Source organism: Mauremys mutica, chromosome 5 (genome assembly GCF_020497125.1).
Source record: "Mauremys mutica isolate MM-2020 ecotype Southern chromosome 5, ASM2049712v1, whole genome shotgun sequence".
Taxonomy (NCBI): Eukaryota; Metazoa; Chordata; order Testudines; family Geoemydidae; genus Mauremys; species Mauremys mutica.
This window is the reverse complement of record NC_059076.1, coordinates 92,464,406-92,536,494: the sequence shown is the minus strand read 5'-3', so window position 1 is coordinate 92,536,494 and position 72,089 is coordinate 92,464,406. Positions and strand designations below refer to the sequence as shown.

The window sequence follows — 72,089 nt, the reverse complement described above, 5'->3', positions numbered from 1 at the left end:
GCCCTTAACATATTTGAAGACTGTTATCAGGTGTCCCTTTAGTCTTCTTTTATCAAAACTATACAAGCCCAGTGTTTTTAACCTTTCTTCATAGATCTGGTTTTCTAAACCTTTTATCGGTTTTGTTATTCTTCTCTGGACTATCCCCAATTTGTCTACAACTTTCCTAAAACATGGTGCCCAGAATTAGACACAATATTCCAGCTGAGTACCAGTGCTAAGTAGAGTAAGACAGTTACCTCCTGTATCTTACACACAATATTCCTGTTAATATACCGCAGAATAATATTAGCCTTTTTTCTCAACTGCATCAGATTGTTGACTAGTATTCAATATGTGATCCACTCTAATCCCCAGATCCTTTTCAGCAGTATTACCACCTAGAAAGCTATTCCCCATTTTGTAGTTGTGTATTTAATTTTTCCTTCCTAAGTGAAGTATTTTGCACTTATCTTTACTGAAGTTCATCTTGTTGAATTTAGACCAATTTACCAATTTGTCAAGGTTGTTTTGATTTCATCTTGTTGAATTTAGACCAATTTGTCAAAGGTGTTTTGAATTCTAATCCTGTCCTCCAAAGTGCTTGCAACCTCTCTCAGATTGGTGTCATCCACAAATTTTATAAACTTACTCTCCACTCTTTTGTCCAAGTCAATGAAAATAATGAATGGTACTGGGTCCAGGACTGACCCCTATGGGCCCCCACTAGATATGCCCTCTCAGTGAACCTCTGAGAACTACTGTTTGAGTAAGGTCTTTCAACCAGTTGTAGATCCATTTTATAGTAATTTCAACTACATTACATTTCCCTAGTTTGCTTATGAGAATATTATGTGTCAACACCCTTATTAAAATCAAGATCTAGCACATCTACTTCTTCCCCCATCCACTAACCGAGTAACCCTGTCAAAGAAGGACATTAGGTTCGTGTGACATGATTTGTTCCTGACAAATCCATGCTTGCTATTCCTTATAACCCTATATCCTCCTGGTGATTACAAACTGATTATTTAATAATTTGTTCCATTGTCTTCCCAGGTATCTAAGTTAGGCTGACTGGTCTTAAATTCCTTGGGTCCTCTTTGTTCCTCTTCTTAAAGCTAGGTACTATGTTCACCCTTCTTCAGTCCTCTGGGACCTCACCTGTCCTCCAGGAATTCTCAAAGATTATTCTAAAGGTTCTGAGATTGCTTCAGCTAGTTCCCTAAATACACTAGACTGAATTTAATCAGGGCCTGCCAACTTAATACATCTAACTTATTTAAATATTTTAACCTGTTGTTTCCCTATTTTGGCTTATATTCCTTCTCCCTTGTTGTTAATATTAATTATATTGAGTATCTGGTCACCATTAAGCTTTTTGGTGAAGACAGAAGCAAAACAGGCATTAATCACTTTGGTCTTCTTGAAGTCATCAGTCGTTAGCTCTCTTTCCCCACTAAGTAGAGGACCTACATTTTGCTTCATCTTTCTCTTGCTCCTAAAGTATTTAAAGAATCTCTTCTTATTGCCTTTTATGTCACTTGCTAAGTGTAACTCATTTTGTGCCTCAGATTTTGTCTCTGCATGCTTGTTCTATTCTTCCACTTTTGTAGGGTTCCTTTTGGATTTTCAGGTCATTAAAGAGCTATTGATGGAACCATATTAGCCTTTTACTATTCTTCCTGTCTTTCCTTTGCATTGGGATGGTTTGCCATTGTGCCTTTAATATAAGGCACAATGGCAAACCATCCCAATGGGTAGCAAGGTTGGGCATTTAAAAATGGCAATAAGGTTGCAGCCAAAAGAAATAGTGGCAATCATTTCACCAGGTAGATTTGGGGGGGGGGGAAGGCGGAAAGCACTTTTGTCCATGTCTGTCACCTGAGCCATCCAGTCTAAGAGGACATCTAAACTTCAAACTCGCTGATGGAGTTACCGTTGATTTAAACCAGTGTGAGATCAATGGAGTGACCAAATTTAGATTCCAACAGTAATCACTTGCTAGTTGTCTTGGCTCTAATGATTGGGTATGGGATGCTATATGGAGTTTCACATAAATAGGTCCAAGGACATTCAGAGCTTTAGGTGGTAGCTAGTGCAAGGAAGTGGCTAAAAAACAATGTACTACTACTAACTACCCTACTAACAGCCTAGGTTGTATACGTGATATTACTCTCCACCTTGTTCAGGATAAAATGGTCAAAAGCACGTGAGAATAATGTTTGATTATTAGGCATCAGCTAGTTAGGGGGCCAATATTCAAAATATTCAGAAGTTAAAATTACAGGATGATGAGATTGCTCTTTGCTTTAGTTCTGTTTTTGTGGCTATTAGAATCAAGGTTGTAATCATTTATTGCCACAGTGAAAGTCTGTTTATATGTCTCTTGGCATTATGCCCCCTGTTCTTCATAGTAATATTATTATGATACGAGTATGGTGTAATTATGATGTATTTTGTGTAAGATAAGGCATGTGGGATATCATTGGAATGGTTATGATTTACTGAATATGATTATCCTACTTGTATGGAGGTATCATTTTGGTATCTGATATTAGGAATATTGTCTATGCCTCTATTACAAATGTGTTTACACCTGGGGAACGCCCACTAGAAAGAATGCAATCAGTCTAGATGGCTGGCTGGGAAGGGCCATTAGGGAGAACTATAGGTCTTAGAAGATGCTAATCTCCCACCAGGGAGCCTTCCTGGGAAGCCTTCCAGAGGCTGCTGCAAACAAACAGCCTCTGAGTCATGGCTGCAGTGGCCATACAGGGACATGTGACCAAGTCACCTTGTATTGGATTCCATGATAATACTAGTGTTTTTTCACTGACCGGGTATGGGAATCAAACTGGGAGACAAAAGATTCCCACCATATGCAAAAGATACTTAAGGCAGGTGAGTGACATCATGGTTCATTCTTCACTGACTCCCTGCCCAAGAAAGAAGACTGCTGGAAACACCTGAGAAACAAATAGACTGAACTAGGAGAGAAGAGCTGAACCCAGGCTAGAAGGTTGTCTAGCCTGTAAAAGGAATAACTGGAGTTTTAAGTGGCAAGCAGTGCAGCTTGCCTTCAAGAATCTCTGAAATCTGCCTAAAACAACATTTAGGGTGAGAAATTGCTACACAATCCAATTTCTTTAGTATATTAAGTTTAAATTGCATGTTTGTTTTCTAAGTAATCTGATTTGTTCTGTTTGCTTTCCTTATAATCACTTAAAATCTATCCTTTATTGTTAATAAACTTGTTTTGTTTTGGCTAAGATCAGTGTGTTTGTGAAAATCATAACTTGGGGCAGAAAGCTGTGCATATTCCTCTCCACATTGAGGGAGGGGGTGAATTTCATGAGCTTATGCTGTACAGATCTCTGTGCAGTGCAAGACAGTATAATTTTGGATTTACCCTCTAGACAGGGGTGTGCACTTGAGTACTGGGCAGTTCCTTAGCTGAGCCTTCCCTTGCAGAGCTGATTTCAGCACATGGGTGTTTCTGCAGCTGGGTGTCTCCCTACCTATATGTGTGCTGGTAAAGTGCAGTCTGAAGCCTGGGAGAGGGCTTGGCAGGCTGCACAGTAGTACAGGTGGATCAGGGAGCTCAGTGGTATCCCAGTTTCAGGTGGCACTCCGGGACCCTTCACAGTCTCATTTTAATTCTAGCATCCTGTTTGCCAATCTTTTAGCACTGTTATGGCCAAGATACTCCAGGTTGCTAGTACTAACAATCAATAAAAACAAAAGCAAACAAAATTACTCAAATATCTGCTTGATAAAAATATGCTAATGCCACAGGGAAGGTGACTGAATGAAGCCCAGGCAAAACTACCATTCAATTCAGTGGACTTTCAGGATTTGGCTCTTTGATTCTATAAGTTTATTATCTTTGGATATTGAGCACTACTAAATGACAATGTGAGGATTTCAACATTAAGAGTGATGAAACCAAGAGACATTCCAACATTAAACAGGAATAAACCTGTATGTGCAAGGCAACAAGATGCTGTGCATCCTAAAATAGACTTGGGAGGAGTAGTGTTGTAATTACATTTCCGTGTGAACTTCTTATTTTTATAAATAACAGAAATCCTTTCCTTTTGGATTCCAAGTTTACCTTCCTCATATGGCTTGTTGCTTCCTTTAGTTGGATAAGGCGTGTAGAGAGAAGCCTGGCTAATTGTCTAATTTGCATTGTTGTTTTTTCCACAGAGAATGTCCCATGGGCTTCAAATACTGTGAGACCAGTGAAAGGTGATTTTTCTCTGTGGAGTTTGTGAGATCCGACAGAGAAATCAAAGCAATGAGTGAAATCCTGGCTCCATTTAAGTCAACAGCAAAACTCCCATTGACTCAAATAGGGCCAGAATTTCATCCAATATCCAGTACAAGACATTAGTCCCTGCAGAGATAACATTTGTAGATGTTGCAAAAATCTGATGTACTGAACAGAAGACACAAAACTTTTCATTGGTCATAAGATACAACAGTGAAAATAATAAAATATAGAAGTATGAAATTGTGTTAAGTTGCATATTGAAATGCTGTTCACTTTATGCACAATCCTTTTTTGCTGCCGCATGCATCCCCATGACTGCTTTCCGTTCATTTGAGCTTATTTCACCTTGTTGCCTTGCGTTACATTTTCAGAAGTATGCCTGATATTTGTCTGAAGACAGCACAATGAGCTTGCAATTCAATATGTAGATATGGCCACCGACCCATCTTTATTAATGAAGCTAACAATGATGATGCACAGTAAGGGAGAGTAGCATTGTGCAGACAGATAAAAAACATGGTTCCAGCTTCAATGAGCTATCAGCCAAACAAACGCATCTAAACCCTTTTGAAGTTAATTGAAACCTTTCCACTGACTTTAATGGGCTTTGGATCAAGCTCTAAAGCTGTGCTCTAGCCCTGCCCTTAGCGGGGGCCAAGGTTCCTGGGGAGGGGATGGGCTTCAGAGAGCCATAAGGAGGCCGAGGCTGGTGCCGCAACTCCGGGCTGGTCTGGGGCCAGGAGCGGGACTGTGGCCGGGGTCTGAGGCTGTGGCCAGGCCACAGTCAGGGGCTGATATGGGGGGGTGAAGCCGGGCATGCAGCCAGGAGTTGGGGCCCCGACTGGGGGCAGGGCTGGAGCACAGTTGGGAGCAGAACAGTGCTGGATGGCACTCAGTTCCCACCCCTTGTGGGGGCTGGGCCAGACCCCACCATGCTCCCTCTGAATGATCCACCGTGCCCCCACAGTGTGAGGACCACTGCCCTAGAGAATGATCCTGCTTCCACGGAAAATTTGAAATCTTTTTATGGCAGGGACTTCGTCTTCTCTCAGTCTCTATCTCATGGAGATTTGTATATATGTTCTTTTCATTATTATTATTTTCTTTTATCTAAAATTAAAATGTATGGAAAACATAATACTTGAGGCGGCAGTTAGCACTGACCAGAGCTGCTGAATGCAGGACAGGTGGCTTCTATGGCCCACTGCCACATAGAGCGTGGCTGAGTCTCAGCAGGAGGCAGGCAGGAACTGTCTTCAGGCTCTGGGTTGCAGGGGGCAATAGAGGATTGTTTCTGGGAGGGGTGCTGGGATCTTTCATTGCCCTCCAGACATTTGCCCAGTTGTCTTAGAGCTGACTGAAAAATGGGGAAAATATAATTTGAAAATGTTGCCCTTCTTCACTGAATATTTTACAAATTTCCAGCCAGCAGGGCATGCCATTTTTAATGAGAAACCATTTAGGAATGGTCATGGATTCATGGGGTCTAATCTATGCTCTGGCCTTTAACCCGACTCTTGGGAGCACCTTGTTAGTGTGCTGGTCTTCAAGGATCCCACTGGTTCTGCAGGGGCAGACCCATAGCCTCCACGACTCCAAAACTGGGCCTTTGGGCACCAACAATCCCCTTCTTGCTCCGTGGCTCCCTGTAGTGTGTCCAGCCATGCCAGACTCCCACAGGAGACTTTTTCTACCCCTTCAGGCTTCAGTGATTCCAATAAGTATCTGCAGCGACACCAGACAGCCTTTTCCAAAACAAGGTAACAATGTATTAGTCTCCTGGACTATAGAATCTGAAAATTCTTGTGTTAGCATGAGAGAGGCAGAAGCTAGGTGGAAGCCAGGAGTTTGCCATAGCCTGCTTCTCTGAGCCCCATCTCTGTTCTCTCTGTCCTCTTTATCTCCCAATCCCCAGAGAGCTTCCCGCACCCCCATGTCTGTATACCCTGCTTTTCTTAACCCTGACTCTTGTCCAGACACAGCCATGTTGTGGTCTCATGCTCAGCTGCCTCTTCAACTAGGTGCTAATTTTCAGTCACTGGGGTTCCCATTGTTTCTGTAGGGTCTTCCAGTCAAATGTATTGATTCCAGGCCAGATAATCCTAGTGGCTATATATCTCAAATAACTAGCCTACTCACCCAGGTCCCATGGAGAAAATAAATTCTTTCCCCCCGTGAAGTAGCAATGTCAAGGGGATAAGAACAAAGTCACAGAGACAGGAGCAGCAAAGAATCCTGTGGCACCTTATAGACTAACAGACGTTTTGCAGCATGAGCTTTCGTGGGTGAATACCCACTTCTTCGGATGCAAGTGGTGGAAATTTCCTGGGGCAGGAATATATAAGCAAGCAAGAAGCAAGCTAGAGATAACGAGGTTAGATCAATCAGGGTGGATGAGGCCCTGTTCTAGCAGTTGAGGTGTGAAAACCAAGGGAGGAGAAACTGGTTCTGTAATTGGCAAGCCATTCACAGTCTTTGTTTAGTCCTGAGCTGATGGTGTCAAATTTGCAGATGAACTGGAGCTCAGCAGTTTCTCTTTGAAGTATGGTCCTAAAGTTTTTTTGCTGTAGGATGGCCACCTTAAGATCTGCTATTGTGTGGCCAGGGAGGTTGAAGTGTTCTCCTACAGGTTTTTGTATATTGCCATTCCTAATGTCTGATTTGTGTCCATTTATCCTTTTCCTTAGAGACTGTCCACAGACAGTTCATTAAAAGATTACAGAATATTCCCACATTCATCACATGAGCTCACAAGTTTTGAGGCATATTTGAAATGAATGAGCTATCTGGAAGTCTTTGTACAATGCATTGAAAATATACTTTATAAATGGTTTTAATAACACTAACAATAATAAACAACAATTTATTTGTATTGCAATAGCATCTAAGGGTGCCATCAGGATTGAGACCCCATTGTTCCAAGCACCATATAGTAAAAACAGTTATTTAAAAGACAGTCTCTGCCTCAATGAGCTTATAGGCAAGGCTACAATCTGTAGACAAAACAGACTGAAGGTGGAGATGGAGGAAGTGGAGGAAAAGGTGATTAATGACAAATTTTAAACTCTTCCTGTCATTTTTCCATTTTGATTGCCTACACTCTTCAAGCTGTGCCCAGGGTCAGAAGCAGAAAGTTGCAGAAACCTCATGAGATATTGGTTTTGCAAGATTTCTAGCCGAAATTTGTGCAGCCAATAGGATCAGTCAGTTCCGGTATGCAGCCAAGGTTTTTTTGTGCTCCCTGGGAAAACTTGCAAACCACTTGATATTTGCCAATCACCCAGGAAAACAGTTTTAAAATTGATTGGATGTCGTTCCTGATAAGGGTCTATATCCTCTATTACTGAACTGCTATTTGTGGATAGCTTCCTGAATTGGGTTCAGCAGGGTACCAACAGGCAGAATGACCATGATAAATACAAGGAAGGCATCAAGCAGAAATAGAGCTCTAAATCAAAACAAAGAACTGACCTCTATTGAGTGCAATTTTATAAGGAGATCTGGTCAGCTCCTTCAACACTATTTAAAAAAATGTGCAAGAGATCATACAATGACTACCTGCTGCCATATAACACTGTGGAAATCTACTACAAATGTGCACGGCGCATGGATTATAAAATCATGGGGTCAAATTCTGTCCAGTTACACTCTTGCAACTTCACTAAAGTGAACATATTTTGCATAGATGTCACTTAAAGTCACTGAGCCACATTCTGTTTTTATCTACGAGTGTCAAATCAACAAGTCCTTATTCAGGATCAGACTCAGTGACTTGTTGATTTGCATGGAAGTTGAGGATGCACAGATCTTGCAGAGAAGACAGTCTGCAACTCACAGGATTGAGCTTTTAGCCTTGCTTGTTTGTTTACTTATGGGCTTTTCTAGCACCATCATATCTGAGCATCTCTCAAATATTAATATGGTTCAGAGATTTTTAAAGGCACAAAAGTGAATTAGGTGCTCAACTCCCATTGACTTTCAATGAGTGTTAGGCACTGACCAGCCCTTTTGTGCCTTTTGACAATGTCCCTTATAAAGCCCATGCCAGTGAAAATTTCTTAGTGGCATCAGTAAGCTTTCCCAGAGTAGGCACTGCCTGGTTTTTCTTGATTTAGTATTTACTAAAGTCAACAGTTTGGAAATACAAATGCAGAATGGAAAATGAAAAAAATGCATGTTTATTTTTTCACTTTAGCCATTTTACATGAAAGGAATTTTCTTATTTTTCTCTCAGTTAAAAAAAAAAAGAGTAAACAGGTTTCCTTGTCTTGTTTGGCAAGCCAGTAGAAATTTGCAGGATATCTATATATAGCATTCTCCAATCCGTTCAGAATGTGTAGGAAATACCTCAGTTCCTGATACTGTAGAAGATTTCCTTTGTATCACTTGTCATAGGCATGGTATAGCTAGTGATGTCCTTACTGTATACTTGAAATGTTAGGAATGCATTGTTCATTTGCAGCCAAAAGACTGAAAATCGAGGCCTAAATTCTCCCATCAGATCTCCTGGGTGGCTGTCAAATAAGCACCTGAAGTACTGTACAAGCAGTCCAAATACTGTCTTGTATGTAGTATATTTATGGTGCTGAAGAACTATTCACATCAGCGCATAATCGTGTTTTATGCAATATCTGCACCTTCTCCATGGTGGGGCACAGTGATCTCCAAAAACCTTTTGCCAAAATGGAGCAATTTTAGTAGATCTCACTATTAACTTTCGCTATGCAGTTCAGGTGAAAGTCATTTCCACTTTTAGCGCATGTTTTAAAATGCTGTCCCCTAGGCTTTTATCATTCTTCACATACGCTCTGAGACTCAGCTAGTAAAGAACTACTTTGCTTAGACAATAATGTTTAAATTAACTTGGTGTTTTGCTTGTGTGAAGAATTAGCCAACTTCTCCCACCATTTTTCTTCATTAACGCTATGCAGTATAATAATGAATCAAGCCTGATATCCCTTCGGGCAGAGAACCCCCCACTCTTGAGGTTTTCAATATCTGCAAGGTATATCTTGGATTTTACAAAAAAATCCTTTCCTGGGTTGCAGAGTGGAAAGGGGGGAATGTCTTTCTAGCATGCAGCTTCCAAGCTTCTGCAGGAAAAGGCAATGGATGGCCTTCCTTCTGTGCAGCTATACTGACCACCACATTTACCTGCACAGATGTACTGTGCTGCCATAGCTTGAGTCCTACTGCAGCTGAGCTGGCCTGCCAGTAGTAGTCACAGAGTTAATGCTGGTTCAAGCAACATTGTTATCCATCTGGATTCACTCTCTGGCCCTATCCCTAAAACACTGTAGAGGAAAGACTCCAGCAGGGAGTCCAGTGGGAGAGGAGAGGAAGCCATGTATAGTGGCAAAGTCATGAGTGAGTTATGCAGGTCATCCCAAACAAGTGCCAGTCAAGTCTTTATACCATGTACACTTTGTGGGCCCCATATGTTAAAGCAACACTCTTAGGGCTTGTCTACACTACAACGTTAAGTCGACTTAAGTTACATCAATGTACAGCCACCACTGTAATTAAACCACTGCTGCATGTCCACACTATGCTCCTTGCGTCAGCAGAGTGCAGCGACACAGAGAGCAGTGCACTGTGGGTAGCTATCCCACCATCCCACTGGCTGCAGGGTGTTTTGGAAAGCATTTGCAGTGGCTCATGTGGGTAAGTTCAGCATCACATGATGCAATTTTCTCAATCCCATCATTCCATGGGCATCCTACTACATTTTGTGCAGTTTTTCAACTGCCCTGGTAAACCTGCGTGTCAGCCATCTCTGTTAGAAAGCATGGATCCTGCAGTGCTCTTCAGTATTGTGCTGTGTGTTATGAACTCAGTGCGCCAGATCCTGCAGTATTTCAGGGTGAGGGAGGCCTGGAAGGAGCATTTTAACAATGAGCCCAGGAATGCGTGTTGCTGTAGTGTGCTGAGCCTGGCATTGTTTGTTGGCAGGATGCTATGAATCTTGTAATGATTGCTGTGCGTGCCCGACTCTAACAATGCACATGCACCTATTGCTATTGTCTGTGAATGTTAGCAGCAGCCACCATGTGATGGCGAATAATAAAGATAAATTATCTTTCTTTTAGTTTATCTTTTCTTTTAAGTTTATCTAAACATTTAGTAGATTTTTAGTCTATGCCCATACTTATGTTTACCTTTGTATCTGCAATTTACATTGATATGAGAAAGTGAATGCCAGCTGTATCTGTTTTTACCACTGGTGCAAGTAGAATTCATTTCTTATCCGTACGCTGTACCAGCTAAAGGGGAGTGGGGGTCACGTGACCTCCCCACGTGACTCCTCATGTGACCCCCGCTCCCAGCCTGGAGCCCTGCGCTCTGCCTCTCCCCTTCCCATGATCCATCCCACTTTACCTGGCAGGGGGGAGCGCTCCCAGTGGGTGGACACAGCACAGCTGTTGTGTGGACTGCTAAGAGAAGAGGAGAGCTTGCTCTCTGGAACAATAGCCAGTTCACAGACACACCTGCTTTGGGAATTGCCAGCAGAAGAGCTTCAACCCAGCTCCCTCTGACAGCAGAGAATTTTTTTTTTCAGACACGCTGGCAACTGATCCCCACTCTGGCAGCTCCTCTGGTGCAGCTGTACGGCTCCCAGCCCTTCCACACAGTTGCGTGCCTGCCTCTCCTGTCTGGGGTCTGTACAGCAGCCCTGCCAGAGGACAGGGCTGGAGGCACTGAAGAAGCAGCCAGCGTGGGGTTTTGCTCCTTTCGCCACTGCAATTCCTGGGAGAGCCCTGAATCGCAGTTGCAAAAGGAGCAGAACATGGGACCACCGGACAGCCCCATGCCGGCAGCTCCTCAGGTGGGGCAGCCCTGCCCCCAGCCCTGTCCTCCAGCGGGGCTGCTGTATGGACCCCAGACAGGAGATGCAGGCATGCACCTGCGTGGAAGGATTGGGGGTGGTACAGCTATAAATAACTTACTGGTATGACATACTGGACTGTACCACCCTACTTGTACCACTGTTTTTTACTGGTTCAGAGAGAGTTTTAATTCTCTTTCTTTTCATTCTTCCTTAAAACCATTCCCTCTTCTCCTACAGCCTAAACACCCTGACCTCAACCCTTACTGCTCCCTCCACTAGCCCTCCACCCATACACCACCACCCTGACCCGAGCCCTCTCCTTGTAGAAGTGACATGTCTGCAGCTCCGCATCAGAGCGACTCTTTGCCTCCCTTGCCTTCTGGTATGCCTGCTGCAGCTCTTTGATTTTTACATAACACTGCTGCATGTCCCTATTGTAGCCCTTCTCCTCCATGCCCTGAGCGATCTGGCCATAGATACCAAAGTTCCTGCAGCTGGAGCAGAGCTGTGACTGCACAGCCTCCTCTCTCCACAGACCCAGGAGATCCACCACCTCCATGTACTCCAGGTAGGAGTGTGGTTGCTGCGTGGAGCAGACATGGTCAGCTGGGCAGCAGGCAAAAAGAGTAAGTTCAAAACTTCCCGGGGCTATATGAGGGAAGGGGCGCATACCTGTGTACCTGGTGGCAGGGCAGTGGAGTTCAAAACGGTGACCAGAGCGGTAATGGTGGGCATTGTGGCACACCTCTTGGAGGTCACTTAGGTCAACACATGGGCGGCGAGTGACTTCGGGGAGACTAGCCCCCGGCTTCACCCCTTCCGCCCGTGCTCCCCCGGGTCCAGAGCCCCAAGCCCCCCTGTCCCTCCCCGGCCAGAGCAATGAGCGCCCCCCACCTCGGCCAGAGGAGCCCCAGGCTAGCAAAAGCCCTGAGGCCTCCCCAGGGCCGGCTCCAGGCACCAGCATTCCAAGCTGGTGCTTGGGGCGGCATTCTGCAAGGGGCAGCAGTCCCTGTTGTTTTGCCCCCAAGCAGCGCGCCGAATTGCCGCCATGGACAGCTGGGGCAGTCCGTGTGCCCTTAGGGCGGCACGCGCGTTTCCGCGGTGGCAGCAATTCGGCAGCAGCTTCTATGTTTAGCTGTCCACAGCGGCTTCAGCTAATCATAGAAGCTGCCGTCGAATTGCCGCTGCTGCGGAAATGCGCCTGCCGCCCTAAGGGCACACGGACTGTCCCCGCTGCCCACGGCGGCAATTCGGTGCGCTGCTTGGGGCAGCGAAAACTGTAGAGCTGGCCCCGGGCCTCCCCACGTGTCCAGAGGAGCCCCAAGCCAGCCATGCCTTCCCTCCCCAGACCCCAAGCCACCTGGGAAAAGCCGCAGCATGATAGCGTTTCTTTCAGAAGAAGAGCCTGAGCTTTGCTATGTCTCATGCAGGTTCTGGGGTGGCAGTATGTGTTACTCAGCTTCCTGGGTTCATCAGTAATCTCTCTGGAGTCCAGGGAGATTATTGATGAACCCAGGAAACTGAATAGCACATACCAGCTCCTCCAATGCCCTGGAACCTGCATGTGGTATAATAAAGGAAAAACTTCCCCTGAAACCTGCAACCAGGTGTCCGGAGGCAGTGGCGAGCCTCCCCTGGCTTATTATACCTGCCGCCCATGAATCAACATAAGCAACACACTGTTTACAGTGTAGTTAGGTCACTGTATTGACCTAACTACATCAGCTTGAGCGCTACACCTCTCGCTGAGCTGGCATTATAAAGTTGACGTAGCAGGTGAGTTACATTGGTGGGAGGGGCCTTGTAGTGTAGATGCTGACCTTATTAGGTCAGCACAAGCTGCCTTATGTGGACCTAACTCTGTAGTGTAAACCAGGCCTCAGATATGTTTTAAGAGAAGGTTTCAAAAAATTTTATTGATACTATTTCATATGTAAAGCCAGGCTGCATTAGCCTCGTGAGTCCAACTATACTGGTCTTGAAGGAAGATACTGTATACAGTAGAAGTGCTATAATATCCTGCGATAACTAATACCATTATTGCCAGTGGTGGTCCCTCTGCATTGTCTTTACCTTCTACCAATGGGCTGTTTGCTTCAATTCCCTCTTCCCCCCCACCCACCTCACAGCCTCTTCAATCTTTCCATGTGTCCTATTTGCTCCTCTTATTTTCCCTCCCTTCAGTGTCCCCACTCCCTCCTTTTGTCTGTATGTTTAGCTAATCCTCTCCCAGCACAATCACACTCCCCCAAAACAAAAAGTTTAACGCAGAAACCAGAAACAACAAAAAATGGTGGAACTGAGATAACATTTGCAGAGCATCACATTGTTCACTCTGCCTGTATGTTCTAGTCCTTCTCTACCCTATCCTTAGTCCTGAAGAGCCTATCATCTAATAGACAAGACAGACAATCTCTTCGCTTATGTCTGTATAATGCCTATAATGATGAACGGTTCTGCATAAATCGACTTTTAAACTGGCCTCACCTAACAGACCCAGCCTAATGTATAGTCATCATGAAAATGTACATTATACAATGTTGATTTCTCTAATATAATTATACTGAGGTGCAAATTGATAATAAAACTGAATTAGCCTCATAAATAAATAGCAGCATTAGTATGATAACATGGTTTGAAATGTCTAGAGCAATTGTTTTTATAACATTACCAATCTGTACGTTTATAATTGTACTGCTTTATCTACACACTCCCTGCTGCTTTAGTACTTAGCTAAACTGTAATGCTAAATAGTTGTTGCCAGATTAAGACCTTTATCAAAAAATATAAAGATGTCTTTGTGATTGTAATTGAAAACGACACATAAGTGCACCCAAAAAGTTCCTATTGTGAAGTTATCTCCCGAGGGCTGTGTTCATAAGTAATACCCAGAGTTTAAATAGATTTTGTTATACCCCTGAGTCTTAGCTCACTAAGTAACTGATAAGATAGGCTATGTTTTCACTCAGTTCTGCTGGTCTGCCCTAGTAAATGGTGCTGCTGTTTGTGCTGTATTCCAGCAATGTAGTTTCACATCTTATCCCACCATGCAGCCAGGCAGGAGCCACCTCAAACTGTCAGGAAACTTGGCTATTATGAACACATAGGGAGCAACCTCAGCTCAAGCCTGGAACTATTTCTTCAACCGGAAGCATCAGTGCTGAGGTGAAACCAGTGAGTCGGGTGTGCAAAGGCCACACTAGCACTGACTAGTATTTGCAAGCTTTGGGGGTATATCTGGCTAGTGTGTTATTTTACTTATTCAAACAATGGCACAGTCCTTCTCCCATGAAGTCAATGGGAGTTTTGGCACTGACAGACAGCAAGTGTGAAAAATCGGGACGGGGGTGGGGGGTAATAGGAGCCTATATAAAAAAAAGACTCAAAAATCAGGACTTTCCCTATAAAATCGGGACATCTGGTCACCCTACACTGACATGAATGGAAACAGAATCAACTACATCCTGGCATGGTGGCCAAATGGAAGTGCTGACTAGGCCTCAACCCCCATTGAAGTCAGCCGGCAGTGGGTACCTTTCCATCAACTTCAGTGGACTTTGGAGCAGGCTCTTAAATCTAAGCAGAAGAGTAATATAAGCCTTGTGTCAATCAACAGCAAAACCTGCCGGCCAGTCAGAAACATTAGTGCCAACCTGAAGTTTATAATATTGCCAAGTGCACGTGGTTCCAGCAACGTTGGGTATTTTTTTTAATTAGTCATATTTTTAATAGACACCTGATTAGACAGGAAGGCAAAAAAAGAAGCAGGCACAGGTTTGACCTGGACTCCTTGTGGCCCATACAGACCCCAGATGCTTCAGCCTTTGGTAATGCCAAAAAACTGCATCACAGAGGGGAGTGCTGGATAGCGACTGGGGAATGGTGGGTTCAGACAATCTCCTGTTACAGAACGGTAACAGCCGTATAACCTTTTGTTTAACACTCTCATATTCTTTTGTTGTCTGGCTTCTGTCATATCAAACCTATTCAAAGGCATAACAGGAATATACTCTCTAAAACAACTGTTCTGGCAATATCAAAATGCAACAAGGACTTTATCCTGCTACCCACCATATGCAAAATTCCCATTGACTTCAGTACAAATTTTGCATGACTAAGAACTGAAGGGACATAATCTCCCCAAAAAAATTCTAGGCTGTATCTAACAAAGAAATTAAATGTATACCAAACTATTACTAAGTGAAGCAAGTGGCAGTGAAGCAAGAATAAAACAATGCATTTCACTATGGTTTAACAATCCGTCAACTATCTTCATAGACAAGATTATTTCTCAGAGGCATGTCAAGAGGCATTACTGACTTAATATAGAAATTAGTGCATTGAAAATGGGTAGAGCTACATACAATTATTGAAAACTTGCCCATGAAATGTCTCAAGAAAATGTTCACCATTTTGCTTTGGGTGTGCCCCTGCTGCTTACGTATCATTTTAAAAAGAAAACTGACAATAAGGTTATTTTTGCATCAAAAATGTGAAAATTTGAGTTTCAAATTTTGAAAACATTTTTCATTCTTGAAATGTAGTACTTTTTCTGGTGAAATTGACTGACTTTTGAAGTTCATATCAAATTGTTCAAAACTCAGCTATTGAGTCATTTCACCCAGGGTGAATTTTGCTTGTGAAGTTTGTGATAACATTTATTTGAAAACCTAGATGTAAATTAGAAGCTTTGGGTGGCATCCTGGTCCTAGTGAACTTTATGGGAGTTTTGCCATTGACCTCAATAAAACCAGGATTTTACCCACTGAGTTTATTAAGTAGTTTAATTCACCAGCTCTTAACTGAAAATTACACAAGGAAGCTAGAAAGCACTAATTCCATTCCATCCCAACATCATTCCTCAGCAGGATGTAATGGCACATATTCAGCCAATGGAACAGAATTCAGAAGCACTATATCATCAAAAGAAATCATCAGTGGTTCATCAGTGATCCTGAGAGCAGGACGCTATTGCCTAGCAACGTTTGAGAGCTGATGAGAGAGTTATATACACCCCAAGTAGGAAGGAGTGTCAGTTAATTCTCCTTTTTGTTGTCTTGTCTTTCTCAGTGTAGTATGTCCCAAAGTTCTGATTCTCCAGTAAACATCCACATGGAGGTAACTCGCATCATGGCACAATTTGTTCCTAAGAAAATAAAACTAAAGGCGCACAAATTTCCATTTCATCTTGCACAGTGGGGCAGCAACTGAGTTTCAAAGCTCAATGAAAAATTCATGTTTTTAATTTTCCTCAAAACGTCCTCAGAGCTGGAGAGCACTATACAAACTAGGGAGCCAGCCATGTGAGATGTTGAGTAGCCTCAACTCCCACTGAACAGTAAAATTAGGCCCATAAAATCTAACCAAAATAGTTCACAGAAAGAAAAATTGAATAGTTTTATTCATTCTAGTTTTAAAAAATCAAATGGCGCTGATACTTTTCTGTGATCACTGTTATGACACCAGAGCTTCTGTTTCACTTTAGACAGAGTGGCAGGTACATATGTTTGATTTTTCAAGCTTAGTAAAACTGCTACCAAAGCAAACCTCATCATTCATCATAATCTATCATCCTAACAAGATGCAAGTCTGAGATACTTCACATTTTAACCCACTGGTGGCAGTCAGTGAATAATTTATGGGCTACCAGAACACCTCTCGTCATGAATCTGATATGCTTAACAGCTAATTACATCTGTGTAGGGATTATGGTTTACGTTGTAGTTTTATAGTAACAAAACCCAAGCTTCCTAAAATTCCATTAAACAGCTCCTTATCTCAGATGTTGCGATGCTTATCAGCACCATATGTTAAGAACTCCTGCTATGTTTCCAGATGACCCCAGGGAAGCCTTCTAGGATTTAATTTGGCTGAAATGTCAGGAGGGCAGGAGTTGAGGACATAGCTCGTGACTTACAACACATCATTCAGCCAAGCAGAATTTAAACCCAAGTCTGAAATCCAAAGAAAAGGTCTTCATAATCTAGCTTTTATACCTAATAAATTTGTCAGATAATTTCACAATTGTTAAATTTGTTTTCTCTGTTATTGCTATACACAATGCTGCGATGTAATACAGTGCATGTATTCATCCTTTATATTAGTGATGGGTGAACCTCAAATGAATAATGGTTTGGCTTCAGTCACAGGAAAATGCCAAAGTCCATCTTCTTCTCTTCAGGTTATCCACACTTTCTGAACACACTATACATAGAACCACTGACCTAAGAGCTGGAAATGACCTGTTAGGTTTGCCAATCCAGCCCCCTGCCATTGCAGGATTGTCCCAAGAGTACATTTCTAATGCTTTCTCCATACTCGTTTTAAATGACCAAAGTAATGGAGTTCTGCCACCTCCATAGGGAGACTTCCACAGCTTAATCCCTCTGAATGCCAAAGCTTTGGGGCCTACGTTTGCTGGTTTTGCTCAGCCAAAGCCCACATTGGAGCTTTTACACCACTGGGAGCATTGTCTGAGTAAGTACTGTAGGATGATACTTCCAGGGACAAAACCCCATGCACCCGAAGAAGGGCCCAAATGCCGTGGAAATATTATGTTTCTGAAGTATGGGAGACAGACCAGTAGAGAGACTTGCATGTGGTAGCATACAGTTGCACTCAGACAGGAGGAATTGTGGGAAGTCTGACAGCACAGACGTGTACTGCACAAAGCCATTGGGATGTAAGCCCAAACTAAGGAGACAACAAGCCATGCCTGCTCTTTCTGCCCCAGCCCTGTGGTGGTGGGCACGATGGCCCTCACTTTCAGATAGCATTGCTATTCCTCAGCTGCCTGGGTTTTCCTTTGGGAACAGAACATTTTTGCACAGGCTTTTCTTTGTGACATAGTGTGCAGCTGCATAGGTGACAGGTAGGTCGCTGAAGTGTGACTGATCACTTGTGGGTGTGGCTGTTTGGGAGCCTAGAAAGAAAACTAAGAGTGTGTTTATCCTGCTTTATTACCGGTTTAGCCGTTATAAAGCAGTCTGACAAATTCATTAATTAATTCTGAGAAACAAAGCTGTAAAGTTTTCCCATCGGTACACTGGTCTTACAGCAGGATGGAGACGATTTAAGCCCCTGACAATAGCCTCCCACTGGAGCAGCAGCACCTAGGGGAAAACTATCACTTGCAGTACAGCTTCTTGCCTTTTTGGGGGGGGAGAGAGGTGGACAAAGGAATAAATGACTATATGTGTAACCCCTCTGCTAGGCTGAAATGATAGCAGCAAGGGCCAGGTTCAATACATAGGGGTCCCTTCCCTACCACGTAATGCAAACCAGCTCGAGCCCCCACCCAGTGACCTGGGAAAATCTTACACACACCCCTGGGCACCTCAAGGAGGCAATACTTCCCCTCTCGCAAGCACAGACTCTTGGTGTAGCAGAAAAGGTTTAATCACATAAGATAAACAACAAGCATTAAATTTGGAAAATACCTCAACTAGAGTTCATAGGTCAAACCGAGAGCAAAGACCCACCCCAGCAAATTGGGCCGTGTCCTTCTCTCTGGGCCCTTGAGTCCAGCAACCCCCCCAAATCACCCACAGTCCCAAAAGTCCCACAAAAGTCTCTGTCCCGGGTCAGTGCAGCCCCAGAGTTCAAGAGTCTCTTTGCAGAGTTCCCCCTCCCCAGCCTAGGTAGAAAGGGGCACCTTACGTGGTTCGGGGCCAACTGCCCTGCCTCTTCGTGGGGTTCTGCTTCCACTAGTCATCCCCGCAAACAGCTCAGCTCCGCTTGCTCTGTGGGCTGCTCCACTCTGCCAGCTGCTCTGGTCCACCAGCTGTCCTGTGATCCGCTCCAGCCGTCCTCACGAGCTGCTCAGCTCCACTCACCCAGTGGCTGCACAAACTGCTCCACTCCGCTCTGCCAGTATTGCTTCAGGCTCCCCCACTCATTAGCACAGTGCTCTCAGCTCAGCAAGTCCAGCTCTTCAGTGATTTCAGCTCCACTCATTAGCACAGTGCTCTCAGCTCAGCAAGTCCAGCTCTTCAGTGATTCCAGCTCATAGTAGGGGAGCCCCAGTACCAGTGAATTCAGCTCAGTAACCTGCATCTAGATCCTTAAGGGAATCAAAAATTAACTCTGACATTCCACAGTGGAGAGAGGCATAGGTGGAACTGGGGCTTCTGGCTCACACAAGGCGCCTATACCACCAAGTACAGATATCTGTCCCCAGCCTCTCTCCCTTAACTGGGTTTTGGAACCCATGTCCCTTGTCTAGCAAGTGCTATTTAATTGATAATGAAACCCTCTATCATAAGACAGTTTTGTAGTTCCTCATTTACTTAATTGGGGTGACAACATTTTATTGCTCCTGCCCCAATAACAACGAAATTGGGGCTCCCACAGCTGTGAAAATAACCATCCCAGGCTGCTGTGCGGTATGCTAAGTGGGGGTGGGTGTGCCAATGCAAATAACTGAATTGCTAATGCCAATACTTGAAACTTCTTTCTGCACTCCCCATAATCTACCACCAGAGGTCAGGGTAGAGCTCATCCTGACTCTGCTTACATCTGGTATTAGCTAAATCAGTGGCCTGCTATTTCCAGTACTCAATCCCTGCAGGCCTCAACATGGTGCTGTACACTTCAGGAGAATGGAGCGGAGTGCATGATACAGGGGTCAGCCTTAGATGGCCAACTGAGCTGCCCATCACTTCATGAAGTGTAGTTGCTTTTGAGGGAGGAAAAGTTCATAGGTAAAACTTACGCATGGACTGTGTTTCATAGAGATTTCCCCCAAAATTAGAAATCTTTTGACTAGAGCTGGACCCAGACCCTGTGTTTGAACATTCCTGACTTCTGGGAGCATTCAAAACCCAAACCTTGCAACTGGCCCAGTATTTACAATGGGACTGAACCAAAACTCCATAATGGAAACACTCCTGAACTTCAAGGATTTGGATGTAGATCCAATTTTGAGACTTAGATGAGCATAGGGAGGGGTTGTGTCTCTGGGGCATCATAGCTTTGCCAGGGCTGTTTGAGATGTGAGTCTCTTAAAAACATGTATTTTAGAATGTAAACCATCTGCCAAGGCAGATGTGACCTGACTATGTCTAGCCAAGTATGCTGCATTCAGAATATAATAAAAAGCCCAGGTGTCTTTAAGGATGTAATTGCTATGGCTGCAGAAAAGAATTATGGAACTAAGTGCCAAATATGCGAACACATTTATAACAGCTTTTCTTGTTCCTGAAACTGAATATATGTAAAAATAAAGAAAGAGGCTGATTTCCTGTCCTAAAGGAGGTGGGGGCTCGTTCCTGCATTTCTTAGTCATTCATAAAATGACTTGGACCCATGGAACAATCTGATTGGCTGGCAAGGAGCTGTGTCATTACTGGTCAAAAGTCCTTAGCCAAAATATTTAAGTTGCCATTTTTAAAGGGTATTGATACATTTAATACTCTATTTGTTATATGTGCACCTCAGATGCTGGAAGAGTACCACTGACACACCACTGGTTCATATATATTAGACCAGAACTGGGGATGGACCGAGATTGCAACATTTAGATCCAGATTTCAAAACTCCCATTGTCTGGAGCATTTTAAATCTGGAGGAGATGGTGCTGCAGTGATGGTACACCCTCATTTCCCCTCGGGCATTAGGAGATTAGTTTCTGCAGAGACTCCTCCATGCAAAGATCAGCAACGTACATTCTAGGCACCTGTCAGATACAATATTGTATGACTGGGTCTATAACACAACACTTGCTATCTTCACCTGATTGTGTAAAAATTGTCATTCAGGAATGTGATGTTGTGTGTGTTGACAGATGTACATTTATGTCAGAATATGGCTCGGAACATAGTCAAAACAAAATGCTACATTATATAAATCCTACATTATATAAAAGTGAAATCCTTCCTTATATAAAAAATAACAAATATACATTACAACAATATAATTCAAAGGAAAGCCATCATAGGATTTAAGTGAAAAACCACTTTGGCTCCATTGGCATGGTCTCAGGGAGGGATTATTTTCAACTTTTATTTATCTATTCTTTCTGGTGGTGTTACTATTAACATTTATAGAACACCAGAAATATGTATGGTGCTTTCCTGAGATTAAAAGGACGATGATCCTTACCCCAAAGAGTTTGCAATCTAAGACAGCAATAGCCTTAGTCAGACTGAATAATACCTTAAACCACAAGCAGTCCCACTGAATTTAGTAAGACTTCTTGTGGTAAGGTTCTACTCTGCGTGCATAAAGGTATCAGGATCTGGTCTTAAATTAAGCAGTGATAGAACATGAAGAGAACAGATGAAGAAGCATGAATCTGAGAGACTAGTATTAAAGCAAATGATGTGTCTTTTATGTGAAGGAATCCTATAGTTTTATATTTTTAAACAGATTTTAAATGGAACATAGGAATTGCCATTTTGGATCAGACTTCAGGATCCGGAAGTGGCCAGCACCAAATGCTTTGGAGGAAAGTATAAGAAACCACTGCAGGTAGAAGTGGGTTAATTTGCTCCCCTGAAGGATTCCTCCTAAACTCTACTAATTAGTGATAGTCTTAAAACCTGAAGCATGAGGCTTTCTACCCCCCCCCCTACACTTTTTTCAGAATTAACTCTGGATATTCCTGATGTCCCTATAAATGTCCAATCTTTGAATCTTGCTAATGAGCAAGAGAGGAGGAGCAGATGGAACAGAAGAGGTGGTCAGCAGTGTAAAGAAAGGTAAAAAAAAAAGAGATTCTGAGGCTGGATTTGAAGGAAGAGCATGGAGATGCTTGGTGCACAAGAATGGGGACAACATTCTAGATGTAGAAAGCAACATGGAAAAAACAGGAATATGACACCATGGGAGAAAGTGGGCTACATTAAAGAACATATCCTCTCCTCAGAGTAAAATTAGACGAACCATACAAGCTCTGCTTTGGTCTGAGTGGGCACAGCCCCCTCCACACCCAGTCCTTCCTCTGTGCCTGCTTCTTCCATTTTGTGAGCACACAGGTAAAAGAAAATATGAGAACACTACAGTACTCCCTTTGTGGGAGAAATGTGTGGAAAGCTTCAAACACCTTGCATGAAAATGCAGTTTATTACAAACAGCATTTATATGGAACATTAATTTGTCTGCTTAGACTTCTATTTCCCCTCCCAACTGCAAGGAAAGTTTCTCAGAAGACTCTGTAGGTGCTAATATTCTGTTCCACTGACAATTCCATTGAATGCTATTGTTTTTCCAGTTATTAGCATAGCCAATATTTTACTATCAGCAGTATGCACTCAAACATTTATACACAATAGTGGTGCATAGATAAATGGCTAGACACATAGACTATACCTTTATCTATGTTTACTTGTAGTAAAACACAAGTAAGCTTACTGTTGTTTCCCCATGATTTGCTCTTCTGTAGTAGAACTAACTGGCAGCATTCAGCTAGTGTGATGAGGGGCAGAATATAAGAACATGAAGAGGAGAAAAGAGATCTACTCAAAGTCCCCTTGTCTTTTATGTTTTCCAATCCCTTTTAATAAAGTGAGATGCTTCAGCTATTATAAAAAACTTTGTGACCCTTGTAATGCTACAAAATACTGATACAAAATGTGAATAGTACAATGTTCAGTATATATATATATATATATAATATATATATTTATATTTTAATATATTATATTTATTTCTACATAAAAACAGGCTATAAATATTATATGTGCCATATCTGCCTTATACTTGTGGTTCCCAGCTTTTGACATTATAGTACAAAACAACCTTAAAAAAAATAAAATACATAAAGAAACTCAGTAGAAATAGCTGTACATTTTAAAAATCTTGTACATATACAGTGTTATCGTTACAGCTCTGGGCTACACGAACACAGTTAAAAGCCTCTCCAACAATTAATTACGTTGAAAAATCACCACTCATAGAAATTTGAGCTGCCATGTAATAAATCATTGATACTCAAGAGTTTATGGGTCAAATTCTCAACTGCTGTACATTGGAGCTGTGTCAGTTTATACCAGCACAGAATTTGACCTTCTATGGGAGGAAAAAGAGTTTAAAAATAAGTTATAGATCCCTATTAGCCTTAGGTAACTTCTACTTTCATTTCTACCTGTTACAGGGCCTGATCCATTGTCTATTAAAGTCCATGAGAATTATTTGCATATATTTTAGGCAGTTGTTGGATCAGATCCAAATTTACTGACTTCACTGGGAAACTCTTACCCAGAAAAATACAGCTCACCAGGTCTTACCAAGGCAAATGTGTTTTCTGTCAAGGAGAGCAACTGTCAACCTTGTCTTTGTTTAATTCAGTCTATATTTAGTCAGAAACCTTCAATTAGCTTAAATCGGAAGGTTGTTGGGTTTTTTTTTGTAGAGATCTGAGTAAAAAATAATTCTGAAACAAGAAACCAGCACAGTGATATTTCCTTCCTGGAGCCCAGCCGCAAGAAGAAACAAAAGGCATGGCTGGAGCTTTATTTCATATAATTGGAAGCACAAAGTGCCCTGCTGAATGCTATACCATTGCATGTAGTCTTTACACTATTGGATAGACACTTAGTGTCAACATGTGTTTCATTTGGGTCTCAAAGTCCACATTCCGACTTTGTAATCAGAGAAACAAAATACATATGTTCACGGCAATGATAGCACTCTGCAACTTATCATGAGCTACTGATGTCTCTTGAACAAGCGTCTTGTGGCTCATCACTGCTCAATTTGCTACGTGATTCTCGTGTCCTTCTTGTGAAAGCAGGTGTCCTGTGCATAAGCCCTGAATACAACCAGTCTAAGAAATACAGGAACGTTCCATATGATTTCCTGTTGTTTGTTTTGTTCTAAACAGTAGGTGAGCTGAGTGGAACACCGGTGTCGTAGGTAAGTGTCTGTGTGCAGCACGTTTGAGGTGTGTCCTCTCTGATGCTCAATAGTTCTGTCTCTTCACTAGAGTAAACTGTGGTGTCCATGTCATCAGAATGATATCCTGACTGGTAGCCACTCGTCTGGTTTGAGGCTTCAGACATGACAGATTCATTACTTTTACTGGGCACCAGCACACTGCAAAAGAAATACAAACAACATTGAAATAACTTCTCAGAGTTTCCTTTGGAGGCCATCATTAGGCACATCAACTTATACAAACAACTCTTCTCCAATACCAGCATGAAGCAGAGCAGAGTTGTAGTTAGCAAGGGTGGCTTGTACACCGATATAAAAGCTTTTTTAAACATGCACCGGATTATAGGAGAGATGGTTTTCCCTTTCACTCCCCTATGACATGTAATATGCATCCTGTACAGGGAGCATTCTTATGGCAGTACAGGCTGACTGTGGGATTTAAACTGTGGCCTCTGACAGTGAAGTGGAATGAAAGCTTGGAAATGTGGCAGTGCATTGCAGTGTGAGGCTGCAATTGTAATTACAGTGGACCTTTGCCTGGAATGAAGTTGTCCTAGAAAAATAAGACCCTCAGAGGGGTTTTCACAGGGGTAGGTGAGGCTTTAGCTGTGTGAATCCCACTGACTTTTAGGTGAGTCTCATAACTAAAATCCCGTACAATGCACTGAAATTTACCCCTTATGTTCTTCCAGGTCATTGAAAATCATGGCTTTGCTTTTAAATATAGAAACCCTTAAAACTGTTATGAACAGGCTAGAATCAGAACCACTCAAATGTGTGCCATTGGCCCAGCAGTCTCTAGGTGGTAGGGTAAAGATGGAGCAAAATAGTACAAGTTCTCCCTGTGCTGCTGCTTGACGTTCTGAATAGCTGTGGTGTACAGCACAGTGACAGCTACAAAGTCCTAGGAGACCGTGGACTTCTTACAAGACACAGACAGCCAGGCGTGCAGTGGGTTATTTTCTGTACTTTATATGGCAGACTGAGGCCATTCAGAGAAGAGTCTGTCTTTTGAGACAACTCATAGCCTAAGCATCTTCTGTAAACTGGATAGTCTTATTCCATCATATTTGCTGGCTGGCCCTTACCTAAAGGGAACTGTCACTTGCTGAGCTCTGTCTTCCAGTGTCTTCAGCTCTTCAGATGCAAGAACCATCCCACTGTCTGTCTGATTGTCCTTTAAAGAGCCAAAGAAAGGCCAGAAATTGATCAGATGGAAACACACACAAAAATGGAAAAGCAGCACTAGGAATATGAAGGGATATAACAAAAGACAGACTTACATCTTGAACAACTTTTACAGCAGGTACCAAGGGCACATCTTCAAATGTTTTCACACTCACAGGTCGGCTTTTTCTTTTACTACCTTGTCGGTACGGACTGTAAAGAGAATAATGGATTTGTTTGCATGAGCCGTTGTTTGGGTGAAAAAGACACAGATGATATCAGACTCCTTTATCTTTCAATAACAAAGTTAATCATTTGTCAAAACATATTATGCAAACCTCAACTGAAAAGGGGAAACTGGCTAGAAAGTGGCATGTTTCTGACCTGCAGCTGCTAAAACCTTGATTCCCAAGCAAATCCTAAGAAACACCTTTTTAAAAAGCAACCACCTCCTTTTCTGAGTGATGCTGCAAGTTTCATTTCCTGCAAACTCCATGTAGAAGTCTAAAAAACAGAGAAGCTTGGATCACAATCGTATGTCTCTTTCTTTGGACTGTACTTCTGAGACTCTTACTTGGACCCGAGTCACCAACAGCAGACAGAGCAATCTGTCTCCTGTTAAAATGTGGAAGTTGGAACTACATGTTCCACATCTCCCCTTTCTTGAAGCTTCTTCTCCAAAAGAAGCCCTCCAAGCAGGAGGAGTTCAGTAACCCAGTGACAAAGAAAACAGCAGTGGCCTATCATAGAGGCCACAGATGCCCAAATCAGCAGCAACCTTAGAGTTCCCTCTCTACATAAGTGTAATGAAATGTACTTTGTTTCCAAGCTATCCTACCTAAAACTGATACAAGAGCTGCAGCAATACTGGCTGGGACCTAGGAATTGACCACACCAACTTTACTTCTGGAAGAGGGGGAGTCAATGGGACAAAAGGCATCTTGGTATGCTACAGTGAGATCCTAGTCTGCTTTGTTGGCTGCAAAATGCTTCCAGCTCCAGGACCATAAAAATAAATCTATCCAAAGTCATGTTTCATATTCCCCACTCTGCGCCTCTTAGGGCAGCGCTCCCACTGCTGTTTCATCAGAACAGATTAAAAAAAAATGTGGAAGGCCCCTTTAAAACATATATTACCAATGTTGTTTTTTTTCCTTTCAGTCATTATTGAATAACAGGAAGAGTGGGTTGGGAAAGGCATATAGGAAGTGTTACAAATGGAAAATGAGAGCAACGCTTTCAATGATATCAAATGTTTTCATCTTTTAAATGTAAATATTATCGACCATCACACTATTAAAACATGGTATTTAGGTATTTAGTTATAGTACCTTGATTTCAACTGAAGTCCTAAGTGCACAATTCCTATCTATTATTTTCCATAGCCCTATACAAAAGCAGCGTAGGGCCTTGATCCTGCACCAACAAAGTCAATGGGAGGGGAGCTTTGTCATTGATTTTGATGGATGCAGAATCAGTACCCCTGCAGTAATTAAACTGGGGCAGAGTGGTCTGAAGAGGGCTTTCTGGTTCTTATAAGAAATTCTTCTGTGGATTCTATCTCTGCTCTTGTCTCTTGCAACAAACCCCTCAAAGTCACCCCTGCTTCTTCTGAGGCAGCAGAAAGACACTGGCAACCATCCCTGGCATCCTGAACTCTTGAGGCTGCAGTAGGAACCACAGAGACGCCTAGGTGAGAAAATTCCTTCCTCCCCCACAACCTAGGCAGATAAGCCCTTCTCTAAGCCCATATGCACAAGCTAGGTGCAGGTTCTGGAGTTTGGTCTTAAGTAAGCCTCCACTGTACACTATTGGATAAGATTGCACGCGCTCTGCAGCAGGAATCGTCTCTTTGGTACATGTTTTTACAGTGCCTACCACAACACAACCCTGATCCATGACTCATGCCCCTAGGTGATACCAGAACACAAGTAATACATAATAAATAAGTATGATCAGTAACAGTGCCGTTTAACTAAACTTCCATTAGTCATCAGTTCATGACCCACCTAACAATGTGCTCATTTTCTGGGTAGAAATATCAGGGGGCTTGTTTAAAGCTAGGCTTTTGTTAATGAATCCATCACTAGATCTATCACCCTTACCATATCAGGGTGTGTTACAAGAATATGAACAGAACAGAAAAGAATGACTAGACATTTTCTAAAGGCTGGCTACCAATACTATCGCAGCACTTTTGGACAAGAGACTGAACTCTTTAGAGGGTGGCGGGGGGAAATGTAGGTTATCACAAGTGTTTCAGAAGCTAAGAAACTGGTGTTTTGCAGATCCTCCTATAGAGACTATAGCTATGGCTTTATTCTTATCCCTATGGACAAAGTTAAATATGGACCAGAGCAGCTGAAATCTCTTCCTCTCATTTTTCCTCCCCCAACCTGAACACAACTGCCTAGAGGCCGCGATGGGATGTTCACCATATAAAATACCTAATTCCTGCTGTGTTGTCATAATTGAATTTAGGATCGCAGACTTCCTCTTCCGCCATACAGGAAACAGGTGAGGTTGGCAAAGAGAGTCCAGAATCCTCATCCATGTTCAGTGATACCGTTAGAGGAAGGACAATGTAATCTTTACCATCCTGTAGAATACAATGAAAAAAGTCAGAGTAAAATATATATACACATTGTAAATAAGAATTCTTACAATGAAAATTAAAGCTATGGTGGGCTGCTTTTTGACTATAAACAGTATATTATATTTGCTAGAGCATATAGCAAAAGATTTTAACTTAAAGGGACAGTGTCAAAGAGTTTTAGACCAAAATGTAGACATTCTAATGGTTTTACATATCTCAGTAGGCAATCAAACGTTTACTTTTTAATTTTTTATTTCAGTTACAAATGTAAGCTTCCTGTTGTGCTTTGGCTTTCTGCCCAGGCCCTAGCATGTCTAAAGTTGGCCATGCTTGGCAGATCCCCTGAAACCTGCCCGCAGCCCCCCAGGGGGCCTTGGACCCCTGGTTGAGAACCACTGTTCTAGAGCATGAGAACTGGAAAGGAAAACCAGCCATAAACTGAAAGGGAAACTGACCAATCTATGTGAATTATCCAATCTGAGTGAAATGCAGAACGTGAACAATAAGCAGCGATTAAAAAAAAATAAATTTCAGTGTTAAATAGTCTAAAATGATATAAGTAACAATAAGGATTTTTAAAAATGAATTTTATTGACAGTGTACCCGTCAGATAATAATAGTCACAGATAATTTCTAGTTGCTGAATATCTAGTTGCTGAAGTCTCCTCACTGATGGCAAATTATTTTGATAAGGAATGTATAATTCATTTAAGTACAAAAGATAAACCAATTATATGCAGTGTGTTAAAAACGATTATATTCTTTAAAGTAAATTGGCCTAGATGATTATAATATTTTCTTTCATGATTTCTCATCTGAATTTATAAATATATATATACATATATATATATGTACACACACACACACACAAGGCAAGTGGCAGAAAATCCACAGAAATGAGTGTCTGTCTGTCGGTCTATCTATTTTAGTTACTTATATGGTCCCATTATCACAGTATCTGAACACCTCACAGTCTTTAATATATTTCTCCTCCCAACACCACTGAGAGGCAGGGAAGTGCTACTACCCCCATTTTACAAATGGAGAACTGAGTCACAGAGAAACTAACTGACTTGCCTACAGTCCCACAGGAAGTCTGCAGTAGAGGAGGGAACTGAACCCACGTCCCCTGAGTTCTAAGCTAAAGCCTGTATCACTGGCATGTGTGTAGTTACCAAGCACCAAGCAGTCAGTGGGCCTGAACCAATGAAGTGGTGTACAGAATACAGCTGGCTCCCTGAACTAACTCCAAAGCTTTCCATATGGACAATCTGTGGGGGCAGTGGGGGAGGGGTAGCCATGGACCAGGTTTTGCTATCACAAATCTCTGTGACCCTAGGCCATCCTATTCAGCCATCTGCCTCAACTCCCCAAGGTGATGTGGTCTAACGATGGCCCAACAAGGCACCACTTCAGAATACTGTAGTATTGGTACAATATCTATATTTCACATACCTGACGAACATTGGCTTGCAGTAAGTTTCCCAGGTGCTCCACTAATTCAGAAAAAGTAGGTCTTTGCTTAGGTTCTCCATGCCAGCAGTCCAGCATTGTCTGATATCTAGTGGGATAAAACCATGACAATATCAGGGCAATGAGGAGGGCATATTCTACCTACTCAGATGATTGCTATTACCATAAAGCATATTTGTAAGTTCCTACATTTCTGGTGTTGTATAGTCTGGTGCTCTCATCCTTGTTCCTTCTTTCAGTCTTCTACAAAACTCCTCATCAATTTTTACACCAGGATATGGTGAAGCTCCTAAAATGATAATGGATGCACCTTTTTTTAAGAAGACATTTAAAATTCTGGGTCTGATTTTCAACCAAATGATTTGTACATGAAATAACTGCTGTTATATGAACAAGTCAGGCAATTAGAGATGTTTGCCTGCAAATTGGGTAATTGTGCATGCAAAGTCAAAACTTTCAAAAATATTTCACTGTTTTTTTCCACCCTCTCTACTGTTAAACTTAGAGGTTCAGTGGCAAATAAAAGTGACTTACCTAATGAAAATATCTCCCATAGCAGAATGCCAAAGGACCACACGTCACTCTGAATGGTATATACTCTGTCAAAAATGGTTTCTGGTGCCATCCATTTTAGGGGTAATCTGGCCTGAAAGCATTTAAAAAAAATAATTAAGCTTTAGTACGAGACAGAAAAAAGAGAACACTGTTTCCAAAAACAATGTGTTAAAATAGAATAGTTAGTATCACTTCAAATTAAAGGTCTCCAACATTTATTCACCAAAACTTACATCTCCTTTCCTGACATAATCTGGGTCTTTGTAGATGTCTCGCGCCAAGCCAAAATCACAGATTTTGACCACGTTATTCTGTGATAAGAGGATATTACGAGCAGCCAGGTCCCTATGGATGCACTGCAAAGGGAAGAAAACAAGTTTATAGGTTGGCTGTTGTTGCAACTCTGCTCAGAGAGTTGATCTATTTCACATCTGTGCTGACCTCACTCTCAGAGGCCAGATATTTCTTAAATCCTATTAAGTAAAATAAATCCCAACGTCAACAGAGTTACTGATTTTTAAGTGGCTTTTTTTATCATTGTAACTTACCTGAAAACAAAAGTCTTTCTGAGCCAAGTCCAAACACACATCTGTTTAACCAATAAGCAGCCATGGCCCTTGAGGTTAGCCAATTAATTATCCCAGGAAGCTGATGCAAAACACGTTAGGATCTGATTACCACAGATTTACTTTGGTTATATTCAAATCCACGTTCCCCATCACATCTATGACACTTCACCCTTTTTAATATACTTAGGTGAAAAATGTCATATGACAGGCCCAATGTTGAGATTATTCTCTGCTGGAAACAATTAAAGATGGAAAAGTACATCTCTCTATCTCTGCCTGTATGACAGCCGCCATCTTGGCCAATGAACCAGGGATTTCCAGAGCTAAACTCACGGGCCTCTCTAAAGCTTGACCTGCAGGCTCTGGAGCTGGGGTCTGTAGCCAATGCTTATGCTCTGTAGATCAGGCACAGAGAGGGAGACCACACACACCCTACCTGACTGGTAAGTTACACATGCAGGATTGTTCTTTGCAGTATATTTTTCAGGCCTTGACAAATGAACTTTTAAATGACTAAAACAAAGGGACTCTCCAATCTTTCCTTGGGAGACTATTCTACATTCTAACAGATACCACCTAATTTTGCCTTTACATATTACCTAGTATTCCTTGTTTTATGCCCTGAGCCACCATTAATAATTCCTCTTTCTTTCTGATGTTTACAGCCTTCAGAATATTTGCGAATGATTAGCTATTGTTTGGACCAGTTTTACAAAGTTAGGATCAAATCCCGATGGGGCATCTGTTCAGGGCTGAAATGCAGGGGAAATGTGGTGTTCCTTTTGTGTTAGCAGGTCAGATGGAGATCCATCAAGGAGGGATTCACAGTGCCCACACACATGCATCTCTTACTCTACAATGTCTCTGTGCAGTATTATGAACAGGGGCTTCCATCCTTCCCATCGCCCTACCCTAGCATCACCTTCCCTAGCAATTTCTTCAGCGCAAAGCCTTTTTATTCCAACTTGGCTCCACTTATCACAAATTGGTCCCTGGTTCCTTTTAATCTTTCCTCAAATGTCATTCCCTCCAGTCACTTTATCATTCTATTATGAATCAGTGAACAATGAACCTTATACAAATTGCTAACATTCATATATATTAAAGCACCTCACATGGGCTGTTTAACTTTGTCATATTAATGGCTCTGGTGTTTTTTGGAGCAATCAGAAAATGCTGTGGATGGTTGCCAGTCCAATGACAAACACATCACTTCCATCTATAAACCTGTAGCATCATTTTCTACAATGGTTAATCATATGAAAAATGCCATTTCCCTGAAAAGATTCTTACTTTGCGTGAAGCCAAGAATTCCATCCCCCTGGCCACCTGGAAGCTATAACAGATAAGGTCCTCCATGCTCAGAGAGTTCTTGCAAAGGTCTTCAGAAGCTGCTGGAAGGAGCAAGATGACATCAGTTAAACATGTTCTCTATTTCAGATTTCACCCACGGATGTTTATTATTTAAAATACATTGCCAAATCCCGTGACCTGTAGTCAGCACTTTACATTACTGTACACGAGACCCATGTTCAACTCTCAGGCTTGATTATTTGTTTCCAGAGTTTACAAGAGCTGGGAGAGCTGCAAAAATCAGCTCATGTAGTTCCTAGCAAAAGGAAAGTCTTTCAGCAATCCCAGTGGATGAGCTAAGGGAGTTCTGATTCCACCCCCATTAGGGAAAAAAAGCACAAAGGTAAAAATATTTGTGGATCATAGAAAAATTGTTACTTAAAGAAGGGAGACATTTAATCTCACCCTCTAGCAAACTGGAGGGGTACGGTCTATAACCATACCTACTAACAGCCAGTTCTTGCTCAGTCCTGACATCATTAGGATATTTGCTGAGTAAGAACTTCTATACTGGATAGAATGATCTGATTAGAACTCCAATCCCGCTCCTGTATAGTTAGGCTTGAAAGGATTAGAACTTTATCAGTAAACACTGATTTTACCATACACACAAAATCCAGCTAAACCATATTTCCATCAATAATAATAGAAATGTACAGCTAGGCAAAATAAGCAAATGCTGCCTGAGTATTTATTAGGGTTTGATTTAAGGATATTTACTTTGTATGTTTTGACAACTTGTGTTTTAAGGGTTATACAGCTTAACTTTTTGAATCTCAGCGTCTGTGATTAAATTGTCGGAATCCCCTCATAACTATGCAAAACTTAAATAAAAATAGAAAAAAAGTTTTAAAATAAACCCTGATTCCCTTGAAATTATACATCAAATAAAGTTGAATTCTGCCAAGCCTACATATAGTTGAACTGTGGCCTCCCTCCAGATGAGCCTGATCAGAGTGCTGAGCCTTAAGGCAGCCCCTCCCAATGACAAATGGCCCAAAACTAAGTGAGCACAAATCCTACCTTCTTCTTCCTCTACGTCACTAAGGGATCTCTCCTCCACAAAGCCCGAGCTCGTCGAGCTCTGGCTGCTTGTGATGCTGTCTAAGCGGCGCTTCAAGTCCTCTGAGATTTCACCAACGTAGTTTTCTTTTCCCTGCCTAAATCTGGCATTTTTAGTCTAGAAAGGAAAAATAATCAGAGGTTTTCCAAGGCAGAAGTGATATGTCACAGTGTATAAGTCAGGGATGTCACTGAGCATCAGAGGGAGAGAGAAGGCATGGAGGAGGCACTTAACCTGCTCGTGGTCCTCTCCACGGGGGTGCAGCAGCCCTCCACCTTCATATGTCGGTCAGTAGCACTTATAAGCAGGTGCTAATACATTCTGTAGCTTGCTGAGCTAGTATGTTGTCAGGTGACTTCCCCTTCACTCTGTTACCGAATCCCTCCACGTCACCACTCATGCCACTATTCATTCCTTTGCCTTTTCTCCCACTGCAAAGTCCATCCTACCCCCACAAACCCAAGCATCTCATTTACCTGCTTCTGCTCTTATGCCACCAAATACCTCTGGAGATAGTCCTAAACCCGTGCCGCTTCCCACAGCTCTCATTGGCCGGGAATGGCAAACCGCGACCACTGGGAGCTGCAAGCAGCCGTTCCTGCAGACGCTCAGGTAAACAAAGCGTCTCGCGGCCCACCAGGGGCTTATCCTGAACAAGCCGCAAACCAAGTTTGGGAACCCCTGTACTAAACCCACACAGACTCCTGCCAACACAAATCCAGTCTCACCTGCTTCACTTTTGCTATATTCTTGCCAAACAACACTGCTTTCCCATCCTCACGGATTCCCATCCCTATAATCCCCATTGCTTATCTGCAACATTCAACGCCCTCTTAAAACCCATCCCCTTTCTTCATCCTCCTCTCTCTCTGCACTATAACCAGACATAACAGATTCCTGTTTATCCCATTTAACCCTCCTAACTCCCAAGAGAGGGAGCAGTAGATTGCACTCACCAATATAAAATAGTAAAACTCTCCTTTCCCTGCCCCCAAAGATACAGGGAAAAAACCCTCAGGAAAGTGATACTGTTAAAGGAGGCTCTGATGTAGGAAGAAAGACATATGACCTGCAAACTGCAAGGCACCTCTCCAGAGTTTCTAATCCCCTTAACATTGGCTCCTTCTGGGGCTCTGGGTAAGTCTCCTAAGCCAAAATGTTCTACAAGGAGAACCTAAAGCCATATATATTCATGTCCCCCAGAAGTGGCCTGATTCTCAAAGACAATGAACACCACCAACTTCTTCTGAAAAATCAGGCCACTGATATAGGGGCCCAAATTTAGACGCTAACCTTCATTTCTCTGACTCCATTTCCCCATCCTTAAAGTAGGGATCTCAAAAAGGCGCAGTGAGGATTAGTTAGATCTTTGGAGAAAGCTTTGAAGATGAAAAGCGTGACATAAATTGGATGGAGAAATTGATTTACGAGGGAAGATTAAAAGCGCTGTATATGTCTAGCCTGGCTAAACAATGAACAAGGGGGACATGATAGCAGTCTACAGAAGGGTATAAACACAATCAGGGAGTGAAGTGATTTAAGGTGGTACAAGCTGGTTTGACTAAGAGTAAAGAGCTGAAATTAAAGAAAAAAATTAGGCAGATTATCAGGAAAAACTCCCTGGCAGATATGGCAGACTGTAGAATAGTCTGCCAAGAGAAATGGTAGATGCCTCCTCTTTGCACATTTAAAGCTTAGAATAAGAAACTAACTATATTGTATGGGCATGGGGATTGACTAGATGACCTGTAATGCCTTTTCTATATTGAATTTCTATGGTAAGTGCTAATGATTATCATAATTAATATTAATACAAAGATACATCCCCAATAATTCTCAAGCTTTCCACTCAGAACGTAAACAGAGTTTTAAAAATAAAGTTTCGTCACTCCTTAGCCTCTATTTTTAATTTTGACGATGGCAGCAGACTGTACCTTGTACGGAACAAATTCACTTCTCTTGCTCCTTAAGTAAGTTGACAAGTTTCCAAACTTGCAGTATTCCACAATCACCATAAGTGGACCTGCATAAAACAAGAACCAATTAATTAGAAAGGCTATTTCCCAGTTCAGCCCAGATAAAAATATGAATTCTTTTAAAAATCATTCCACTGTCTTTCCAAATAATTTTAAAGAGAATATCCACAATATAGACAGTAAAAATCTGTTCAAAGAAGGAAAGTGACACCTTTTCTGATTAACATGTTGGATGGGAGGAAATAACATTTCAGGCCAAATTTTTCAAAAAGCAGAGACCTTACTTTGCATGTGAAAATGTGTATGAAATTGTGTGCTTATATTTATATGTGCAAGTGGCTATGACAACACATGCAAATTGGTTCACTGTGCATGCAAATATCCATCTACACTGATGTTTGCATGCACAGTCATGCAATTAACCACCCAAGTGCAGTAAACTACTTTCATGTACACATAACTGTTCATGCATCTTTGTGCATGGAGCTGAGTCTCCATGTTTTAAAATATTTGGTCCTTAAAACCCAATTTGCAAACACAGGTATGCTGATGAGCTGCCCAAATGTTGAATGCCGATGCTCAAATTGGGTTACTTGGACATTTGGAAATGCTGATCTAAAGTCCAGGTATTGGATGTTGGCTTCTTATTATGGCATCTACACAGGGGTGGCTCCAGGCACCAGCACGCCAAGCGCGTGCCTGGGGCAGCAAGCCACGGGGGGCACTCTGCCGGTCACCGCGAGGGCAGCAGGCAGGTTGCCTTTGGCGGCATGCCTGCGGAGGGTCCGCTGGTCCCGCAGCTTCGGTGGACCTCCTGCAGGTATGCCGCCGAATCTGCGGGACCGAGGAACTCCCGCAGGCAAGCCGCCAAAGGCAGCCTGCTTGCCATGCTTGGGGCGGCAAAATACCTAGAGCCACCCCTGCATCTACAATTAATAATTGGCCCCTATGTCTACCTTTAGAAAGATTTATGGAATTCTTCTTCTTCCCAGTACTGTACTATAGTTATGGAACTGCATGAAGGAAATTCTTAGCCTAACTGTGTTAATACTAAACTCACAACTGAATCAACTTCTTTGGCAAGTTATTACAAAGTTACTTGTTCTAAATATCTTCCAAACTAGTGAACGATGCTGGGCTTGTTGGACCAAAATTGTTGCAATTATAAGTAAGATAGATTTAATCATCCAAATTTGGATCCAGACTCATAATCACCTTTTATCCCAGAGCTGAGGAGAGTGTTACAATTTGTGGTTTTGCTTTAGTCCATTAGAGACATAGAGGCTACCTGTGGCATTTGGATATAGATTCGGATTCCAAACCTCACAAATGTGTTTGCTTTCAGAATTCTGTTTTAGGCCTATTTCTAATTATAACTATGTTTACTCCTCCTTTGGACAACTACACAGTGTTTGAGTTTTTCATGTGAGGAATATGAATGGTCCACACCATAAAGAAAAATAATATTGTACCTGCACTTAGTGTGCTAACTTTGCTAACAGTGTGCAAGCATTATTACCCCATTTTACGGATGGGGGAGCTGAACTGAGGTACAAAAGGTCAAGTGACTTCCTCAAGGTGACACAGCACATCAGTGACAGACCTGACAGATTGAACTCCAGCCTTCCCATCCCCTAATCTAGCCACTGGATCATGCTGACTCTTCTAATGAACAGCCTTGGAATAACTATAATGGAAAATCAGAGTCTTGCTAATGATGAAACTCAATTCTCCACTAATCGGAAATGGTCTTACTGAATTTCTGGTAGTGCGTCCAATCACTGAATAGACATTCTATACCCAGAGAGCAACAAGGACTCTCAATCAGTCACTCACCTCCTGGTTTTGTGCAGGCACCAAGTAAATTGACAACATTTAGATGATGACCAATATGAATGAGGATCTTGAGCTCTGACATAAGTGCCCGGTGTTCACTATGTGTAGCACCCTCTGTCAAGATAAAAATTATATAACTGATCAGCATAACAGAAATAAAAGTTTTTCCCTTTGCCAACCACATCAATTAGTATTTCGGCAAATCGAGTAAATGTTTTTGTAGGTTAACCTAGGCTAGGGTTCTCACGTGAAAGACAAAACACACATTCCTCCTCACTATGCTCTGGCACTGGTGAGCTGTAGAGTTACAGAGTTGGTTTTCCTTTATTTTGAAACAGTTCCTGAATGCTGCCAAAAGGTAAAATGTCAGACTGGAGAGATAATCAGTGTATTACTGCATGGAATCTTCTCTGCTCTATGCAACATTTTAAGCAGAGTCTGTTGCGTTTTCAGTTACCAGAGATATAACCATTACCCCATGTGGTGTCTGAGTGCCAGGGGCTACCACTTGTCCTGTGGCACTAGATTGGCCTGTGAAAGGGAGGACGTGGGGCAGGGGTTGGGGGCTGCACACCCTCTCACCCAATCAATGAGAACAGCCACTGGATGATTTGTCAGCATTCCGAACATGCAGAGGAGGCAGCAGCAGCCAATATCTGAGGGGAGGTGCGGGTGGGCAGAAGGCAGCATTCAGCAGATTTGGTGAAAGCCAGGAACTTATGTAGGTAGTTGGGGTCTTCTCTTATTTTGCTTGGGGACCCATCCTATTAATGTTATGTCCTTATACCAGGAGACTTGACAGCATAGCACATAAACAATGAGCTTTATTGGCAGTACCTGTATTGCGTGACTACTCATGCAGCACTGACAAAACTCCCAGAGTCCTTTCCCATTATTCACTGGTCTTAGTGTGAAACCTGGGATGGATTCTCTGAGTGCAGAGAACCTTGTTCAATTGTTTCAGAGTCCTGGGAAGGAGGAACGATTCTGGGATCTCAGCTTTGTCTTTAATGTCAAAACATCCACATCACTGACAATAATATTGAAGAGCTCTTTAAAATCAGCCAAGGAGTAAGCTAGCTTACTCGTTTCTCCCCTCCCCCCCCCCCCCGCCCCAGATAACATCTAAGTCATTGTTTAGGGTTTGACAGAAAGCTCACACTGCAGGTACAGCATGTAGGTAAACACTGCAGAAATCAACACTTGTGTAGGATTACTTGTAGGAGCAAATTTAACATCTGCATCTGGGTAGCTCTATAAAGTAATGGTAAAGGAGCTCTAAAGAGCATCCTCCTTACAGTTAGACATAAGTTACATTATTCTCACAGCAATTGTTAACTAAACCCTTCTAGGGCATCGGTACAGAAATTCTGATTGTTCAACATGCTTTGTTGGCTTCTAGATACAAGACTGGAAATACAAATACATTATGTCTTTTCAGGAGGCTTTTAGTCTTCATTTTTACCTTTCAGCATTTTTACTGCAACAGTTTTGCAGGTAGCAGTTTTGTCAATTCCAAATGCATCTGCTTCTATGACTTGGCCAAATGCTCCACGCCCCAGGGGTTTACCTGGTATGAAAAGATGAACAGATTTAGACTTATTGTCAAAGCAGTGGACAAAAGGTAGGCCAATCATTAACTGAATCAACCCCCATGTTGGGAATGATGGTTTGACACACACGGGGCTGGGCCTATGTAGGTGTGAAAGTGGGGTCAGGAAACACAATAACTAGGCCAAGCTAGCTTTTCCTGCAGGGTGGGGTTAGGAGAGGCCATGATCCAGCCATCTCCTGCACTGGCCCAAAGGACTGAGCCATCACAGAGGGAACACCCACTGCATCCTATCAGAGTGTGATGTAGTTTCTGGGGCAATTCTGTGTGTGCCAGTCAGAATTCCTCCACAGGCTCCCTGTGCGGTGTATTCTTTCCTCAGCCCCCATGCAAAATAGTGAAAGCACACCTAGCTTTAGCCGGTCTCTAGGAAACTCCCACTTGCTGGCATCATAGGGGAGACGTTCACACTGCTCATCCATAGGGACTTCATCAGGATCCATGATGATTGACAAGTAGCCAGTCTTTAGTTCCCCTCCACTGGCCTGGAAAACAATATCAGTTCTAGTCACATAAATGGTACGTGTTGGCTGGAATGAGGCAGTCACATGTACTAACTTCTCCCTCCTCAGGGTTTTAAAATTTCACAGAAATTCAAGTCTGTAGTTTCCTCTAACTACATCATTATGAGTGTGAACACGGATCCTTGCACTTTTAATAATCAAAAGCAGTTCAAGCATTTTTTCCTCCGAATGCCTGGTCAATTAAAACCAAATTTCTGCGCCCTCAATTCCAGGCAGGAATGTTATGGTATTGAGAGAAAAAATGTGCCTGTTGGTTTAAGAACAATGGAAAGAAACAACACAAAAGAGCCATAGTCAGTTTTCATTTGTCATGCAAGACCAATGCTGGTGGGATAGTAAAAGAATGGTTTCGTTACCCGTTTAACGGTCCGGAGAATGATTACAAGAAGCAACCAGAAGAACATGGCAATCACTGCAGTCCCAACCAGGATAATGAGCTCCAGGTTCATTTTCTCTTCGGCGCCTGGGGAGAAACAAATGAATATCTCATTGATAGCTGAAAGCTTATTGGTTTAGGTCATCAGTTAAAGGACTGCATAAAGTTCCTTGTTCCGAAGGTTCATTTTAAAAGTGCCCCATGTAGCAAGCCAACTAAGGCAACGCTTGTTTCTTATAGGTGGGAATATTGGGCCAAGTTCCATACTGAATTACACACCATGAAACCCCACTCAAGACAACGAGGAATAGAATTTTGCATGAGATATGTCAGCACAGGATTTGATCCATTGTTTTCTCGTAAGCCTTCTGATTCCTACAAATTAGTGCACAACGAAATAGCAGCAAGGACTAGTCAGACTCTTATAGCCAAAGTTTTCCCTTAGTTACACACATGAAAGGTTGAAGACAACCTTGTTTTGATGAGGCTGAATGTGCATAATTGAGGGAAGAATTTGGGCCTTTGCAATTAAGAAAAAAAAGGTGAAATCTTATATTTTAAAAGAAATTGCTATTTTCGAAAACTCAAAATCTAGATGAATGTTGAGCACCCAGAAATGAATAACTTTTTCTCATGCAAAGAAAAAGGTGATTATGCTATGTAGGAAATAAGATGTTGCAAGAATGATCCCCTGCATTATGAAACAACATTTCTAACATTTCTTTAACTTCTTAAAATGGGATATGAAAATATGGACTGTTTGCGGTTCTTGTGGTCCTGAGACAATATATCCATGAACTGGAATCCTTATTACAGGTTTAAGCATGGTACCACTTGAATATTTGATAACAAGCACCAGAGGAATTCCGTTCTGTCCCACCCCCATTTCTCACATTTATTAGACCAGTTGAGAGCAAGTATTTACATTAGGGTTATTTACAGATAATTTGCACCCAACAAAAATATGTTGCCCAAGAGATCAACTCCATAACCTAATGAGAACTCGAGAACAATAGGTGATAGCTTTCACTAGCTCAGAATAACAGAGTGTTGATCACCCTGATTTACGAGACAGAGATTCCTGAAGTATTTAGTGACTATTTTCATACACATATATAGGTAACATACTAATAATGAAAGCAAGGAGCACCTGATCATTAATTGGCAGCATCCTTACTGTTGGTGGAAGGCGAAAAGTGGTTTGGTTTTGTCGCAAATTAGTTTGACCACTTGTTAGGGTTGAATTTTCACACCATGTAGTCAATTTTGGAATGACGGTAATGGAACAAACACTAACTGCCAGGGCGCAGTGCTTACCACGAGGAGTAGCTTCAATCTAGGCAACAGTTAGACCCTAATTCAGCAAAGAACTCACAGGCGTACTTACCTTTTAAGCACATTTTAGTTCACACCTATTTGGCAAAGCATGTAAACACATACGTAACTTTAAGCATATGGTTAAGTCCCATTGACTTCATTGCAACTTAAGTAAATGCCTAAAGGTAAGCACACGCTTAAGGGCTTTGCTGAGTCAAAGACTATGACCCAGGGTTCTGACTGGGGAGGAGAGAAACAGTGGTCTGCTCCCAAGCTCCCTCCACATGCTTGACTCATGGGTGTTTTCAGCCCTAATGGTTGCATAGATGAGTTTGAAAACATGACCCAAGTGTAACCACTGCAATGAGTCTGCAGACAACCTCTGGTAGAGGGAGGAGCAGCACCACTAGAGTCAGGGAGGAAGCTGCGTGGCCGCATACCCACCACCAGAGTAGTGAATGCTGGATGGATGTGAAACTTGGATGCCCCTGAACGCTATACATTGAAACCCCATTGGTGAGGCTTGGAGGCCCTCAAGGCTATTCTCTTTCCTTCTGTCCTTTTATCTCCACAGGACAGGTAGGGGGAGGGGAATGCCAAGTGCCATCCACTCATGCCACCAAAATGGGACACCATTCACTGGAGATTGTGCATGATCCTTCCTCCCCTTTCTTAGATGCCTTGACAGCAGTGAAATAATTTAACTGTCAGCATTGTTAAGTATCCTCATTAATACCCACTGAAGTGTGCTAGGCTCTCTGCAGACTCAGATGCAGGTATTATTGCCTTGATTTGCACTCACTCTACGTTTTCAGGTTTTTCTCTACCACCACAATGGCCAGCTGTGATTTCATAATGAAAGCTGTGATTCTGGAGACCAAGATATCAGCCTCAAAAACCAAAACCACTGGGTTGCCAGCTTGGTGTGACCTCACCCATTTCGAGCTTGATTAGGAGCCTTATCAATAAATGAATCTGATCCACTTTGGCATAAGGAAGCTTTCAGCAAAGGCACTGCTAGTACATTTTCTAAACTGTGACCAAGACATGATGCATAGGCTTCCTTTTTAGCAGTTATCATTTCAAGCACAAATAAATAAGAGAAGCAAATCTGTACTGACCTTCTACTGCAAAAAAAGTTACTGCTTTTTTGCATCCAAGGACATTGCAGGCAAGGCAGGTGTAGAGACCTCCATCTTCTTTCCTTATCCTGCGTATGGTTAGAGTTTTGTTCCCATCCTTCACAACAATACCTGAAAAAAGGAATTGTTCTTAATTCTGCTATTTGTGTTGGCTTTGGCTGTTGTTAAGAATTCAATAGATGCAATTATTTTAGCTATACTTTTGCATACCCAACCCTCACACAGTATATAAAATACACAGGGCCACATTCTGCCCCCACTCCGCACTTGAACTCTGCAGTGAAATCAATAGGGAGTCCTGCGTAAAACAGATGACAAGTGAAATAAGTCATACTGAAGGAGCAGTTCCTCACCTGAGTCTTCAACAAGGGTTTCATTGTTTTTAAACCATGTGATGTGTGGAGGAGGAATTCCATTTGCTGGGCATGATACTTCTATGGTTTCACCAATGTTTGCTGTTTGATTCTCCAGGCTCTCTACCAATGTGGGGGCCACAGGCTCTGTTTGCATGAAAATAAAGTTATTGAGAGTTTCCAAGTATAATCATTTTTGTGATGCCTTAGCACTCGCTGCCACTTTACAAGTTTGAGTCACTAATGTAGTCCCATGGCCTTACTGCAATAGCACCAATCATGGTGTTCATGGAAAGATCATATTTAATCTTCCATGATACATGAGACAAGCACAATAGCTAAGAAAACATTATAAGGAGAAGTCCTTTGTCTTTTACATGAGTCTGGTTTTATGATTTAGAGACTCCCCCCGCAGGCTAATGGAGAAGAAGGAACTTGCCAGGAATTGCCTCCCCTCATGTCTCCATCTCCAACCCCACTGCAAGAAGGGTGATATTAATAGTGCTTGAGGTGCTGATTCAGGAAAGCATCTGTATTCAGGACTGCCCATAAGCATGTGCTAAAGTACTTTCCTGAATCAGGGCCTAAGTTGCCAAGCCAGGATTGCAAGACCTCTATGCAAGATCACTTGTGTTTGCATCCAAAGCCAGCCACCGGCATTGTTTGTGCTGAAATGCTGCCCTGCTTTTATAACAATTTTAAAGCATGACCACATTTTCAAACCCAAAGGTTGAGTCAAAACTTAAGTCACAAGTATAAACAGATCATAGATGTGGAGCTAGCAATTTGTGCCACTGTTTGTGCCTATCAATAAAGACACTTCATTTGCTTGCACAGCACAATTCTCTGCTTTTCCGCACCAGGCCTATTAACCCTTCCATTGCTGTTCCATAATAATGGAATACTAAGTGTGCCTAGCCAGTTCATCAGCACAGCAGATACACTCTGCCTGGACTTGACCTCATGCACTTGACACGTTAAAGGCAGTCTCATTATTAGCAACTGCTTAAATCCCTTCTACAAGTGAGCACACCTTTAAACTGGTAACACGCTAGGTCCTACAGTACTTGAGGATTCCTGCGACTGCAGTATCTTTGTTTCCGGCTATACACAGTCTGTGCATATAACCATCTACTTTGGTATATGTAAGTGGGTTCATACCTTGAACAGTGAGGTGCTTGACAAGACAGTGTTGCGTTTTAGTCTTTTTGTCCTGGGCTATGCAAACGTAATCCCCTCGATCTCGAAGAGAAATGTTATGGAGGATAAGCTCTAAGGTAACATTTTCACCATTGCTATTGGAAACTGTGGCATTCAGCTTCAGAAGGTCATTCGGGTTCTTGCACACAGGCATTGGCAACCCCCCAAGGGGCCTCTGTGAGGTGCGAGGACTCAGTTTATACCAGGTCAGGTTTTCAAAGGTGAATTTGTCCGCAGTGCACTGCAAGGACATGTTATCCTTTTCAGTGGGTTGGTTTCTAGGTTGAAGGTTAATTTCAAGACCCCCTGCAAATTAAAAATAGTTCATTAAATAGTGCATTTGTTATATTAATAAAGTTCTTTCCTTTTATATTGATTAGAAAAAGCCATTTTGAAAATCATCATTCACAGACTTATTGGATTTGACTCTCCAGTGCTTTGCACCTTGTTTTACACTCACTTTGCCCAGGCATAAATGACTTCACAAGGCACTGGAGAATCAGGCCCATCATTCACGTTAACAACAACAACAACAACAAAATCACACACAAGCAAAGCCCAACGAAGGTCTATGTAATTAATAGACTTGTCCTATGCAACCTTGCACTATCCTCAGCATTAACTGCCAATTTTTGTGACTGGATTAAAAATATCATTTAGACCAAGATTTTCAAAAATGAATGCCTAAAGCTAAGTTCCTAAATCCATATTTAGGCACATAAATATATGATCTGATTTTCCAGGGTCCTGAGAAGCTAGAAGCTCTCACTGAAGTCACCCAGTTTTGAAAATCTGGATCTTAGTTTTTATAGAATCATAGACCTGGAAGGGACCTTGAGAGGTCATCTAGTCCAGTCCTCTGCACATAAGGCAGGACTTAATATTGTCCAGACCATTCCTGACAGGTGTTTGTTCAACCTGCTCTTAAAAATCCCCAATGATGGAGATTCCACAACTTCCCTAGGCAATTTATTCCAGTGCTTAACCACTCTGACAGTTAGGAGGTTTTTCCTAATGTCCAACCTAAACCTCCCTTGCTGAAATTTAAGCCCATTGCTTCTTGTCCTATCCTCACAGGTTAAGAAGAACAATTTTTCTCCCTCCTCTTGTAATAACCTTTTATGTACTTGAAAACTGTTATCATGTCTCCTCTCAGTCTTCTCTTCTCCAGACTAAAATAACCCAATTTTTTCAATCTTCCCTCATAGGTCATGTTTTCTGGACCTTTAATCATTTTTGTTGCTCTTCTCTGGACTCTCTCCAATTTGTCCACATCTTTCCTGAAATGTGGCACCCAGAACTGGACACAATACTCCAGTTGAGGCCTAATCAGCGTGGAGTAGAGCAGAAGAATTACTTCTCGTGTCTTGTTTACAACACTCCTGCTAATACATCCCAGAATGATGTCTGCCTTTTTTGCAACGCTGTTACACTGTTGACTCATATTTAGCTTGTGATCCACTATGACCCCCAGATCCTTTCCACAGTACTCCTTCCTAGGCAGTCATTTTTCATTTTGTATGTGTGCAACTGATTGTATGGATTCTGTTAATTTCATAACACTGTTTAATTTTTCTCTTGTTTGTAGGTCTTTATAGCTGTAAATGCCTAACCAACAGTGCAACCAAAGATCCTGATTTGGATCTCACTTTATACCAGTTTTCACACTACTGTAACTCCATTGACTTTAATGGAACTGCTCATATACATACAGTTATTTGCAGTGTTGCTGTAGCCATGTTGGTCCCAGGATGTTAGAGAGATAAGTTGTGTGAGGTAATATATTTCATGGGATCAACTTCTCTTGGTGAAAGAGACACGCTTTTGAGCTCTGTGTAAGCGCAAAAGCTTGTCTCTCTCTCACCAACAGAAGTTGAGTCAACAAAAGATATTACCTCACCCACCTTGTCATGCTTAAAGTTAGATATTTGTTTCAATGCTGAATAAGGACCTTATTTAGTAAGCATAACAGAGATGGGTCATCATGAGGGGTTTGAATCAGACAAATGTGTTGAAGCTGGTATCACTAGTGAAGCAGAGGGAATGAGATTAATTTAATGCAGCTTTGCAATCAACAAGCTATACTTACTGGTAACATGAAAGGAGATAACCCTCTCACCCACTCCAGCTTTGTTAGTAGCCACGCATCTGTACAAAGATGACACGTTTGCTGCTTGAATCACAAGGGTGCTGACAGTCTACAAGAGAACAAACCAAGCAATTTCATACCACATTAGTGCCAAAGGGCTTAAATGAGTCAAACCATAAAAAAGATGGGTGCCTTGCCACTGTAAATTCCTGCACAATACAAATCAATGGTGTTTCTGGTACCCAGGTCATACTGGAGGTTGATGTGATATTAAAGATTTTCCTAATGTCCAACCTAAACCTCCCTTGCTGCAATTTAAGCCCATTGCTTCTTGTCCTATCCTCAGTGGTTAAGAATTTTTTTTCTCTCTCCCTCCTTTTAACAGCCATCTATATGTAGATTTCTATACAAGTATTTTTAAACGGTGTTATACTAAAATTAGCAGTAGGTTCCCACATTTTTTTCTGCTCATTAATCTCCAGGCCTTTCTCTATTACAGTTAAACACAGTTGATATAATGTTCACAAATACATGAAATGCTGAACGGAACTCTCAAAAACTGGTCGTTCCTAACTAAGACAAAGGAACATTAGCTCACCTTCATTTTCCCAGCAATAGCAACAAACTGATTTTTAATTCTTTCAATCCGATTTCCGCCCTTTCTGTCCGTGATGTCTTTCCATTTCTTACATGCATAAGGACTGATTCCCAAACCAACTTGACTGAGAAATAGACAGAGAGATACATTTTAGATACGGAAAATCTCAACCTTCAAGAGACCATTTCTGTTCAGTTTAGAAAAAAATATCAGAGATGGAACAATGGCCATGTTATAAAACTGGGAAATGTTCCTGAAAACTTTTCTGTGTAATTGTACATACAACCTTCCAAGACCTTTGTCCTTTATAAAACTAGGAATTCCCAGGCCTAGAGGTAAATAGCCTAATTAATCTGCGTAAGTCAGCCCAGTCAGGATACTTGGAGGGAAGCAGCTATTTTGGGAACAAACCTCCAGTCATAAATTGACAATTCAAGTTAATTTCATTCAAAAGAAGACAGAGAGACATAGAAATCAATGGACTCCTTAAAAGAATGTCTTTAGGACAGTGGCTCTTGTGTAGGAAGTGACCAGGCACCAAAAGAAGCTAATGGAAGTCATTTTATAAACAACAGGAAAGCAGAACGCTTTTTTTTTAAAAAAAGGAAGTCTGGCCTTGTGCTAGGCCCAGATAAGGGAAGCTGCATGTATCTTGGTCAGGAGCTCTCTCTATCATTGGCTACCATCAATCAGTGCAGTTCCTTTGAGATACACTTTTACATAGATAACAAGCAGCATCGTATTCAGCAGCTGATTGGTGTAAAAAAAAAAAAACACCCCACAGAGAACTGCAAGTCGCATAAACAGAAAATTTCCTGTGTGTGGTGTTGTGTGTTTGTACTTGCTACTGCCCAACAAGGTTTGACTGACGGGGCCCACAGACGTGTTTGGAATCCAACGAGGCAAGATGCCAGCCAAAAAAGCATCAAACGCAAGAAACAACAGTGGTAGAGTTTCATCCGTGGTTAGCCCTGGCCTGGGGAATTCACTCCGTGCAACAGCCCACCAGACTCCAAGTCTGGCGGTCTCCATGTAATGCTACCTACATCTAGCTCATTTTGACTATGTTTGACAACCTGAGGGCAGTTTGGGCCTATTTGCTGTAATACGTAAGAGCTTGACTTAAATGGAAGCAAAATGGGAACTTTGTCTGCAAACATTGTCCAGCAGCAACAGTTACTGAGCGTGGTTCTGTGGCTGACACCTCATTTAGTCATTTACACCTGACAAAAATCAGGGTACAAAATGCCCCTCATTCTCCAGTCTGGCTGAGTCGCATCAGTGCAAGGAAAGGTGGCTTTACACCACATCTGTAGCTCGCCAATCCCAGAGATGACCCTAGCAGAAGTTGGAGCAGCTTAGAGCTGCTCTAACCCATGCCCAGCTGCCAATGGCCCAGAGAGGCTGTTTCAGTGCAGGGGGAGAGGGGGAGATAATCGAAGCACTGAAATGGCTCCAGCCATTCCCCCTTTCCCTTGATCACACCACCTGTGCAGGGCTGCAAGAGGAGTGGTATAAAGCCACTAAACTGACTCAACACCACCCAGGGAGTCCCCTTACATTGAGGAATCTCCAAATTAAATTGGATTTATAACCCTTTTGCACTATCAAAGTGCTACCCAGGGGCTTGGCTGCTTAGTGTTTGATTTTGTGCATTTTTATATTTTTGTAAAGAGCCTACAGCACTTTAAAAAATCTGTGACTAGTTACAGAAATGAAGTGGTGCAGATTAACTGGCAAATCATGTACTTACTTAGGGCGGAAAGTACACTGTTCCTCTAACTGCCAGTACCACTGGATAGTGACTGGGGCCGGAATGGCATAGACTGTGCAGGTTAGGACTTGAGTAGTCGCATACTTGTAGGAATCAACAGGAGCCAACAAAGCATTCTCCCCAATCTGAGGTGGAACTGTAGGAAAAACCTGCATGTTACATGCACAGACCATCATAAAGGAGCGACATTCTTTGCTTTGTGCCATTGTCTCTTGCTAACAAGAACACAGTTTGTTCTGCAATGTACAAAGTCTCTTTCACGGGGGCTTCTCTCTCACTGTGACTCCCATACGCCTTCCAGGGTCTGAGCCTGTGTGATTCTGAGTCTCCCGCATGGTGCTGAGTTCCCACAACTCCCACTGACCTCAGCAGGGAGCAAAAGAATCAAGGAAGAAGTGCGCCGACTTCACGGAGTAGCTTCAATACAAGCCGAATGTTCAGCAATCCTTCCGTTGCTTACTTACAACTACCCCTTACAAATTACCCTTCAGACAGCCCTTTCCTTCCATCACCATCCCCAGCCAAGAAATTTATATTACTTCCAGCATTAGGTGACTGGCCTCCATTTCCCATTGTGCCCCCACCTAAACCGCACTGTACTTAGCAGAGCTGTTCTTTTGAAGACCTACTATTTTGGAAGCATCTAGACGAGTATGTTTCCTGAGGAGCAGTGTGGAGGACGGGTGTCTGGGAGAGGGGAATGGCGGGGGATGGGGGAGGAGAGGGGAGGAAGGGGAGGCCAGAACAGAGCTGACAGTGGCAGGAAGGATGGGCAAGGCAGATGACGATGGCTGGGAAGACTCATGATACAAAAGCAGCAGGAGAGAGCACAGAGGACAGGAAAAGAGCAAGACACAGAGGCAAAGAAATAATACACAGAAAATAGAAAACAAAAATCCTTTTATCCAACAACAAGGAAAACCTGAAACCTCCTGAGTTGTAAAATACAGCATGAGGATCCAGCTGGAGACAGATTCAGTGGATGGTTGAAGCAATGTCTGGGCAAGGTTTGAGATGGGACTTCTTTCCTGCATTCCCCTGACTTGGTGGTTTTGAATCACCTCCTTTTTTTTTTTTTGCCAAATTTAAATCTGGATAGTGCACAGATCAAGGGGAGCATACGGCTCTAAGAGACAGGACTCCTACCAGCTCTTTCTGTCAAGGAAGAGTTAGTACTCTCTACACACACATATACAACAAAAGAGGAAAAGGCACTGTTTATATCTCACTTACCATTCACAACCAGGTTAAATGTGTGTCTCTGTTGCTCCTTGTTAACGGGATTTGTAAGCACAATGGTGTAATTCCCAGCATCCTTTTCACTTGCCTCAGTAATTGTTAATGTGTAACCAAGTTTAATGGTATGATTTGTGCTGATGGCTTTTCCATTTTTATACCTAAAGAAAATACATGGTAACTTGATACTTTAGAGAGTCAGCTTGACATATAATACCACAATCTGTTTTAAAGGCATCACATTCTGACTCTTACCATTTTGCTTCTGGTGGAGGATAGCCTGTAAATCTCACAGGGATTTTGACTTGGTCTCCTACCCTTGTCTCCACCACAGACCCCATTCTGTCCAAAAGGATAAAAGGTTTTTCTGCAAGAAATTAATTGATGGGCTTGAAACAAAACATTGCCTTTCCATATTGCCAGAAATGTAAACTGTCTCCCATTTGGTTTAGTGTTTAATTGGAGATGAAAGGCAGCAGATGTAAATGACAAAGTGGCCCATGTACCAGCACAGGCACTTGCAGTATTACAATCCATGAGGTAAATCCTCAGTCCAGGGCCTAGCATAACTACTGGGGTTGAGCACTAGGGAGATCCACTAGGGCAAAGGGGAGCATCTTCAGAGCGGTTCTGAGGCAGTGAAGCAATGGAGCACTCCTGTGTGGGAAGGACAGGACAGGACAACATACATAGCACTGGCCCATGTCACATCCGTAGGGATGCTCTGTGACACCCAGGGTAGGTAGCCCCTCTCCTCTGACCATGCCTTCTCCTTCACCCCTTGCACAGAAAAGTGGACTAATTCCACTACCAGGGGACTCTCAACTGCATTAGAGGCAAGAGTTTGCTCTCAGCTCCACACCTCAACTCTCAGTCCCAATGCTCTGTCCTCCCTAGCCGCTGTTGCCGTGTAACAAAAGAAGCAATGCAAACCAAGTGCTGTAAAGTATGTGTTGGGTAACACAATATCGCATTTAAACCTCTCCAAGGTTTCCACTTACACAGTCAGACAAAAAGGGCTTAATTTTTCCATTTCAGCACATATCAGTATTCAAAACTGCACGTGATACAATTACATACTTGGGCAGAGATTGAAGCTATCAGAAGTTCTGCAACCCCAAAAATCCCACAACTCTGAAAGGATTTACACTACTTTTCTGCAACCACAGAAAGCAAAATTGTAATCAGCCCAACAGCATGATTGGCCTTTTGGCTAAGATCAAATAGAGTATCCGTTTAATATCTGATACAGCTGTGACAGAGAAGGCGGAACTGTTTCTTGTCCTGGCAGAAGAATGGACTATGGTCAGTTTGAACTGAAAAAATCAAAATGCTGATGCTGAAAGTCAGACTTAGTCACAACTTCAAGTCAGCCTTAATGCTCCTGGGTAAGACATACCGTACATCCATTACTAGCAGTACTGCTGCACTAGTTAATATTGGACCAAATCCTGAAATTCTTTCTCACTCATTCAAAAAAAAAAATCAGCTTTTTGTAGCCAATGCAGTTTTGCCTGATTGAGGACTGAGGAAGGATACGATTTGGCCAGAGTCATTTCCTCTGAGTCATTTCCTTATGACCAAAAGTAAAGCTGAATCCAATTTTCAGAATGCAAAAAGCCCAGGGCTGGATTCTGCCACCCTTATTCATGCAAGTAACACCTTTCTCTGCAGGTAGCCACAATGGAATCAATGGAACTACCTGTGGAGTCAGGTACTATTCAGTATGAGGAAGAGTGGCAGAATCTGACCCGAAATATACAGTTTCAACATTACAGTACCACATAGGGAGAGATTAAATAGAGGGACCACCAGCCATTCTTTGTTTTAGTGTCACTTTTTCTACATAACAGCTTTCAGTGATAATCACATATAAGGTCCTAAGAGAAAACCCTTTAACATTAAAATAGAAAAACCTTGAGCTATAACAATGCTACTAAAAACAACTAGAAGCAATGGAAACACTGTGGCTGACAATTCAAAGCAGCCTGTTTATACAACAAACGTTTTGATTGACATACTGTGCAGCTAATTGCTTTCAACTTATGCATTTTCCATCCCAACAATCCCCACCTATAAATATCCAGAATTAAATCAGAGAATTCCATACCATGGACAATGACATATGTGCTGTTTTTCTTAGTCATAAGGCCACTGAATGCTGTGCAGTTGTACCGGCCTCTATCATTTAAGGTCACATGGTCTATGGTAAGCGTGCTTATGAACTTCTTCGGCTCATTTCCTGATGATGTTTTTAAGTCTCTGATTGTAGCACGTTTTCCCTGTAACAGAGTAAAAGCTCTAAGAAGCAGTTCATTCCAACTCTTCCCCCAATCCTCCACACCAGTGGCAGATTAGCCACTGGCCAATGGGGACCGTGCCCAGGGGCCCCAGCCAATTGGGGGCCCCCGGAAAAATAGACACCCCTACACCCTGACCCACTCCACCTGGAACTCCTTCCGGGGAGCAGGAGAAGCCCTCACACTCCAACCCCACTCCCCAGCAGTAGCGCTGGGCAGGCAGAGCGGGGCAAGCTCCCACGCCCCAACCCTTTGGAAGCTAAAATAACCATGGAAGCTAAAACACAGGAGCATCCTTTTGTATTTCTAGCAAGAGGTTGCTTCTTTCAGGGCTCTAGGGCACGGTATTAGGAAACTATTGTTTTACCTTAACGGAAGGGTAGTCCCACTTGAAATCAATTCCAACATTTGGCTCCGTCCTCACAGTACAATTTAGAACTAGTTTCTCCCCTGCTGCCAGCTCTATTTGGTGATGAGGGTTCATAGTTAAGTCATAAATTCTGTATCCTGGAAGAAGCAAAAGGAACAGAGTTTGAAAAAACATTCTGCTGAATGACGTAAGGATGCTGCTTTCCCAATGGCATTTACTCTCTCCCTTAGGAGTTACACACACACAGCAGAAATGCCAGAAGCTTGAGTGCAGTGGGAAGATAGGGATACACCCAATTTCAAAAAGTGGAGATGAAAAGGGTAAGGGTGCCCAAAAGTTGTACTGACACACAATGGGGCTCAGGCAAGTACAGTCTACTTTCAGATTTTAGCACATGCAGAGTGAGTGGGCTACTGTGAGGCCATTTGCCAGAAGCTCCCTCATGGTCAGACACAGTAAGATAAAAGAAGCTGACATGGTGAGACATCAGTACTTCTAAGCTGGAGTCAGAGAGAGATGTTTGGACCAGATCCTGGGAGCTGCTAAGCATCCTCAACTCTTATGGAAGGGTTTCTTGGCCCCTTGCAATGTTAGAGAACACTCAGAGGAGAACCTCAATGGTGAACCACAAAATTCACAATAGCATGGAAACAAACCCCACTCCCCAAATATTATGATAGACCAAAAGTGGGCATCAGGTGATGTGCTTGGAACTTTACCACCACCAATAATTTGGCATTAGCAAAACTGTCCAAGGCATAAAACCTGTAATAAAAAATGTAAAATATGACAAAACATATCCAAAAATCCCAAATGACTCAAAACCAGACAGAAGATGATGAATTGCGGGGAAACTGCTGCCCCTAAAGGGAGATGGGGTGGTGAGATACTCCCTATTTTTCTCTTCCTCTCTTTAGGAATCTCCGAGTCTAGATGAGAATGTGCTGATCCTACCTCGCCAAAGCCTCAGTGTCACAATGAGGCTCGGGAGGTGGGGGACTGGCCTCTTCCAACCCTGGAGCTGGGAGTGTGCTCAACAGTCCAGGAGGAGGTCATTGCAGTCTCAGCATGGGTGGGGGCCTAAGAGGAGTCCTCACGTTACCCTGGAGGAGCAGGTAACTTCAATGTGTCAGAGCCGTATTCATCCAGTTAGGCCCAGGATATTAGTGTGCAGGGAAACAAGAATTTCTTGGGGTCAGGCCAGGTTTTGCATTTCTAGTGTGACGTGCTCCCCTGTTTCTCCTCATAGCAAGCTAGAACCTTGTCTTCTTTCCTGAGCTTCTAGTGATACTTTGGGGTGCCTGTTCACTCTATGCTGACATTCATTCCAAAAGAGCAGAAGTTTAGGAAAAATAAAACCCTGCATGATTGAAAAAAGCAGCATCAAGGAAGATCAGGTAAAATCCCAAGCACAGATGCCGGTGATCCACCCGAAACAGAACACAATAACATTTTCCCTTTAAATTCAAGTGTTGTTTTTTTCCAAAGAAATACATATTAAAACATGCATTTTATGTTAATTGTATTTTCAGTATTCCTGATCGACAGTCCAATCAAATGTAACTGCTTAATATGTTGCACCAAGCAAAATAGCACTGCCTAAAACAATGACCATGGAGAGTAATCTTTGGCTTACCTACAACCACAACTATGTACATCACAGACTGGTAACTTTCATCATCTATTTTAGCTTCACAGAAGACCATGCCTGCATAGCTGATCAGGTTACTGGGTATAGTGAAGCCTTTTTTATTATCCCATGAGATTGATTTACCATCAGGAACAAATAACTTTTCTGGATACCTCTGTTAAAAGATCAATAAAACATTCAGTATAATTCCAAAACTAAACAAATTCATATTGTAAGTCTACTATTTAGTACAACATTCTGGATCCAGACTTGCCATCCTGACTCAGGCCACATTCTCATTGCAGTCAACAGATCTTTACAGAAGAAGTGTCATTTGTTAGTATAGTTATAGCATTCCCATTCTGTTCGTAAGTTTCATAATTTCCAAAGATGAGAAGCTCTTTTTAAGAGATCTATTTTAATCCACTGTATTTATGTAAATTGACATTTGGCTAATTCTAGAGATAAGTAATGAAATATTTGACTTTTTTCTTACCGCATAAAGTGATACATTGAGATTTGATATGGATCCAAGACATGGAATCACCACTGTTTTGTTCCCAGTAATGTATATAACATCAAGTTGGTCACTAACTGAAGTCACAAATGGAGATCTGTAATCTAAAAGAATATTTGATTTGCATTTGTTATAATCTCTTCATTTGAAAGGACACAGCATGCTAGTTTTTCCCCTCTTATTTTTCTTTCCTTTCCTATCTATGTAATCCTTTTCTATTTGGCAAACATTTGTATTTTCTTGTATGTGAATGGAGATGAAATTGACATCACTATTAAGATTAACTCCTCCTCTTTTTACAGTACCATCATGCCCAAATACACATTAATGGAGTCAACATAATTCTGGGTGCCTGACCCTGAAGTCTTTACTCAGTCAAAACTCCAATTTAAGTCAGTGTGACTTCTGCCTGTGTAAGGACTATAGGAATGGATTCCAATATTAGTTATCAGTAGCTAAGTGCTTCACAACCCCTAAAATAATGCAAAAAGAACAGAAGTGCTTGTGGCACCTTAGAGACTAACAAATTTATTTCAGCATAAGCTTTCGTGGGCTACAGCCCACTTCTTCGGATGCATAGAGTGGAACACACAGACAGAAGGTATTTATACATACAGAGAACATGAAAAGGTGGAAGTACCCATACCAACTGTAAGAGGCCAATCAAATAATAATAAAATAAAATAATGGCTATTCTTTTTTAAATTCTCAACAATAAATAAGCGGCTTTATAAACAAACCTATATATTATCAACCAACTTTTCAAAATTCTGACCATAAATTGTAATAACAAACCGGTGCATGCAGGCATGCACAGATAATTGATGTCAGATAATCAACAGTGAAAATAGTCAGGGGCTTAGTCTAATGCCGTTCTGTGTGTGCAGCTATCTAAACTGCATGCATAACCGAAGGCTTTGCAGTTGCATCCACATACATTTTACATGGGCACAACTGAAAGCATGAGTTTTGAAAACTTAGTTCTTGAAGTCTATCTGGATTTCCTCATCAGAGTTCAACAGCTGTAAGGCAGACCAAATTTCAGACTTGATCTGAACATTGTCCTGTTAGATAATACAAATGTGAGTGCTGCATACAAATACCCTATAACCCTTGCATGTGTGAAACTCCTACTGAAGTCTACAGTAGTTCTGCATGCAAACAAATCAGATCCCAGTATTGATGTGTGGGCTAGGATCTGGAGAAGTAAATTAGGCTACTTGCTGCACATATAGATTTTATTAATTATGGGAACAGGGACTTTTCTATTTATGGTAAGTAGCATATTGACATGTAGTTATTCCACACAAAAATTTGCATACAGAATGTCAATTTCACAAGGCCAAGAATTCCAATATTAGAAAATTGGTCCCAATTTTAATTGTAAAGTCAGCCTGGTCAGCAGGACAGGAGGAAGGGCTGCAGGCACGTAAACATTTGGAAGCTGAAAGACAGGAGGCCAAGCTCAGCATGAAGTAATCTTTTATATGATGCAAATGCCTCACTTACAACTTAAGGTGATCATTTGTACCATACCTGAAAAATATCTCCAAAAGCTGCCACTGAGAAGAAAAGCTGTGATCAAAGATCTCACAGTTTACTATAGAAAAATGTTCCTACCATCACAGCTAAAATATATGCTAAGTTTCTGCTGTTGCATTGTTCTGTTTACTGTTTCACCCACACAAATTTATATGGTGTAGGCAAATGTATCTCTGTGATACGATCTGCATAGAACTAATAAGGATAATGTAAAATACAAACTGAGAAAAAGTTGTTTTTTGAGAGTCAAATACATTTGGCTGGCTTTTTGTATATATTTTTGCGCACAAATTGTGTTTCTACATTTCGGCTGGAAATGGACATATTGAAAAACCATGAGATGCCATTCTGCTATGTAAACTTTGTAGCTTGATCAAATGGGAAATGCTAGAAGTCTCATGAAAGAAGCCTGATCTCCCCCACTTCCTTGACTGTTATGATGAGAGTTCCCTCTCCTGTTTCAATCTACTTTAACCACTTATCGGCACTTCAAGGGACAGTTTCTGCAGTTATTTACTATATAGAATGGCCATAAACTTCAGTTGGAGTTCAATGAAAGGAGAGACTGCAGGATCTGGCACCTATAGACTGGATGTATATTTATATTCTTGTTTTCCTTAAAACCTTGAGGAAAAGTGGACTGGTAACTGCTTTCTTCTTAAGCTGACAGTCTCCTGCTTACAACTGTTGATCTTGAGGCATATGCTTTGCCAAATAGGCTTTTGTGTGGGTAATCCAATGAACATTACTTCAGAACAAAGCTTTTTGAAATGCCTGTTACACCATTGTTTCTTTTTAATCGTAGTGATAGGTAGGAATCCCATAAGAATCTTGTAACCACCTACCTTGAACATAGACATAAATGCTTGTAGTTGCCTGGGTGTCCCTGTAAAAGCACTTGTAGTCCCCAGTGTCATTCCCTATTACTTTTGTAAGAGTGAGCATCTTACAATAGGGGCCGTCTCTGCAGTCCATCACCGCAACATGTTTCTCAGAACTGCTCTGATTGTTAGGCAACAGCCACTCCAAAGCTCTTTGACCACTAGCAAAACAAAGGAGGGAAATGTATTAGGGCAAATGGGGCTTGCTATCACCATGCCAGGAAAACTCAGTTCTACTCATTCTTGAATGGTCCATTTTAACTTCAGGACAAATAGCTATTAGACAAACTTAATTATTTAACATTAAGAAACATGCTAAATCTGATAAATGAGTGTGAGATGCTCAATTCCGCAAAGCTACAAGAAAGTTTCTTCATTTGCATATTAAGAGGTGATGAATATAAGCCACACAAAGACTCAAAAAAGGGAGTAATCGAGGTGACAAGGGCTCTGCTTAACCCCTAGCAAACTCCACTATGTTCCAGAGTACTCTCCCCAATCCCTGCTGTTTGCACCCCATCTTTCCCACACAGGGGAGTAGCTAGGACTACCCAGGGACTACCTTAACACACCTGACACACTAGACTCTTGAGAACATCCCCTGATTAGCCAATAGCTTTTGTTTTGTTCTTTAATCCCCTCATGATGTAACCTCAGCCCAAGGCCTGCAGTGGAGAAGGGGATGGGGGAACAAGGAAAGAGGGAGTAGAAGGAAGGGACCACCTCTATATCCAAATTAAATTAATAAATCATTCTCATCATCATAACGCAGGCCAAAGTTGCCCTTACCTGCAAGTAATATTTAGAGTATCATTTGCAGTTATTGTAAGAATATCTTTTTGGATGCTAAGACTTGGTTGATCCGGAGAAATGAACAAGCCTGCAAAAATAAAATCAATAAATGAATGTGCCAAAAACATATCAGATTCAATTAGAAAAGCACTGTATGAATGTATATGTATGTAGCATGTTTTAAGTTGACCTATTTGCTTAATGTGTTAAACTGTTCTACTGCTTTCCACATATCCCAGTAGAAGTTCAAGAGCTCTGTCATAACAGGAAGAATGGGCAGATGGTCATGAGCTAGCAGAATAGCTCTGCAATTCATAAAGCTCGGGTGGAGTTCCTGTTGTTCTGCATTACCAACTTCAAGGTCTAACAAGAGGATATGGGACATTGAAATAAAGTGAACCTTCATCTGATGATCTCACTCCCTTGGGAAAGGTCTTATAATAAATTGAATAATAAATTTGCCAAGGCTGTTGATTAACAAATTCTGCTAAGAGTTATTTTGCATAGTGCATCATGAACTCAAGGTCATCTGACCCAGTCTTGTTTTCCTTTATCATATTTTCTAATGTGTTTCCTTTGTTGCCTGAAACCCTAAGAAAACCTGTTCCTATCAAACTTTAATTGTGTGATTGGTTCCATTGCATTCAGTGAGAATACTCATGTCAGTTAAAGCTTGCAAGATCATTTCCAATATTTGTTCTGACGTAACTGTTCAGTATGACAGTCTGCGCAAACTTTCAAAGAACACAATGAGATGTTTTCGGCATTTATTACTATGCTCACTCCCTTTGGGAGTTCTGTGTCCGTAAAGGATGAGTACAGAGATCTGAGTAAGTTCTGAAACATTACCTTGGCCAGACAACGCGGAGCACTTGTACAACAGAAGAATTGATGCAAATACGGATGAGTCAGTGAGTGAACTTACACAAGAAAATGAACAGTGATGGTACTAGCATACCGGGACACATTTCATTAATCTTTTAACTGTCTGGAAGAAACAGACTAGTCTCCATAACTAAATGTAGCTAATACAGTAATTGTAAAGTCTGAGGATGTATACTGAGTCTGATTCTCCATTGTGTTGCACCAGTTTTATGCCAGTGTAAGTGCAATATCTTTAGTGAAGTTACATTGGCATAATGTAGTAAAGAATTAGGCCTGTTATGTTTGCCAGTCATCACAACAGCCATAAATAGTGCAATCTCTCAGTACTAACATTAAACAAATGTTTCTATACCTAGCAGACAAGCCCATCTACTAAGAGGAACATGTTTTAAAATGCAAGAATTATTTCTTCATTATGAACAGGAATTTCTTCTACAGCCTTCTTTTCTCATTTCCCTTTTTTCCTCATTTCAATGCTTCTGATACGATTCAAAAGTCCATGATTATATAGAGAGACAGCTCTGATGAATGGCAATAGAGTTGGTATCAATGACAGTAAAGTCATCCTAGAGCTAGGGGCTTCAATATTTTTCAGGATTTCATTATATTTTTATCAAACCCTTCCTAAGGAGATTCTTTATTGACAGTAGGCTTCAGATAATTGATTTCTGTTGCACTTTACTCTAGAAAGCCACCACTAATGTAAAAACTTTAATTAGGACGGGAAATCAAATCAAAATCAAGATATGCATCTTACTCTCTATCATAGGCATTGCAAATCATGATTTATCTAATCTAACTATCAAGTAAACAGGATTAAATCTTCCTGGACCAAATCCTGCTCCCATCTGCATGCCTATAGCTCCCATGCCTTCAACGAGACTAGCGTACAGATAAATAAAAGCAGAATATGGTCTGTATTAAAACTGAGATTTTTTTCCCCCTCATTAAGTGTTGTTTAGTTAGACCTAAAAACTAAGCTAAAGATAAGCTCCATTTAGTCAAGGATGTTCAGTCTCAATCAAACTGTGACCAATCTCTGTCTAGATTATTTTCTTCAAGGTAGAACATTATGCTATTAAATACAATTGCTCGTATGCATATCTCTAAGGAGGCTATTCCAAAAGAAAATGCATTAACTTATGTATGCCTTTTAAAAACCCATGATGTACTAACACTAGGATCAATAAAATAGCATTATTTATTGGATAAACATCCAAGTGTCTGACATTAAATTAATATCCGTATTATAATAGTCAAAATGTTTATTTTTGCTCCAAGCATAGGCATTATTTTAATTAATTTTAAAATTCATCCCTATATATTTAAGATGCAATTTCTGCTAACATATTAACCTCAATATGATTGTTTTCACTTGGCTTATTCTCAGTTTCTGTACTCTCCACTAACAGGACAGAGGATAGAACTAAGGTATCAGGCTGAATGTAAAGGATTTTGTACCACTTATTCCCCATCCAGTGGTATAATGAACTGGGGTTGTTTCCAGCCACTGGAATTAGTCTTGCAGAGGCTGTAGAGGCAGGGGTTGGTTGCGCTGTGTCTTGCACAGCATATTATTAACTCTCCGCAGATAGAAGGCAACTCCTTTTTTTTTTCCTCTCTTGTTTCTTTCCTTTCATTAAGATTTGCTTTGGGCATGGGAAAGTTTGGCAGAACTGTCCCTGGCTTCCTGTGTTTTCTAGAAAAGATTCAGGGGTGAAATTATGGCTCCAACGCCCGATATGCTAATCAGACTTCGTGGTCTCTCCAAATTCTCCTTGTAAAGCAATAGCCTGTGCACCTGCCTACTCTCTCATGCGAGGAGTGACCAGTCAGGATGTCCTGCCCTTTGCAGCACCTGAGCTGTGATAAGGAGCAGCCTTCCTCTGGAGCCCTCAGGGGAAGGAGGAGGGCATGGCCAAGGCTAACACCTTTAACAACAAAAATAGCTCTGGGGCAGATCCTCAACTGGAGGTGTAAATGGTGCTAGCTTCCCTTGACTTCCCTATCACAATTCACCCCAGCTGAGGATCGTCCCCAGGCCACCAGCAAACACAATCCATGGATTCGGGGTGAAATCTTTGCCTTACTGAAGTCAAGAGCAAAACTCCCATTGACTTCAATAGGGGCAGGATTATTCTCCCCTGCCCCCGCCCCTGTGTCCGGAGTACGGCTCCTCCGAGCCCGCTCGCTTCGGGGGCAGGAACAAAACTCCCATCGCATCCCGGGGGGCTCCGGGGATGGCCCTCGCCCTGCCCCCTCAGAGCAGCTGCCCCGGGGCTCAGGTATTTCCAGTCGCGGCTGCTCAGCCTCGTGTCCCAGCATCTGCGCCCCACTGGCCCCTCGCCCCAGGGGAGGTGTCCCGAGCCGCTGCACCGGCTGCTCCAGCCCAGCGCCCCTTACCTGGAGCCGGCCGGGTCCCCAGCCACAGCAGCAGCGCCAGCACCACCCTGCGCTCCATCGCAGCCCTGGGGCCGGGGGTCCCCACGCCCGGACACGGGCTCCGGCTGCTGCCCGGGCTGCACGCGGGTGCCTTCTCCGCCAAGCGGTAATCCGAGCCCCGCGGGCAGGGCTGCTACTGGGGCGAGCCTCTGCTGCGCCCGGGGTGCGGGAACGATCGCTCCGTGCGACCCGGGGGCTTTGCCAAGCATCGCAGCCGCCCGCCCGCCCGCAGCGCCTCTACTTTGTGCAGGGGGAGGAGTCAGACTCCTGCGGACCCGCCCCCCCTTCCCCTGGCTCCGCCCCCACAGGGGACCTGGGGCGCACGTGTCCGCTCAGTCCCGTGTAGTCCATTCTGCTTGTGACAAGCCCAAGGCAGCACCCCAGCCCTGCCCTTTGCTCCCAGCTTGTAACACTCAGCTGGTCTTTTATATGGGGGACCTCACCTCCAACTCTCATCTCCTCTGCCTTCAAACTGGGAGGGTGCATTGGTCTCTTAAAGCATTTGGCTGATCCTGCAGATTCTTTAAATCAAAATCTTCACAAAGGAGCTCCAGCACATTTAGCTGGTGGTGGCCCCTATATATGTATAGTTAGATGTATGTGTATTCTTATGGTTCAGGTGTCCCGCTATTCACTACTGACTGCATATGGCAGTATATATGTTCTTGGATCTGGTATAATTTCAGTATTTCCTCAATGTGTCTAGTACATCCCTGTTGTTTTAATTAATTGTACCAGGACTGTGATATTTCCAGCCAGATTAAACTATTTCCCATTCTCACTAATGACCAAATCAAGTTCTTTTTACTCAGACAGCAATATCATTGACACTAATGGGATGGTTGTCTTTAATAAGCCTTGCAGGTTTTTGGTCCACTCCTGACTATGGATATAGTGATATTCAGGTGGTGAAAAGCATCTCCAAGCTGTTAAAATATGTTTTTCTGCATACATAAAATACAAAATGGGAGTGATAGCAAAAGCATTTTTTAGAGATTATTGATATACTTGCATTAAAGTAAATGTTGGCAATTCTTTTACAAAAGGTCCTCTTTTGGGGAAACAAATGCACGTTTATGAAAATTTTTAGCCATATACCTTTCGCATTAGTCTACTTGCTAACAAATCTGCATGTAATACTCAGAGCAAAGGAATTAGTGAATGAGCCAGGAATTCTAGCTGTTTTACTGTATTTTACTGGTTTTGGAGATCAATACAATTTCCATTGAGATTGCTTCCCTGCAGCTCACTGAAAGACAGAGTGAGAGCAGCTAAATTTCTATATTGATTTCTGCACACAGATCCAACGAAACATATTACAAGTAAAAGAAGAAACACATAAATCAAAGAGAGTGAAGTGAGCAACACTCGAACAAAATGTACTGTTATTCTCCTGACAGCACTTTATTATGTTAGGCCAGGAAATCTGCAGCCTTTTTTAAAGACATCTTCATTATCCCATAGGTGGGGTTAGAGGCACTTCTAAGTGATCGTGAAATCTCTGGGTGTGACTGCTAAATATCAGACCACTGCTCTGGTTGGTTGTCAAATGAGGTGTATATTTATATATTAGTGATGAATACCTCGAGGGAACCCTAGATATCCGTCTAATGAAGACTCAACTGTGGTGACTTTGGGCTAGATTGTGACTAGTACTACACACCTACACAGAAGACAAAAAAAAACCCAACCCTTAACTCCTGCCTGGGCTAACATGGACATTGAGGCCAGGCATACAGGAGTAAAAAGGCACATTCTCAGTCAGAGAAGACGGATGGAGAAGGGAACAGCATGACTTCTGCTGAGCTGCACAACTGAACCCGCATAAGGAGTGGGGGACATAATTTGCTACAGACCAGTGACAATTCCTACCAATCTCTCCCTGGAGCAAACGGAAGCAAAAAAATTGTGCCTGAGAGTTGTCTCTAAAAGCACAATGACTCCCATGTCTACACCTGGGATGCAGCAACTCACACACCCCTTGCTCAGAGTTGCCCCTTCAGGTGCAATCTAGCCTTTAAAGATTTGAATTCTGATACAAGTCACATGCAGAAGTTCATATTTATTAGAAATAATATTTTCTGCATAGATAATAGAGCAATGATATAGGGGTGATTCTTAAGTGCTTGAGTGACTTAGGAGCACATGTCTCATTGGCTTTTAATTCCATTTAAATTCTCAAGGAAACTGTAAATAGATCAGCCATGGCATATTGCTGATTGAGCTTCATCCAAATGACAATTCTGAAAGTGAAAATTAATTTTATTAGAACTAACCAATGCTGTAAGTAAACATTGCATTTTCTTCCTTGTTTCTGGTTTCAGAGTGGTAGCCATGTTAGTATGTATCAGCAAAAAGAATGAGGAGTACTTGTGTCACTCAATTACAGACCTCAAAGTTGCAATACTTCAACAAAAAAACTTCAAAAACAGACTCCAATGAGAAACTGCAGAATAGGAATTAATTTGTGAACTTGACATCATTAAATTAGGCTTGAATAAAGACTGGGTGTGGATGGGTCATTACACAAGGTAAAACCTATTTCCCCATGCTAATTTTTCCCCTACTGTTACTCACACCTTCTTGTCAACTGTTGGAAATGGGCCATCCTGATTATCACTACAAAGGTTTTTTTCTCCTGCTGATAATAGCTCACCTTAACTGATTACCCCTGTTATAGTTAATATGGCAACACCCATTTTTCCATGTCCTCTGTGTATATACATCTTCCTATTGTATTTTCCACTGCATGCATCCGATGAAGTGAGTTTTAGCCCACGAAAGCTTATGCTCAAATAAATTTGTTAGTCTCTAAGATGCCACAAGTACTCCTCATTCTTTTTTCTTGTTTCTGTTACTGAAGTGACACCTAAAATAAGATTGGCTAAGATTATGGGAGATGATAACCCATAAAAAGTGTTTGCCCTAAAAACAGCTTAGCCAGTTAACAAATCAAGTCAAAATAAAGAGAGAAAATGAGAATCGCTAGCATGAAAATATTACAAGGTCCGATAATTGTATTTTATTGTAATCACTTGTAACTCTCTTTACTGCTCCTATATGCAAGCAAATACATTAGAACAAGCTTCCCAAAATATTGTTTGTACAAAATATAGCACTACACTGAATTATTTAATTCAATGAGATGATGTACAGTTATAATTGTTTGTGCCATGACTTCTTCACTTCTCCTGCCTCCCAGGCTTGTGGTGCCAATCAGCTTAGGCGCTGCAAGCCTGGGAGGCGGGAGAAGTGAAGCAGCGACATTGTGCTCGGGGAGGAGGCGGAGCAGGGGTGAGCTGGGGCGGACAGCTGCTGCACGGGGGGGTGCATCAGGGCGGAGGGGGGGTGGGGAGCTGCCGTGGGGGGGGCGCCTCAGGGCGGAGGGGGGCTGCTGCTGGGGGGGGACACCTCAGGGCAGGGGGGACAGGGAGCCCGCCGCAGGGCTCAGGGACGGCAGAGGGTGCAAGGTGGAAGTTTCGCCTAGGGCGCGAAACATCCTTGCACCGGCCCTGTATGTACATGAGTAACTCATGTGAGTAGTCCCATTCGATAGGGCTATTTATATGAATAAATGTTTGCGGGATTTGGCCCTTAGTAAGACTGTCATTTTTCTTGTATTGTTTTTTACTCAATGGACCACAGGCATTGGTTTGGTGAAAAGGTACAGAAAAGGGCAACAAAAATTATTATGGGTATGGAATAGCTTCCATATGAGGCGAGATTAATAAGACTGGGACTTTTCAGCTTGGAAAAGAGTTGAATAAGGGGGGGTATGCTCAAGATCTATAAAATCATGATGGATGTGGAGAAAGTGAATAAGTGTTATTTACTCTTTCTCATAACACAAGAACTAGGGGTCATAAAATGGAACTAATAGGCAGAACGTTTAAAACAAACAAAAGGAAGTATTTCTTCACACAACTCACAGTCAACCTGTGGAACTCCTTGCCAGAGGATGTTGTGAAGGCCAAGACTATAACAGGGTTCAAAAAAGAACTAGATAAGTTCATAGAAAATAAGTCCCTCAATGGGTATTAGCCAGGAAGGGCAGGGATGTAAATTCATGCTCTGAAGTGGCCCAAGCTTCTGTTTGCAAGGAGCTGGGAGTGGGCGACAGGCGATGGATCATTTGATAATTACCTGTTCTGTTCATTCCCTCTGGGGCACCTGGCATTGACCACGGCTGGAAGACAGGATGCTGGACTAGATGGACTATTGGTCTGGTCCAGTATGGCCGCTTTTATGTTCTTATGAGTGTGTGTGTAGTGACAACTCAAAATAATGTGAGACGTAATTTTTTCACACACAGCAGATTGTATCAATTTTGCTGTTTCAGATATTTCCTGCTAGTTAGTTTTTCTTATTTTAAACTTTTCTTTAGTTTAACATGTCTTTATTTGGTGGGCTATCACTGTTAAATTATTGCTGCTGCTTTGTGCCCAAATACAGCAAATCTCTAGAGTGCCAGTAGCATGCCAGGTGCACCAAGACTCGGAGGCAAGCACTGTAGGGGTTTCAGGAGCAAGGCCTTGTACGCACTAGCCCTGGGGGGTGGGGGCGGCCAAAAACCACTCAGACACACAGCTAAGGGAAAGGGTATTTTACTTGGCTAGAAGGAAAGGGGAAGCTTGCAAATATCATAGGCACAGAGCCTAGGCTTAAAAAGTTACAATTGTAAGTGAGCAATAATGTTATGTGTTTGGGCCCTGGAGGCAGTCCAGTCAAGAGTCAGGGTTCTTCAGACCTAGCCCTTGGGGTGCTCTCTCCAGTCCAGTTTCTATTCAAAGCAAATAGGATTTTGTGGGTTTCCAGGCCAGGTTCAGTTAGTGTCTCTCATTGGGCCCCTCTGCACTGACTCCCTGCCCAGCCACTGCTGCTCCCCCACAAGTCCCACATAGACCTGTAATGTCTGGCAGCCACAGCCTGTTGCATACATGGTTCTGCATATGATTCCTGTCTCCACCTTCTTGCCAGCTCCTTCTTGCCGTACAAGGTTGAGAGGCAACTGGAGACAGAGTATATGTCTGTGAAACAAAAAAAGCCAAGCAACTCAAGACACAGCCAGTCATCACCGTGGGCATTTTGCTTGTGTGTCTTTACCCTTTCCCTTAGCTTTTGGCTGTCTGGCTCTCTTTTTAGATTGCAAAATCTTTGTAGTGGGGGCAGCAACTGTGCCTTCCGTTATGTTTCTACAGTGTTTAGCGCACTGTGGCCGTCACCAGAAACAAATAATAACAATAAGCCAATGATAAGAATGTAGAAGCCAGTGAAGTATCAGGGGGTAGCCGTGTTAGTCTGTATCCACAAAAACAGCGAGGAGCCTGGTGGCACCTTAAAGAGTAACAGATTTATTTGAGCATAAACTTTCGTGGGTAAAAACCCCACTTCTTCAGATGCAAGTGAAGGGATCCAAGCAGGGTAGTGATGTGGGCTGAATAGCAGGAGAGAAAGGTGACTTTTGCCACAGCTTTTTGGATGTTCTGGAAGGGAACAAATTAAGGAGGTATTATTTACCCCTTCACATAACACAAGGACTAGGGGGTTACTTAATGAAATTAGTAGGCAGTAAGTTTAAAACAAACATAAGGAAATACTTCTTCACATAGCGCACAGTCAACCTGTGAAACTCGTTGCCAGGGGATGTTCTGAAGGCCACAAGTATAATGGGGTTCAAAAAAGAATTATAAATTCATGGAGGATAGTTCCCTCAATGGCAATTAGCCAGCATGGTCAGGGATGCAACCCCATGCTCTGGGTGTCCCTAAACATCTGACTGACAGAAGCTGGGACTGGATGACAGAGGAGGGATCACTCAATAAATTGCCCTGTTCATTCCCTCTGAAGCATTTGGCACCAGCCACTGTCAGAACACAGGACACTAGGCTAGATGGGCCTTTGGTCTGACCCAGTATGGCCATTCTTATGAGAAATGAGGAGGAAGTTGCAATAGTCATGGCCAAGGATGACCAAGGCCTGGATATGGTCTTAGCAGGAAGAATGGAGATGAAAAGAATAATTTTAGAGATGTCGTAAAGGCAGAACTGAGATTTGACAGCAGCCTGACATATGGGGAAGAGAAGGGGGGGGGAATTAAAACAAAATTAAAACAACATACAGAATAAAATCCCAAATCTAAATTTGCATAGATTTGGTTTATATGACCAGGACACATTTTGGATTCACTTGCATAAAATTATACTATGCATATTGCTCTAACCCCTAATGAAGCCACACAAATGATGCAAAGGGAGTGGGATTTCTCCCAGTTGGGGAATATTATTTCAATATGAGAAGAGTCCTAGCGATCATAGAGCCAGCATAGACAACTCCTAAAGCCCTCTCCCTGAATCCCCAACTGTGCTCAACTGGTGGACAGTCCCTTGGGGACTCAACACTTGGCATAGTCCGAAGCAGCCTGCCATGGCTTTGTCTCAGGCAAAACTGCCAGAGAATCCGGGGCTATAACTGGCTCCCCGAGTGCCCTCCCCACTGCTACACTGAATGGCTCTTGGACACAGAAGAGAATCTGGCCCTCCGCCCTTCATGTGAGAGCTCATAACTGAGGCCTTGTCTACACTACAAGACTATTTCGAATCAACTTAGTTCGAATTTGTGGATTCGACCTTATGAAGTCGAATTTGTGTATCCATACTAAATACACTAATTCGAATTTCTGAGTCCACATTCACGGGGCCAGCGTCGACTTTGGAAGCGGTGAACTGTGGGAAGCTATCCCACAGTTCCCGCAGTCCCCGCTGCCCATTGGAATGCTGGGTAGAGCCCCCAATGCCTGCTGGGGGGAGAAATGTGTCGAGGGTGGTTTTGGGTAAGTGTCGTCATTGAACCGTCAATCACAACCTCCCTCCCTCCCTCCCTCCGTGAAAACGCCTGCGGGCAATCTGTTCGTGCACTTTTCTGGTCAGTGACAGCGCGGACGCCACAGCACTGCAAGCACGGAGCCCGCTGCGATCATCGCCGTTTTCTCCTCCTCGCACTTTATCGTCCACGTCTTCCACAGTCAGCTGCTGAGAAATTGGGCTACTTTTCAATGGTGCTGCAAGCACTGGGGGACCATAGGGGACGTTTTACAAACATCAACGTCGGGTGGCCGGGCAAGGTTCATGATGCGTGTGTTTTCAGGAACTGTGGGCTGCTCAGACGCCTGCAAGAAGGTAGTTTCTTCCCGGACCACGAAATAACTGTTGTGGATGTGCAGATGCCTATAGTCATCCTCGGGGACCCAGCCTGCCCGCTAATGCACTTGCTCATGAAGCCCTATACAGGCGCCTGGGACAGCGACAAGGAACTCTTCAAATACCAGCGAGCAGCGTGACCTGTGACTGTTCAGTTTCTTTACAGAGAAGCTGAACCTGCCCCTGTTTCTTTACCCACTGACTGTTGACTCTCCTCTTCGGTTACATACCCCGTTCACCCCGTTACCCCCACTTCCAGCACACGTGTAAAAATAAAATACATGTCCCATTATTACTTAACAAAGGTTTCTTTATTCATGACTTTTCGTGAAAGGGTTGAAACTGGGACGCAGGCTGTGCTGGGTAGGGTGTGCGGTGATGTAAAGACCGCCTCTAAACTCAAGGAATGACAGGCTCCTGCTCCTAGAGCGGTCCGCAGTGCCGGAAGGCTTCTTTCAACGGAGCCTGCCATCCCTCTTTATGGAATTCTGTGTGCGGGCGGATATGTGACCTTGTGGTGGAGGAGGACGGATACAGATTCCTCAGCTGCGTGACTCAGCGGTCCAGGACAAGGACCGCTGTATAAGATCTGAAACCGCCCTCCCCCGCTGCAAAGTCACATCTCCCCCGCCCACACAGATCCTGGAAACCACCTCCAAAAACCGACCAGGTTGCCTACTGACTGCACCATGTGTGTGACCCGCTGCTGATCCTGCCCCGGTGTCTGTACCCTGGGAAAGGTGACTGTCCTATGCAATTAACCACCCCCTTCCCCACGCCCCCCATTCGAACACAGTCTTCTTTGAAAAAACATAACAGAAACAGTAATTAACAGCAAATCATTTTTATTAATTAAGTAGACAGTTAGGGGATGGGACTGGGATTGGGACTACTGTGAGTCTGGAAGTGAAGGACTTCGGCAAATGTACGGTATGAGAGCTTTTGGGTACTTGAGCACTGTGCTGTGGTGCAGTGACAGTATTCACGTCCCCGGCCGCCCCTCCTCCTGATTATTTTCGGTGAGGGGGGTATGGGACTTTGTGGCGGGGGAGGGCGGTTGCAGATACACTGCAGGGGGGCTCTGTCCTCCTGCGGTCCTGCAGAACATCCACAAGGCACCTGAGCGTGTCCGTTTGCTCCCTCACTAGTCCAAGCATTGTTTCAGTCGCCTGCTTGTCTTCCTCACGCCACCTCTCCTCCCGTTCGCTGTGTGAGCGCTGGCACAGAGAGACGGTCTCCCTCCACTGGCTCTGCTGGTCCGCCTCTGCTAGGTAGCAGCCCATACGTTCCTCGAACATCTTGTCCCTTGTCTTTTTCTTTCGCCGCCTAATCTTCGCCAGCCTCTGCGACGGGGATGCTGTGGCAGGTCTGGAGACAGTGGAAGCTGTGAGATGGGAAACAGGGAGTGAATTCCTTGCAAAGATACATTTTTGCGAACAATTAACTGAGTCTAGGCTGTCTCTGTGAATTCTGGGTTGAGACCCCTGTGCCTGCTGGGGCAGAAATCATTTTCGCGGTGGATTCTGGGTAAATGTCGCCAGTCATTCCTTCCTCCGGGAAAGCAACGGCAGACAATCATTTCAAGCCCGTTTTCCCAGAATTGCCCTGGCATACGCCATAGCGTGGCAACCATGGACACTGTTTTGCCTTTTGTGTATGTCACCATATGTGTACTAGATGCCGCTGACAGAGGCGGGCCAGCAGCGCTACACAGCAGCATGCTTTTGCTTTTGCATGACAGCAGAGATGGTTACCAGCCATATTGTACCATCAACCATACCATAAATTGGTAATAAGATGATAATAAGATGGGCATGGTTACCTGTCCTTTTGCACTGCCCCATTTGGGGCTGTCATAAGTGCCCCTGGCCGAGCAGCCAGGGGCGCAAAAGCAAAAATTGGGAATGACTCCCTGAGTCAATCCCTCCTTTTTGGTATCTAAAAATAGAATCAGTCCTGCCTAGATTATGGGCAAGTGTACTAGAGAACCACTGTATCATAGAACCAGAGAGCACAGCTGCTCTGTGTCCGATCCTGCATAAATTATGAGCTGTATGCTATTCACAGGGGGTGCTCCTGCAACAACACCACCTGTTCATTCTGTTCTTACCCCAGCCTTCCTGGGCTACCATACCATTGTCCCCCCACTTGTGTGATGAAGTAATAAAGAATGCAGGAATAAGACACAGTGACTTGTTTGTGAGAAATGACTGGAAGGAAGCCTCCAGCTGCAATGATAGTCCAGGCAGGACATTAAGGAGTGTGGATGAAGGAGCCCATCATCCCTCTGCTAGTCCAGGGGCAATCGAATCTTTTATTTACAATGAAGGGTGGGGGCTGATGGAGCTCAGCCCCCTGTTGCAATGATGAGGACGGTTACCAGCCATATTGCACCATCTGCCATGAAAAATTAGGGACAGGCGCCCTTGATCGACCTTACTGATGCTAGTCGGCATGGTTACCAGCCCTTTTGCACTGCCCCATGTGCCAATAGGCTGATGATGAGGACGGATTTCCATCGTTTTGTACCATCAGCCATCCATAGCGTGGGGGAGCAAGGATGTTGGTGTTGAGTGCTGCACCATCGCGTCTATCTGCAGCATTCAGTAAAGATAGGGTGACATGTAAAAGAGTCAACAGAGGATTGTTTTCACTTCTGGTGGTGGGTGGGGTATGTGCGCAAATTGCCGAACTATGCCCTGACCCACCGCAGACACTGTGTTTGACCCTAGAAGCATTTGGAGCTCATCCAAGAATGCAAATACTTTTCGGAGACAGCAGGAACTGTGGGATACCTTGCGTCCTCATTCCCCCCTCCCTCCATGAGCGTCCATTATATTCTTTGGCTTTCCGTTACGCTCGTCATGCAGCTGCGTGCTGAGTCTGTGCTATGCCGTCTGTCCGTAGATTTTTTAAAAATACTTTGGACCAGGCGTAAAATTACAGTAATTAACCTAGTTAGATGCAGGAGTCTCCGAGCGAAATCACCCTGAGGAGGGTCACTGAAGGAGATAGAGAGCGCATGCTGCGTGAAAGCTAGCACGAACCAGGGCCCGATGCAGCCGTGCTCGGGGAGGCAGTGCTCCCTGAGTACCTCATGAAAGCCTTGCGCGGAAAACTGTGCTACCACGGAGCACCCAATAAGGCAGCTCTCCTCAGGAACCTCCTGCTGATGCTTTTCGATTAACGCAAGGAGAGCTTCATGGAGATCTCCAAGGATGATTTCTGTTCTATCCCCATATATAGAGAGTCCTCCTTTTCACACAGTTAAGATTCCTGTTATATTAAGAATAAAAGTTAACATGGTTAAAGCACTTACCGACTGCTCCTTCCCCTGATTCAGGGTCCGGGTTAATGGCCGGGGAGGGTTGTTGGGGGATCTCCGTGACGGTGATGAATAGATCCTGGCTGTCGGGGAAACCAGCGTTGTAAGCGCTCTCGCCTGCCTCGTCCTCCACAAACCCTTCCTCATCTTCCCCGTCCGCGAACATCACCGAGGAACTGGCCGTCGACACTGTCCCATCGTCAGAGTCCACGGTCACTGGTGGGGCAGTGGTGGCAGGCTCCGTAGCGTCCGTTTGCCGCTTTGATTTTTTGGTAGCCTTGTCTGGGGTCCTTGATTTTCACGCGGCGCTGCGTTGCATCCCGCCTGTATCCTCTGTCTCTCATGGCTTTGGAGACCTTCTCGTAGGTCTTCGCATTCCGTGTTTTGGAGCGCAGCTCCGAAAGCACAGACTCCTCGCCCCACACACCGATCAGATCGAAGAGTTCCCAGTCAGTCTATGCTGGGTCCCTCTTTCTATTCACAGATAACATGAACTTCTCTGCTGGAGAACTCTGCATCGTTGCAGGTGCTGCGGAACTCGCCCCGATGTCCAGCCAGGACGTCAGATTCAAAGTGCCCAGACAGGAAAATGAATTCAAATTTTCCCGGGTCATTTCCTGTGTCGCTGGTCAGAGAATCCAAGCTCGGACTGCTGTCCAGAGCGTCAACACAGTGGTGCACTGTGGGATAGCTCCCAGAGCTACTAAGTTCGATTTGCATCCACACCTAGCCTAATTCGAGCTAGCCATGTCGAATTTAGCGTTACTCCACCTGCCGGGGTGGAGTACCAAATTCGAACTAACGAGCCCTCTAGATCGAATTAAATGGCTTCCTGGTGTGGATGGTTGAGCGGTTAGTTCGAATTAACGATGCTAAATTCGAATTAAAGTCCTAGTGTAGACCAGGCCTGAGAGATCCTATAGATGCAGATCGCCTGATTCCTGATTCGTCTTCCCCTGAGCAGAGGAGCTAGAAGGCCCTTTAGAGAATGGCACAGATGAAATCTGAGCTTTAAACTCATTGTCCACACCTTGACAGGAAGCACCAGAGGCTTCCAACAAATCACCCCTGTTTTGTTTTTATTCCCAGGAGAATCATCCTGTTTCCCTGCAGTAGTTTATCTAATAAAACTACTTCTCTCTCCCTCAGCCTCTGAACTAGGAAAATCCTGTTTTCTGAAATCAATCAATGGGCAAGATCTGTAAAGGGTGGGGGAGCTGAACATCTTCCCTTAGCTAAACAGGGGGCCAACACGCTTTTGTTTATACATCTGCTACTTTGGTGGCCAAAAGCTCATTAAATACAAGACCCAAAAAACAGCAAAGCCTCTTGGAAAGGGATTGGGCAAGAGGCTGGCAGCTCCCAGTCTCTCCCCCTTCCCTTTCCTCCCCAACTCAGTCACGACTCCTCTCCCCAGAGCTGCCATCAGCACCTCCC

The 72,089-nt window shown here is 43.0% G+C and overlaps 1 protein-coding gene across 1 annotated transcript; it reads right to left on the bottom strand.

The window, feature by feature from the left end:
* Positions 1-22,336: 22,336 nt before the first annotated feature.
* On the bottom strand, positions 22,337-60,314 carry KDR (kinase insert domain receptor). The gene is made up of 30 exons (XM_045019978.1): positions 60,093-60,314; positions 56,802-56,892; positions 55,977-56,173; positions 53,569-53,693; positions 53,079-53,247; positions 51,440-51,579; positions 50,883-51,054; positions 49,028-49,139; positions 48,770-48,933; positions 47,516-47,672; positions 45,763-45,886; positions 45,165-45,273; positions 43,037-43,381; positions 41,876-42,022; positions 41,502-41,633; positions 39,044-39,150; positions 38,513-38,648; positions 38,017-38,121; positions 36,552-36,665; positions 34,674-34,762; positions 32,700-32,856; positions 31,617-31,717; positions 29,988-30,110; positions 29,734-29,845; positions 29,389-29,488; positions 29,182-29,287; positions 27,578-27,729; positions 25,247-25,343; positions 25,052-25,140; positions 22,337-24,122 (listed from the first exon to the last, which is right to left on the bottom strand). The coding sequence occupies exons 1-30, from the start codon at positions 60,148-60,150 to the stop codon at positions 23,903-23,905; spliced, it is 4,050 nt and encodes a 1,349-aa protein (XP_044875913.1). The 5' UTR covers positions 60,151-60,314; the 3' UTR covers positions 22,337-23,902.
* Between the last annotated feature and the right edge of the window lie 11,775 nt (positions 60,315-72,089).

Bases quoted from the DNA above. Each gene is read 5' to 3' on its own strand.
- KDR (XM_045019978.1), bottom strand. From the start codon at position 60,150: ATGGAGCGCAGGGTGGTGCTGGCGCTGCTGCTGTGGCTGGGGACCCGG. The intron at 29,489-29,733 runs GTAAGTCACTTT...TTATCATTTTAG, and splicing joins ATGGGAGATATTTTCATTAG to GAGCTTCACCATATCCTGGT. The intron at 25,344-27,577 runs GTATTTTATATG...TTCTCTTTACAG, and splicing joins GACAACACAGCAGGAATTAG to TCCGTACCGACAAGGTAGTA.